This window comes from Ornithorhynchus anatinus, chromosome X4 (genome assembly GCF_004115215.2).
Source record: "Ornithorhynchus anatinus isolate Pmale09 chromosome X4, mOrnAna1.pri.v4, whole genome shotgun sequence".
In the NCBI taxonomy this organism is placed as follows: domain Eukaryota; kingdom Metazoa; phylum Chordata; class Mammalia; order Monotremata; family Ornithorhynchidae; genus Ornithorhynchus; species Ornithorhynchus anatinus.
In genome coordinates, this window is record NC_041752.1 from 6309832 (window position 1) to 6374012 (window position 64181).

Genomic DNA, 64181 nt, shown 5'->3' on the forward strand with positions numbered 1-64181 from the left:
AGCACTTATCCTATCCTGCCTTGATTAATGTTATCAGCCTCCCTGCTGACCTCCCTGCCTCCTATCTCTCCCCACTCCACTCCATACTCCACTCTGCTGCCCAGACCAATTTCCTTCAAAAATGTTTTGACTGTTTCTCCACTCTTCAAGAAACTCCAGTGGCTGCCCATCCACCTCTGCATCAAATAAAAACTTCTCAACATTGACTTTAAAGCACTAAATCACCTTGCCCCTCCTATCTCGCCTAGCTACTCTCCTACTACAGTGCAGCCTGCACACTCCATTCCTCTAGTGTTAACCTTCTCAGTGTACTTTGATCTCATCTTTCTCAATGCCGACCTCTCACTCACTTCCTGCTTCAGGCCTGGAACATCCTCCCTCCTCATATCAAACAGATAATTGCACCTCCCCATTTCAAAGCTTTATTGAAAGCACATCTCCTCCCAAGAAGTCTTCCCTGGTGTATGAATGATGGGAAAGTCATGAAGAGGACAGGGCTTGGGTGGGAATATGAGTTCTGTTTTGGACCTGTAAGCTTTGAGTTGTAAGAGGGACAACCAGGCAGTGATGTCATGAAGGCAGGGAAAATATGAAACAGCAGAGCAGGAGAGAGATCAAGACTGGAGAGGTAAATTTGGGAATCATCAGCATAGAGATGGTAATTGAAGCCATGAGAGTGAATGATTCTCCAAGGGAGTAAGGGTAGGTGGAGAAGAGAAGGGAACACAGAATTAAGCCTTGAAGGACTCCCAAATTGAGGGATTGGGAGGTGGATGAGGTGCCTGTGAAAGAGACTGAGAAGGAGCAGCCAAAGACATAGGAGGGAACCAAGAGAGGACAGTGTCAGTGAAGCCAAGGTTAGATCATGTTTCCAGGAGAAGGCATTGGTCCACAGTGTCGAAGGGAGCTGAGAGGTCCAGGAAGATAAGGATGGAGTAGAGACTGGTGGATTTGGTAAGAAGATCACTGGTGACCTTTGATAGGACATTTTCCATGGAGTGAAGTTAGCATAAGCAGTGAGGCTTAGTGGATAGAGCATAGGCCTGAGTGTCAAAAGGAACTGGGTTCTAATCCTGCCTCTGCCAGGTGTCTGCTGTCTTGCCTTGAGCAAATGACTTAACGTCTCTGTGCTTCAGTTACCTTGTCTGTAAAATGGGGATTAAGGCAGTAAACCCCATGTGGGACACTGAATGGGTCCCAACCCAATTAACTTGTATCTACTCCAGAGTTTAGTACTGTGCCTGGAACAGAATAAACATGTAACAAAAACTATTAAAAAAGCCAGATTGGTGAGGAAAATGGAGGAGAGGAAGTGGAGACAGTGAGTGTAGACAACTTACTCAAGGAGTTTGGAAAGGAATGGAAGAGGAAGATGGAACAAGAACCAGAGAGATGAGGGGTCAAGAGAGGGTTATTTTTAGGATAAAGAATACACAAGAATATTTGAAAGCAGTGGGGAAGAAGCCAATGGAGAGTGAACAGTTGAAGATAGTAGCGGTGGGAAGAAAGGAGGAGATGAGTATTTTGATAAGGTATAAAGAGATGGGGCCAGAGGAGCAGGTAGAAGGGGTAGCTTGGGAGAGAAATCAATCAGTCAGTTGTATTTATTGAGCACTTACTGTATGCAGAGCACTGAACGAAATGCTTGGAAGAGTACAATATAACAATGTAAAAGACATTCCCTACCCACAATGAGCTTACAATCTAGAGGGGAATTTACAGTCTAGAGGAGGAATAGGGGATCTTTTCTTGAGTCACTTCAGGGAAAGGTGGGAGAGTCAAAGAAGGGGCAGGAGGAGACAAGAACCAGATAGGAGAAGAGGAGATTTTAAGGACACCACCCCCGATTGTTCTAATTTTATTCAAAAAGATGTGGCCAGGTGAAGGAAAAGAGATGGGCGGAGTGGAGTGTCAGAGGATTGAGGAAGGAAACCACTGGCAAAGGCAACGGGCATGGAAGTCAATAAGGATGGAGCAATATTTTTCCCGGGTTGGGAAGAGGGCAAGTTAAAGCAGGCAAAGTGCATCTGACATGGACTATGTTGGCCTGATATCTGGATTTCCACCAGCACAACTCCAAGGCTAGTCCATGGGAGAAAAAGAAGAGTGCTTTGAGGCTGATCAAGTACTGAGGGTTAGTGGTACGAGATTAGTAAAGGGAGAGGGGAATGAGCAAGTTGAGTCCAGTAGAGAGGGTTGTGTTGAGGATGTCAATTTGCGCATCGAGGATAGGTAGTTTGAGTATGGGGACTAAATGGGGCATAATGACTTGAGAAAATAGGTGCAGATTAAAAGCATGAAGTACTCTATGGAGAACAGGACAGAGTTCCATGTGGGGGTGGGAAAGGGACAGAAGTCAGGTCAGAAGGTTGTTGTTGGATAGAGTGTGTTCTTGTGGAAAGAGAACACCTGGGTTCTAATCCCAGCTTCAAGTCACTTGGGCAAGTCACTTAACTTCTCTAGGCCTCGGTTCCCAATGGGTGATTCAAAACACCTGTTCTTCTCATGACTGTAAGCCCCATGTGGGACCTGATCATCTTGCATTACCCCAGCACTCAGGCCCAGCATTTGGCCTATAATAAACACTTAACCAATATGACAATTATTAGTAATTACTACTACAGGGAAGTTTCAGCGTTGGTGAGGGGAGAGTTAGGGAGAGTGAGGCATGTACAGTCAATAGAGAGGATGAGATGAAGGGCATGTTCAAGTTGATAAGTGGGTAAACTGGGGTGGAGCAGGAGGTCAGTGGAATTGAGGAATAAGGGGAAGCGGGCCATGGAAGGGTCTTGGGGAACATCCACATGGATATTGAAGTCCCCAAGTATCAATGTAGGGATGGAGAAAGAGAGAAAGAATTTGAGAAAGAGATCAAATGGCTCAGAAAGTTGCAAATGGGGCCTGGGATTAGTAACTGGATTGGGTGGTAGAGATTGGTGGGGAGTCAAAGCGGGAATTGGAGGAGAGTGAGTGTATACAACTCAGAGGGATGGAGTTTGGAAAGAAATGTTAGGAGGGAGAGGAAGCAATAACCAGAGGGATCTGGGGCTGGGCCAGGGGGAGGACGAGGTTAAGGGAGGTTTATTTTTAGGATAGGGAATACATGTGCATATATGAAAGCAGTGGGGAAGAAGCTACTGGAGAGTGAGCAGGTGAAGGTGGAGGTCAGGGAAGGAAAAAAGGAGGGGGCATGTTTTTGATATGTTGCAAAGGGATAGGGTCAGAAGAATGAGTAGAAGGGGTAGATTTTGAGAGGAAGCAGGAGATCTCCTCTTGGAACATTACGAGAAAAGATGGGAGAGTCACAAAAGGGACAGAGGGAGGGAGGGACTGGACAGGAGCAGGGGAGATTTTAGAAAGATCCTTTCCTGATGGCTTCAATTTTATACATCAAATATGTGGCCAAGATAGGGACAAAGGATAGGTGGGGAGGGGTGACCAGGGATTTGAAGAGGGAATTCATTCATTCATTCATTCATTCAATAGTATGTATTGAGCACTTACTATGTGCAGAGCACTGCACTAAGCGCTTGGAATGTACAATTCGGCAACAGATAGAGACAATCCCTGCCCAATGACAGGCTCACAGTCTGATCAGGGGAGACAGACAGCAGAGCAAAACAGAACAAAACAAAAACAAGACAACATTATCACGATAAATAGAATCAAGTGGATGTACAGCTCATTAACAAAATAAATAGAGTAATAAATATTCTATGCAAATGAGCACAGTGCTGAGGGGAGGGGAAGGGGGACGAGCAGTGGGTGGAGGGGGATCAGAGGGAAAAGGGGGGCTCAGTCTGGGAAGACCTTTTGGAGGAGGTGAGCTCTCAGAAGGGATTTGAAGAGGGAAAGAGAGTTAGCTTGGCAGATGTGAGGAGGGAGAGCATTCCAGGACAGCAGTAGGATGTGGGCCAGGGGGTGATGGCAGGACAGGCGTGAACGGGGTCCATGAGGAGGTGAGCTGTTGAGGAGCAGAGAGTAGGGGGTGGGCAGTAGAAAGAGAGAGGGAGGTGAGGTAGGAGGGGGCAAGGTGTTGGAGAGCTTTGAAGCCAAGTGTGAGGAGTTTTTGTTTTGTGCGGAGGTTGATAGGCAACCACTGGAGGTTTTTAAGGAGGGGAGTGAGATGTCCAGAGCGTTTCTGTAGGAAGATGATCCAGGCAGTGGGAATGAAGAATAGACTGGAGTTGGGAGAGACAGGAGGAAGGGAGATCAGAGAGAAGGCTGAAACAATAATGCAGTCGAGATATTATGAGAGCTTGTACCAGCACGATAGCTGTTTGGATGGAGATGAAAGGGCAGAACTTGGCAATATTGTAAAGGTGAGACCGGCAGGTGTTGGCGACAGATTGGCTGTGTGGGGTGAATGAGAGAGCTGAGTCAAGGATGACACCAAGCTTGCAGGCCTGTGAGACTGGCAGGATGGTCATGCCATCCACAGTGGCAGGGAAGTCAGGGAGAGGACAGGGTTTGGGAGGGAAGATAAGGAGCTCAGTTTTAGACATGTCTGAAACAACTGGAGAAGGCCAGGGGCATGGGAGTCAATAAGGATATAACAATATTGTTGCCAGGCAGGGGAGAGGCCAAGTTAGAACAGGCAAGGATGCATTTGACATGGATTAAGTCGGCCTGATCTCTGGATTTCTGCCAGCACCACTCCAGGGTAAATCCATAGAAGCAAAGGAAGAGTACTCTGGAGGTGATCCAGTGCTGTGGGTTAGTGGTATGAGACTGGTGAAGGGGTAGGGGAACAAATGAATTGAATTCAGTAGAGAGGGTGTGGTTGAGGGTATCAAATTGTGCAATAAGGGTAGGTAGTTTGGGTATAGACACCAAATGGGGCATGTTGACTTAAGAAAATTGATGCAGATTAAAAGATTCCCTGCCCAGAATGAGTTTACAATCTAGGGAAATCAGTAAGGAGGCCAGTACAGGATCCTGGCTAGGAAACTATGGGTGGCCAGGCCAGGCCGATGGCCATTTAGATTTAACAGGTCTGGGGAAATGCTGTGGAGGAAAAACCAGCAGCATTAACCAACAGGCTGGATGTGAGAGATGAGAGAGAGCAAAGAATCAAAGTTCATGTCGTGACTGAGGGTCTTGGTGATAGAAAGGACGGTGGTGCTATCAACGTCGATTGGAAACCTAAATGGAGAAATTGATTTGGGAGGGAAAACGAAGACTTCACTTTTCTTCTTATTGAAATTGATGCCCCAGGGAGCCATCCTCGCAGAGATCTCAGGGAGTGAAGGGCGAAAGGGGAGATGATATAGGGAGTGGGGATTTGGTGCTGTTGAGACAGACTTGAGAGTCACTGCATGGACTGAGTAGATGAAGCCATGGTAGTGGATGAGCTCTCCAAAAGAGCGAGTTCAAAGTGAGAAGACAAGGGGAGCAAGAACAGAATGTTGAGTGACACCCATGGCTAGGGGGTGAGAAACAGAAGAGCTAGGGGAAGGGAGTGAGAAAAAGCAGCCAGAGAGGCAGGAATAATACCAAAAGAGACTGTGACAGAGAAAACATTATCAGGTAATATTTCTGAAGGAGGTAGTGGTCCATGGAATCCAAGGTGATTGAAGGGTTGAGGAGTACTAGGGTAAAATAGGGTTCTCATAGAATGCTTCCTCAGTGGAAGAAAGGGGGCAGAAAGCAGATTGGAGTGGGTGAAGAGGGGAGTTGTAGAAGAGATAATGGAGGCAGAAGGGCAAAATATCTGATCGAGGAGACTTGACAAGAAAGGGAGCAGGGACAAGATGGAGTAATATGTGCTGGGCATAATGGATCCAGGGAAAGTGTTTTGCGACTCAGGAAGATTTGCACATGATGGAAGGTAGAGTAAAAGGAACTCGCAGAGAGGGACCAGCTGAAGCTGGCAAGTAGGGAGGATAGAAGGTGGATCATAGCAGTGGTTCTTAAAGGGGTCAAGTGAAGAGGGAAATGGGGCTTCAGGAGGGCTTTGAAATCCCCCTGGAATCCTGCTGACAAGCACCACTGTAACTCTACTAAGAGGTAGAGAACCCAGAACTGTAGTGAGTGAAAGTGACCTCGTGTTCCCTGTACCTGGCTCCTTCACACCTCCCGACTCTGTGCCCCATATTTATAACTTTTTTTTACCATTTCTTTTTTACCCCTCTAAAAGGGAAATTTGCAGAATGGACAGGGAGTCCTCTTGGAGCCAGCAAAAAGCAAAAAAGAAACTGACTCTGATAGAAATTCACTTGGACAGTTTCATCCTCTCGATAAGTGAACCCACAGTACCTGGCTTGTCCTTAAAGGACACACAGCCCTGGGTTTTGACTGAAAATCTGCTCCTGCCCATGAACATCCCTTCTCAATGGGCAGTGTGGGTTTGAAAGATGTAAATGGAAACTGTTTTCCCTGAGACAAATCTCCAATCTGGTCATTCCTTAACTACACAGGGAAGGAACCAGACTGAATGGTCTCCTACCTGTGGGAACTTGTAGAGCCCCAGGATGTTCACCATGGAGATAGACAGGGTTGACATGGGTCCTCCAACGACAGCCACAGTCTTTTCCTGCTTCCCACAGCTGTAGTTAGGGATGGTCTGTCCTCCTCCTGACATCCCCATAAAGGCACCCTCCATGGCTCTTTCAGCATTGTGGTAGATTTCATGAACATGGAAGCCCAGTGATATATTGGGTAAAAGGCTGGGATCCTTGTTGATCTCATCTATGGCAAACAGCAGGGCCAGAAAGTGATGGGAGTCTTTGTGAACCCAACTGAAATGAGAAAGACAGTGTAAGCCCCCAGGATCTAGCCTGTGCCTGAATCCACATTCCAGGGGGCATGTCCTACCAAGAGAATAGAGCAGATACAAAGTCCAGTGGCAGCATCATCCAGCCCAGGACCCTGAATCACATCACCTCCTGCACCAGCCACTCTGCATCCTTTCCTACATCAACAAGCCCCAAGTCCTCCCTGGCTCTGAGTCACTGCTCCAATGGCTAGGAGGATAGGGAGGGAGCAGTGGGAAATATTTTCCCTTCAAACCCAGAAGGATGATCTGAAGGACAGAACCTGATGGGAAAGAAGGAAGGAAAGAGAATCCAGACTGAGAAGTGATGCTGGAGGCTCAGAGTACAGGCTGGATCTGTCTCAGGAAGGATGCCAGAAACTCAGTGTTGAATACAGCCCCTGCCCAATCATCACGTGCCATCTAAACAAAGAAAACTAAAGAAGTAGCATGGCCCAGGCTTGGGAGTCATGGGACATGGGTTCTAATTCCAGGTCTGCCACATTTTTCCTGTGTGACCTTGGGCTGGTTATTCAACTTCTCTGTGCTTCAGTTACCTCATCTCTAAAATGCAGATTAAAACCTACTTAGAGTGTGAGTCCCATGGGAGACAGAAACTGTATCCAACAAGTGTTTAGGACATTGCTTTGCATAGCACATGTTTAGCAAGTACCATAATTCAATTAAATATATTCAATATAACCACTAACATTCACAAAAAAACTTACTCGGTAATATAGTTCTCCCAATAATTATTGTAGATGAATTGGAAAATTCCACTCTGAAAAACAGTCATGGTCTGCAGAGATAACATCCCTCTGATGACCAGGTCCCCATCCCTGTAGTAGGTGGCTGGATAATATCTGTCCAGGCAGCAGGGAGTCTTCTCTTCCCCACTTGTGGAATTGGGAAGCTGGAGGAACAGCAACAAGGTAAGCAGAGAGAGCATCAGGGGAGGCGAGTCTACGATAAGCAGTGAGGGACCACCAGAATTAGGAGGCTGACTCTTCTCCATGGGCACAGGGACTAGGACTCCAGTATCCACCCCTCTCAGAAGGAAGCTGTCAATAAGATGCGGTGCAGCAAACATCCAGGACAAACTGCAATCTGGGGAAAATTGGGAGGGAAGAGTTATGAGTCAGAATGATGGCTCTGGTCTCATACCATGGTTTGCCTGTAGTTGGGAGTGGGCAGAACACTGAGTTGCTTCTCCTGTGCCCAGTATGGGACAAGGGAAATAAACCATGCAAAGGCTCTGGGGATTATCCTTGCCTGGAGCTCTGCACCTGCAACCCTGAAACTTTCCCACCAACACAAGAGGAAAAAACAGTTAGAAATTGCCCTCCCTCATGGGTCCCCAGGAGGTTTGAAAGGGTAGAGAGGACTGGGGGCTAGGGGATGATTCTAGAACTACGGGAGCCTCCGAGAGCTCTGTCCTCCCCATCCAGACCCACACAATAAGGCCAGTCCCCACAGCAACTGCAGGGTTGGCAGCTCTTGCATCAGGCAGGAGGCTGGGAGTGGTGACAAGGACAGAAAATGATCCTGAGAAAGTAGTTCTTAGGCCTCACACATACCTACTCCCAGTACCCAGAGCAAAGAACCCTGGGTGTGGTCAGTGCCAGACCATCCCCATAGTAAATACACTCAAATCCAGTGTGTGATACCTTCTTCCTCCTCCTCCCACATCTTCAGCATAATGGAAGATTCTAGCTCTGAGGCCACAGGCCTATGATCCATTCCCACCCTAGCCATTCTTCTCTGAATCCCACCTAAATGCTCCTCGGGCTTAGGATATGTGGAGGGTGGCAGTTTCTCTTGGAGAATGGTCTCTCCTTGACACTCCAGGGTCAAACATATCCTACTGAGGATCTATCACAGAAAGGGTTGGTGGGGCCTCTTCAGACAGATGCCCCTTCTGGCAGGTCAACTGCTCCCCGGAATGTCAGCTGCTCTGAATGGTCCAATCAACCAATTTTATTTTTTGACCTCTTACTGTGTGTGGAGCACTGCACTAAGCACTTCATTCATTCAATCAATAGTATTTATTGAGCACTTACTGTTTGCAGAGCACTGTACTAAGCACTTGGAATATACAGTTTGGCAACAGATAGAGATAATCCCTGCCCAATGATGGGCTCATAGTCTAAACGGGGGAGACAGACAGCAATGCAAAACAGAACAAAACAGAAACAAGACAACATCAACAAGATGAACAGAATCAAGGAGATATACATTAACATTATACATTAACAAAATAATGTATAATTATTATTTATATATTATTATTATATAATAAAAGCATTGAGCACAGTGCTGAGAGGAGGGGAAGGGGGAAGAGCAGAGGGTGGGGAGGAAGGGAAGGGAGAGCAGAGGGAAAGGGGGATTCAAGTTGGGAAGGCCTCCTGGAGGAGGTGAGCTCTCACTTGGTTGAGGACTCTCCAATAGAGTTGGTAGACACACAGTCCCTGCACACAACAAGCTCACAGTCTAGAGGAGAATTTCATTCTCTCACATCTCATATCTGGATGACTTTCTGAGGGTCTGTGGGACCTCATGTCCTGGGGAGCAGCAGGCAAGCTCAGCTGATGGTTCCAGAAGCAGCAACCTGGGGTCAGATCTAGGGCTGGAGTCAGCAATTCTCTATCATGCCTGACCTTGGTTCATCTGGTGGTCCTCCAAAAGTCAGAATCTCACAGTTCCACAGCACAAGTCTGCAAAGGCAGCACCATCTGTTTGGTCTCAATCCTACTGGCCGTGAACTGGAAGAGGCCTCTCTGCAGTTGGCAGTAACTGCTGCTGATTTTAGCCTGCTGGGCTGATGGGAGAACCTGCAGGGCAACCTTATTCAGCTGAGAGAATGGCCAGAAAAGAGACAGGTGAGCATGTCTGTCAGTAAGGGCAGCGCAGTGCATTTTGGGAAACATGAACCAACCTCCAATTGCTCATGGTTTGGGGAGATTGACTTCTATGGAAAATGATGCCCCAACTTGCCCATGGTTTAGAGGAGGGGAAGCAAGTGAGAAGGTTTCAGGGCCTAAATTTCCCAGATTAGGCCCCCCTTTTTCCTTTGCTCTTCCTCCCCTCTCCATCACCCCAACTTGCTCCCTTTGATCTACCCCCCTCTCTGCCCCAGGGAACTTGTTCATATATGTACATATTTATGATCATAATTATATTCATTTTTATTAATGATGTGTATATGTCTATAATTCTTTTTATTTATAATGATGCTACTGATGCCTCTTTACTTGTTTTGATGTCTGTCTTCCCCCTTCTAGACTGTGAGCCCATTCTGGGCAGGGATTGTCTCTACTTTGAACTGTACTTCCCAAGCGCTTAGTATCTGCACACAGTAAGCGCTCAATAAATATGATTGAATGAATGAATGAATGAATGAATGAATGAATATTCAGGGAGCTCTTTCCCTGCCCCAGTTGTTGAGGGAATAATGTAAGGCAACAGGCAACATGTTCAGGCAACAGGGAAGCTGGGACAATTTTCTTCTCTCCAAGAGAGCATCTGCCTGTGTAGGAGACTGGTTTGGGGAGTTTCTCTTGTTGAATTTGGGACAGAGTTCCAGCTTTCTAGGGTGATTCTACTTCAGGCCAAGTTAACTCCAACCACCAGCCAGTTTATCCCCTGAAGGGTCGAGTGGCACTTTTCCCATAAATTTGGGAATCTCCATACCTGGGGTTAGTGTACTGCTGTGATTCAAGTTCATTTGTTGAATTCCTCAACTGCTTCTGTGGGTGGCATCATATCTTGCCTGAACATCTGGCTCTGGGTCTTTGGTAACACAAAGATTGAAGTTGATAAGACATCGGGCAGGCCCCCTCCAGGGTCCCACAAACCCCACCTCCTTGGAGGAAGGAAAAGGTCACCTAGTTTCTCTACGAGAAACTCAGAGAAACTTCTCAGAGAAGCAGCGTGGCTAGAGAAGCAGCGTGGCTCAGTGGAAAGAGCACAGGCTTTGGAGTCAGGGCTCATGAGTTCGAATCCCAGCTCTGCCACTTGTCGGCTGTGTGACTATGGGCAAGTCACTTAACTTCTCTGTGCCTCAGTTCCCTCATCTGTAAAATGGGGATTAAGACTGTGAGCCCCACGTGGGACAACCTGATTCCCCTATGTCTACCCCAGCGCTTAGAATAGTGCTCGGCACATAGTAAGCGCTTAACAAATACCAACATTATTATTATTATTATTATTACGATATGGTCTAGAAGCTGTCTGCCTGGCTGGAGTCCTAGCTGCACATATCTGAGGGACTTGGCGACACTTTCATCTTCTTAGCTCCCTCTCCCCCCATCCCATTTTGATTGCCCCTTTCCACCACTCTGTGAGACCCCTTTCAAGACTCCAGCTTTGGTATGGTGGGGAAGGGGAAGGGGAAGAGAGAGAGAGAGGGAGGGAGAGGGAGAGGGAGAGAGAGAGGGAGAAGGAGAGGGAGAGAGAGATTAACTTCTATTTCCTCATTTATTATCCACTTAGGCAATTCAGAGCATCATGATGGTCTAATGGGAAAAAGCCTGGGCCTGGGAGACAGAGGATCTGGTTTCTATTATCAACTCTATTTGTCTGCTGTGTGGCCTTGGGCAAGTCACTTAATTTCTCTGTGCCTTAGTTTTCTCATCTATAAAATGCGAAGTAAATCCCACTCCTTCCATTTTAGCTGGTGATGCCCCACTGGGACAGGGAGTGTGTCAAATCTGAGTATGGTGTATCTATCCCAGTGTTTAATACAAAGCTTGACACATAGTAAATGCTTAACAAACACCATAAAAAAAATCCCCCAAGTGTCCAGCCATATTCTTCTCAAGGTTGGCAAGGTTATTCCCGGGCTCCCTTACCTTCCCCACCTGAAAGGGCTCTGCCTAAGTCTGGCAGCTGGGTGTAGTGTCTGTGGTTCTCCATCCAGATGCGCTCAGTCAAAGGCGATTCAGAAATAGAGCCATTCCTGCAGCTCCACCAACTGTCCTGCTGTGTGTGTCCCTGGCCTCATCACTGTTGTAAGTCTCATGATTTTGTCCACCTCCTGAGAGCAGAACTGTCTGAAGCAGAATATGACAGAGCTGATAAGTTCCAAAAGAACCTTGGCCAAGGAGACCAGGAGTGGGATGGGATGAGAAGCCGGTAATTTGAATGGGAACCATGAGTTTTCTCTGATGGGTTAACTAAATGTTGATTTCATGAACCCTTTTTTTTGGTAAAACATAATCAATCAGTCATTTATTGAGTGCTCACTGTTGTACAGAGCACTGTATTAAGCATTTAAGAGAGAACAGTAAAACACTATAACAGTGGTAGATACATTCCCTGCCCACAACAAGCTTACATTTTAGAGAGGGAGACAGGCATTAATATAAATAAATGATTTACTGCTATGTACATAAGTACTGTGGAGCTGAAGGGGGGCGTTAAATGAAGGGAGGAAATCCAACTGCAAGGGCAATGGAGAAAGGAGTGGGAAAAGAGGAAATGAGGGCTTAGTCAGGAAAGACCTCATGGATGAGATATGCTTTCAGTAAGGCTTTGAAGATGGGGAAAGTAATTGTCTGTTGCATATGAAGAGGGAGGGAGTTCAAGGCCAGAGGCAGGTTGTGAGTGAGTGATCAGTGGTGAAATAGACAAGATCAAGGTATTGTGAGTAGGTTGACATTAGAGGAGTGAGGTATGTGGGATGAGCTGTAGTAAGAGAACAGAGAGATGAGGTAGGAGATGAAGAGATGAGGTCGAGGGGGCAAGTTGATTGAGTGCTTTACAGTCAATGGAAAGGAGTTTCTGTTTGATACAGAGGTTGAAAGGCAATTTAGGGAGATCAATTAATGTTGGTATTTGTTAAGCGCTTACTATGTGCAGAGCACTGTTTTAAGTGCTGGGGTAGATACAGGGTAATCAAGTTGTCCCACATGAGGCTCACAGTTAATCCCCATTTTACAGATGTGGTAACTGAGGCACAGAAAAGTTAAGTGACTTGCCCACAGTCACCCAGCTGACAAGTGGCAGAGCTGGGATTCAAACCTATGACCTCTGACTCCCAAGCCCGGGCTCTTTCCACTGAGCCATGCTGCTTCTCTGAGTCTGAGAGATTTCATTTTCTCAATAAAGTAGGTAGCTAGGTTATTAGGGATGACGGATGGGGGAAGTGGGGGAACAGGGAATTTGAGAAGGGAGTTAAATGTCTGGACCAACTGGTGAGGGCAACAGGCATGAATGTCAGTAAGGGTGGAGAAATAATTTTGCCAGGCAGAGGAGAGGGCAGAGTTAAAGCATGCAAGGATGAACTTGATCTAGGCAAATGATCCAGGCAGCAAAGTGAAGTAAGGACTGAAGTGGGAGTTTACAGGAGACAGGAAGTTTAGTAAAGAGGCTGACACAGCAATTAAAGCAGGGTAGGCTTGCCATGGTAATTACCAAGGATTACTGTTGTAACAGTTTGGATATAGATGAAAGGGAGGATTTTAGCGATGGCTGTGAAAGTTGAACCAAGATGATTTAGTGACTTATTGAATATGTGGGTTTAATGAGAGAGATAAGGCAAGGGTAACACCAAGGCTTTGGGCTAGTGAGACAGGAAGGATGGTGGGGCTGTCTTGAAGTGATGGGAAAATTTGAGGGGTACAGGGTTTGGGTGTGAAGACAAAGAATTCTGTTTTGGACATGTCAAGTTTGAGGGGTTGGGAGGACATCCTAATAGAGATGTCCTGAAATAAATGTGATACTTCTGAGGGGGAGAGAGATGAGGGATGGAGTTGTAGATTTGGGAATTCATTCATTTGCATTTATTGAGCACTTATTGGGTGCAGAGCACTGTACTAAGCACTTGGGAGAGTGCAAAACAACAATCAATACACATATTCTTTGCCCACAGTGAGGAATCATCCACATAGAGATGGTAACTGAAGACATGGGAGCAATTGAGTTCTCCAAGAGAGTGAGTGTAGATGGAGAATAGAAGAGGACCCAGAACTGTACCTTGGGAGACTCCCACAGTTGTGGGAGGGTAGGGGAGGCAGAGGAGAAACTCATGACAGAGACTGAGAATGAGCAACCAGAGAGACAGGAGGTGAACAAGGAGAGGACAGTGTCAGTGAAGCCAAGGAGAAGGAGGTGATCAATGGGAGAGAATTTCCAGGAGAAGGGGGTGGAATGGATAGGAGCAGAGGAGATTTTAGGGAGATCACCCCGGAAGAGTTCCAATTTTCTCAGTAAAGAAGGAGGCCAGGTCGTTAGGGGTAAGAGTAAGAGTTGGGGAAGTGGGGTGGAGGGGGGAAGGCAGAGGTTTAAAAAGGAGACACTTTTACCCCGATGAAGCAGTCATTAATTTCAAAAGTCCATGGTAACTATTGAGGACATTATGTAATTAACGTGTACAGAGGCTTGCACTAAACCTTTAGGAGATTACAATACAATAGAATAGGTAGATACTATCCCTGACCACAGTGAGCTTACACTCTAGAAGAGGAGCGAGACATTAAAATAAATTATACATAGTGGAGGCAACAGATGATAAATATATGGACTTCAGTGCAGAGGGGCTTTGGGTGGTGTGTGTATCAAGCGAACTGCAGACAAAGCCATCTGCGGATTGAGCGGTCAACACACCTGAGCCTGGGTGGGTTACATGGGCCGGGATTTAACAGTCTTTCCTTTGCTCCCTTTCCTCCTTTGCTGACACAGGCAGCTCCCCTTGGCCTTCCTGAAGATGCTCCCACAGGAGCAAACCCTCCTTAGTCCCCATGCTATACGTCAGGTTCCCAGGCTTCTCATTGCTGGTTGAGGATGAGGTTGGCATCCCTTGTTCTCCAGTGATCTCTGTTCATCGCTCTTAGTCCCTTCTCCAATGGTCCATTGATCTCTGCATCATGGTCTGATCCACCATCTTAGAGCCATGTGACCTGGGGGTGGGTGTGAGGCACCCCCAAAACATCAAGGTTTTGGCAAGCTTCAACTCTGTACTTCAGGGCCACCGTGGACCATGGGGGACAACAAGGCAGATGGAATTTCCCTCCCCACACCTCAACAGAGCTCAACCCAGACTAAGATTTGGCCAGGGAGGGAAAGGAAGAATGAGGAAAACTGTTTTTGGGCTGGGGTCTGTTAGAAGCAGCCTGGGGCTGGCCCGAAGCAGCAAAGACTATATGCGTTGGGCTCTGGGTAAGGGTCCAGGTGGGGCTCACCTCTCTAACCCAGACCACAAGCCAGAGAAAGGGAAGGGTAATATGCACCCCCGAGCCCAAAACCCTATTCAAGAGGCAAAGAGCCTTACAGTCAATTGGTATGGGGTCGAGTTTGGTTCATGAATGAGAGTTCTGGGAAATGGGAATCAAAGGGAAGAGAACAGTCCAGGAGATTGAAGACAACTATCAGAATCAAATGGAGCCAAACAACCTTCTGTAGGGAGACTGAGAGTCTGTCCTTAATCATGATGGGAAAGACTATTATCCTGTCTCCCAGGACTCCAGTCATGGAAAGAGCAGAACGCCAGCCATGCTTCCTAGTGTCCTTGAGCCAACTCCTCCTCCCACAGGGCTCTGAACTCAGAAGCCGACTTGCCCCAGGTGGTGGTTCCTCTGTAGCTCACCTACAGGGAGGAGGATGTGGGGAGCAGGTTTTGTCCCCTGTTTCTCTCCCACATCCCCATTAGAGTCTGAGCTAGGGCACTGCCTCTCCCCACGCTCCAAGTATCTACTCAACTCAGGAACTTCTATGAGTTTCTCCAGCACATCTGCCAGATCCTTCTCTGCATAGTCAATTGCTCAAGACCCACGGGGACGTGTGTCTAGAGCAGCCACTCCACTGCACTGGGGGTTATCCAGTCCCGGCATGGGGTGTTCTCCTGGACAACAAGGCAGGTGACAGCAGCTGTCTCGGTAGCAATTCAGCCTGGAGGAGGCAAGAGTCCAGGAAGCCATTAGACAAAAACCCCAGTGATCCAGGCCTGACCTCTGATTCAGAATTGCCCCTGAATCTTTGTTGGATGTCCTTGACAGGATTTCACTCTCCTTTTGTCCTGCCATTGCAATAAAATTGGGGTTGCGAAAATTGTTGGGTGATAAAAGCAACAGTCTTGAACTAATGTACCGGAGATCATTTCCTCTTCAACCACTCTCGGGTATTCCTGGCGGGCTGCAGCAGGATCATGCAGAACTTGGGTATAAAGATGCAGCCAAGAAGCCTGGTGCCAGAGGCCATGATGCTTGTCTCCCCACTTCTAGACTGTGAGCCCATTGTTGAGCAGGGATTGTCTCTATTTATTGCTGAATTGTACTTTCCAAGCGCTTAGTACAGTGCTCTGTACACAGGAAGATAGAATGAATGAAAGATCTCTGTGGCCACCATCGCCTTCCTCTTGGTGCTCTGGTATACGGGGAGGAAGGAGGGCCAGACACTACAGAGCACCAGGATACCGAACATAATTAACTTGGCCTTGTTGAAGCTGTCAGGCAGCCTCCTTCAGCCTAGCCAGAAAAACCACAGTGAAACTCAACAGAGCCAGAATGCCCACGTAGCCCAGGATGCAGTAGAACTGGTCACAGAACCCTCATTACACTAATCGATGATGAGTCCGAGCACAGAGTGCATGTCTACTTCTGATAGGTGGGGAACAGTACCCACTTGGATCAAGCAGATGGTGTCTTGGACCAGGAATTCATTCAGGTCTTATAAAGGGGTCAAAGATATTCCTAGAATTACATCTTCTTCTGGCTTTCCCAGTTTCCCTACTAATAGATCCCCCAGGGATCCCCAATCTGATGCAAGTGGTAAACCACCAATCAGTGTTATTCACTGAGTGATTACTGTGCCCTGAATTATACTAGTAATCTTATACTGAGGCAAGTGGTTCAGGCCCAGAAGAGTTCTGGAGGACACTACGGCCAGACAGACTCTCATCCTCTTTGTTCCCAGAGTCAGACCAACTCTTATCCCCTTATCCCTCCAGTCAATCAATGGTATCTACTGAACACTTCCTGATGGCAGAACATTCTTCTAAGCCCTTAGGAATGAACAAGCTGCCAAGCACGGTAGCAAGTGCTAGGGTAGATACAAGATAATCAGGTGGGACCCAGCCCCAATCCCACATGGGGGCTCATGGCTAAAAGTCAGAGGGAGAATAGGTAATGAATCTTCAATCAGTGCTACTTATTGAGCACTTAATTTGGGTAACATACTGTACTAAGTATTTGGGAGAGTACAGTTCAGATGGTAGGTACAATCCATGATCCTCAATCCTATTTTACAGCTAAGGATCCTGAAGAACGGAGAAGTTAAGCAACTTGTCCAAGGTCTAGCCATATGCAAGGGAGAGACCCAAGATTAGAATCCAGGTCCCCTGACTGCCAGGCCTGTGTTCTTTCCTAAGGCCACACTGCTTCTTGATAAGAGATCTGACACCCATCATCAAGGAGTTTTACTGTCTGAGAAGTCAGGAGGTGCAGGGAACCGGAGTCTGGCCAGGCTGAGAAAGAATGAGTACAGCTCTGGATGGCCACACTCTTAGAGTTATCCCCAAGCTCCAACTCGGGAAGACCCAAGCCCCTGGTGGAGTTGGAAAGAGGAACCACAGTTGATAAAATCCATCCAGTCCTTCCTGTTTCTCCAGGGCTTTCTGTTTCTATTCCATTTTCCCGCAAGTCTGGGGCTCATGGCCCAAAGTTCAAGCCATACCCAAGTTTGCTCTGTGAGTGTAGGTAGCCTCCCCCTCATCCCATGGTGGGATTGTGCCCTGAGTCTCTGCCTGGCCTCTAGCCTCAGCGGAGCCAGAGGTTCTCCCTGCCTGGAGATGCAGAATGAGGCTGTGGATCAGTGAGAGGTGGGGGCTTGATTGACCAGGGAGAGTGGGGGCTTGGCTGGCCAGGGTTAGGGGCAGGACTGGGATGAATCTGGTTCTGCAGGACACAGTTAGGCACCAGGAACCATTCTGGCCTTGTACTTGGGTTGTGTCTAAGCAGAAAATCTGCTCCTGGCCAAATCTTTCCTGACAGTGGACCAGCCTCACCCAGAGCTGGTTCCAGGAATGTTTTAATAACAATAATAATTATGGTATTAAGCACTTACTATGTGCCAAGTACTGCTATAAGTGCTGGGCTAGATACAAGATAATCAGGTTGTCCCATGTTGGGTTCACAGTCTTAATCCCTATTTTACAGATAAGGCAAGTGAGGCCCAGAGATGTTAAGTGGCTTCCCCAAGGTCACACAAGCAGACAAGTGGCAGAGACAAGATTAGAACCTACTTCCTCTAACTCCCAAGCCCATGCTTTTTCCACTAAGCCTCAATGTCTTGGTTCATCACTGTAGCTGAGGCAGCCTAGAGCTGAGGGGTGCAGTTTGGGGGGGGGCAATTTAGGGGAGAGAAGGTCAGGCTCACTCTCCCACTGGACTCTGGGCTCTGTTGTTAGAGAAAACATAAGAGAGATGGAGCCTCTTTCCCAGGCCGTGATGTTGGGGCATTGTCTGTGTTTTTGCCAGGTACACTCAGTGTAGGAAGCAGGGTGACCTCACAGTTTAGGTCAGAATGTGGGGAGTGACCTCCTCCCAGAGGGCTGTCTTGCCTGGTCACAGTGGCCTCTGCTGTGAGGACCAAAGAAGGGAGTCTGGGAGGCTCAGGCTCGGTCCCTGACACTTTATGACCTTATCACCTCTTCCAGCCTCCTGCCTGATGCCACCCCACTGACCTCACTGTGACAACCTGGATAGACACCGGTGAAAAGGGAAATACTCCTGAGAGGTTCCTCCCATCTCTAACTTGATCCTTGATCCTGGAGCAGAACTAAACCAAGTTTTGTTGATTTCTGAGGAAGGACCCAATCTCCCCCTCCCCTTCCCTTCATATCAGGTCCCAGGCTGAGCCACGTGGCCTCAGTCGTGCCGGGGAGCTCTGGGGCCTGTTCCTGCCCCAGAGCTCCTCACCTGCGTCCCTGAAACTTCTACCAAAACACAGACTGGAAATAATCTTGTCATATCCTCTGCAGACTCTGGCTGCTCAGCAGGCTGACGACAGGAGAGGGAGGGAGTTGTTTCCCTTGTCAACTGTCAGTCCCTTGCTTGATGATGAGGTTAGCAGGAATTGCATCAGGCAGGAGGCCGGGAGAGCTGACAAGTTCAGAAAATTTCAGTGAGAATGCTGAGCTGAGAACTTCCTGATTCTCATCCCCCATCACCCCAGCAGAAGATGCTGTAGCCAGTACGGGCAACCCCCTAACACACGGGGCGAGGTGGGGAGGAGAAAATTCTTGGTGTGGCCTGAGTTGTGGGGGGTAACCCTGATTCCCTCACCCCCAACAATCCCAGCAACTCTGTACACAGTAAGCGCTCAATAAATATGATTAAATGAATAATACGGACATAACCCTCCGGTTCTTACAGTCTATCCCTAAAGATTGTATGCACCTTGTAGGCAGGGATCATGTTGACAACTCTGTACATTGGACCAATTGCTTAGTACAGTGCTCTGCACACAGTAAGCTTTCAATAAATAAAGCTGATGGATTCACTGTTTGATTCATGCATTCAAACCTGCTAATGTGTCTCCTATTCTAAACAAACCCTCCCTTGACCCCACGATTCCCTCCAGCTATTTTCTTCTACCATGACTCTCCAAACTCCTTGAAGGAGCTGTCTCCACCTGTTGTTTCCACTTTCTCTCCTCCAATTCTCTCCTTGTCCCTATCCAATCTGACTTTCACCCCTTGGGTGCCACAGAAACTGTCCTCTTAACGGTAAACAATGATCTTCTTCTTGCCAAATCCAATGGCTTCTCCTTCATCCTAATCTTCCTCCACCTTTCAGCTGCCTTCGACACTGTGGACCACCACCTTCCCCTGAAAACATAATTCAACCTTGGCTGCACTGACACTGTCTTCTCCTGGGCCTCCTCCTATTCCCCTGGTCGTTCTTTCTCAATCTCTTTCATGGGCTCCTCCTGTGCCTCCCACCCCTACCTGTGGGAGTTCCTCAAAGTTCAGTTCTGGGTCCTTGTATTCTCCATCTACACCCACTCTCTTGAAGTACTCATTCATTCTTTGACTACAACAACCATCGCTATGCGGAAATTTCTCAAATCTACTTCTCCAGCCGTGATCTCTCTCCATCTCTGCAGTCTCAGATTTCCTTCCTCCTTTAGGACATCTCTACTTGGATATCCCACCAACACCTGAAATTAAACACATCCAAAACAGAATTTTATTTTAATGGTATTTGTTCAGCACTTCCCATGTGCCTCACACTGTACTACGCACTGGAGTATATACAAGTTAATCAGTTTGGAAACAGTCTTAGTTCCACATGAGGCTCAAATCTTCATCCTCATTTAACAGATGAGGTAACTGAAGTGACTTGCCTAAGGTCACACAACAGAGAAATGGCACAGCTGGGCTTAGAACTCAGATCCTTCTGATCCCCAGCCCTGTGCTCTATCCATCATGCCACACTGCTATTCGATGGCTTTTCTACAGAACCATTTGGTCAATGTTTCCCCACTCTTCAAGAACCTCCAATATTTGCCCATCCAACTCTTCATCAAACAGAAACTTCTTAGCAATGGTTTTAAAGCACTCAATTACCTTGCCTCCTCCTGCCTCACCTCCTCACTTTCCTACTGCGACCCAACCTGCATATTTCTGTCGACTAATGCCAACTTACTCACTGTACCTTGATATCAATTATCTCACCACAGACCCTTTAGCCCATGGCCTGCCTCCTTCTTGGAATGCTCTCCTTCTTCATATCCAACAGTCGCCAGACAATTACTCTCTTCCACTTCAAAGCATTATTAAAGGCAAATCTCCTTCAAGAGCCCTTCTCTGACTAAGCCCACCTTTCCTCTTCCACTCCCTTCTGCAGAGCCCTAACTTATTCCCTTTCTTTATCCCCTGCTCTCAGCCCCACAATACTTCTGTACATTTTTGTAATTTTTTTATTTATATTAATTTCTATCTCCCCTTCTAGACTGTGAGCTTGTCATGGGCAGGGAATATGTCTGTTTATTGTTGTGCTGTACTCTCCCAAGAGCTTAGTACACTGCACAAGTTAAGACCCCAATAAAGAAGCAGCGTGGCTCAGTGGAAAGAGCCTAGGCTTGGGAGCCAGAGGTCATGGGTTTGAATCCCGGCTCTGCCACTTGTCAGCTGTATGACTGTGGGTAAGTCACTTCACTACTCTGTGCCTCAGTTCCCTCATCTGTAAAATGAGGATTAACTGTGAGCCTCACGTGGGACAACCTGATTACCCTGTATCTACCCCAGCGCTCAGAACAGTGCTCTGCACTTAGTAAGTGCTTAACAAATACCAAGATCATTATTATTATTATTATTATTATTAATAAATACTTTTGCCTGACTGATCACTATCCCTGCCTTCACAGCCTTTATTACAAGCAGATCCCCTCTAAGTGTCTTTGCCTGCCTAGACCTTCATTTTCTCTTCTCCCATTCCCTTCTGTGATTCCTTTGTATTTGCATTTACAACCTTCCTGAACACAATATCATTTATGTATATATCCACAATTTATTCATCTATATTAATGTCTATCTCTCCCTGAGGACTGTAAGCTCGTTGTGGGCAGGGAACATTTCTGCCAACTCTGATATATTGTATTCTCCCAAGCACTTAGAACAGTGCTCAGCACATAGGAAGCACTTAATACATTTGATTGATTGATTGATCAATTGATCAGACTTTATAATCTCCTGTATACAGGGGTGAGGATTAACAACTGGGCCTCAGACATTGTATAGGCTTCCTGAGATTGGCTGTTTTGGGGTCTGAGTGGGCAGAAGGGGGAGGTTAAAGCTTTTAAAGAGGAGCAGAAATGGGACTGAAATTCAAGTTGAGTTATTTTTACTTAATAAGTATGTAAAACATACAGGCATATGACATCTACTCCAGTGCTTCAGTACAGTGCCTAACAGTGTACAAACAGTGCCTGGAACATAGTAAGTGCTTGACCGATACCATTACACAGAAAAGAGTGGTAGCCCACACTGGCTCTCCAACAATGCTCGGCACACAATAGGCTCTCAAAAAATATTACCGTGTGTCCTAGTAGAAAGAGGATGGGGCAGAGTCAGGAGTTTGTTTACCAATCAAAGTGCATCTTGACAGAAAGCAATCCTACTTTCAGGCAAATTTCTCCAAGATAATACCACTACTCAGAGCTGATTTTGCCCTGGTTCATCAAGGATTTCTAGGACAGTCCAGTCAAGAGGTGAGGCTGTGTTGGGTTTAAGAATCTGAATCAAGAGGGAGGGTAACTGGAGTGGGCAGTGGGAGTTATAATTTGTGGAGTCAGTAGCAGGGTACTGCTACTGCTACTTATGGAGTCAGTAGCAGGGTAGTGTTGGGCCACAATGAGGGGGGTTAGGATTTATGGACTCATGGTGGGGTCTTGGTCTTGGTCAAGGGAGGGTTTTTGTGTGTTTTGTTTTTTTTAGGATAAGGGAGACATGGACATCTTTGAATGCAGTGGGGAAGAAGCTATTGGAGAGAGAACAGTTGAAGATGGTAGTCAGGGAGGAAAGAAGGGAGAGGGAAAGTGTTTTGAGAAGGTGTGAAGGGATGCGGTCAGATGCACAGGTGGAGGGGGTGGATTTTCAGAGAAGACAGGAGATCTCCTCTAGAGATCACCATCTCTCTTCTCAGTCTCTCTTTGGGAGATTCCTCTCACACTTTGGACTTTATCCTCCAGTTCTGACCTATCCTCATTTGTCACCATATTGCATCCTCTTACTAAATGACTTGAATTATTGGATGGAAATGGAGGCCCTCTCAGAAGAGTGTAGGGAGTTCATGAAGGAAAATGGGTGGACCGTCATTCAGTGGGCTAGTGAATGGCTTCAGGGAGTTTGGGGAGATCAGAAAGCCTTAGATGCTGAGCAGAAGGTGGCCAGGAGTCAGCCTGGGAAAGAGAACGGAGGTCGCCATCGACCTCCTTTTGTTTGCCTTACCAATGGGTACCCTGGAAACCCTATGGGGGCCCATGGTCAGAGCCATGACTGTATTTCATCAGGAAAACTGGAGATCTCTCTCTATATAGGGTCTGGTCTACCTTGGAGGACTTAATAGGAACTCAGGAAACCCTAGGGGAAGCAGTGACTGACACCACCCACAGAGTGTTCCTGGGGAGGCCCTTGATGGCCCCCAGTTCCTTGCGAAGGCTTTAGGTAGTACCCCAGGAACAGATGGGACAGAACCAACCACCCAGAGCTTATTGGGGTGGTCGGGGAAAAGATGGAGTATTCAGATGGGAAACCATCAGGTGCTTCGCAAGGTGAGGGCAATGTTGACGGAAAAGAAGAATAATAATAATTACGGTATTTGTTAAGCGCTTACTATGTGCCAAGTACTGTTCTAAGCACTGGGGTAGATTCAAGGTAATCATGTTGTCCCACGTGGGGATCACAGGCTTAATCCCTATTTTAAAGATGAGGTAACTGAGACCCAGAGAAATTAAGTGACTTGTTCAAGGTCACACAGCAAACCAAGTTGGGATTAGAACCCATGTCCTCTGCCTCCCAAGCCAGTGATCTTGCCACTAGACTATGCTGCAGGGTGCCCTTTCTATCTATCTATCTATCTATCTATCTATCTATCTATCTATCTATCTATCTATCTATCATCTCTATCTATATCTATCTTCATCATTACTATCATCAACAATGGTATTTATTGAGTGCTTACTGTGTGCAGAGCAGCATAGCTTAGTGGAAAAAGCATGGGCTTCGGAGCTAGAGAAAGTGGGTTCTAATCCCAGCTCCACCACCTGTCTGCTGTGTGACCTTGAGCAAGTCACTTAACTTCTCTGTGCCTCAGTTACCTCATCTGTAAAGTGGCGATTAAGGCTGTGAGTTCCACGTGGAACAACCTGATTACCTTGTAACTACCCCAGCTCTTAGAACAGTCCTTGGCACATAGTAAGCGCTAAATATATACCGTTATTATTATTATTACAATATCATAGACTTGATAGACACATTCCCTGCCCACAGTGAGCGTCCAGTCTACAGGAGGAGACAGACATAAATAGAAAGAAATCCATCCATCCCTAGATGCAAAAGTATCCCCCTCCACGCTACCCTCTTCACCAACGCCAACTACGTTGCCCCCTCTTCTCTTGACCCTCTTCCCTTGACCCTCTTGCATTTCCTACCCACAGCCCTGGATCACTGCCTCAGTTCATTTTCTCCACTCAGGAATGCAGCAGACAGAAATCCAGGCTACAGGCTGTTTTCTCCCACTGAAAATTCATACTTTACCTCACCTCTGCATTCATTCAGTCGTTTATTCAAAATTCAATCATATTTATTGGACACTTATTGTGTGCAAAGCACCGAACTAAGCACTTGGGAGAGTACAATATAACAGCAAAGAGACATATTCCTGCCCACAATGAGCTCACAGTCCAGAGGGGGAGGCAGACATTAATATGAATAAATAGAAAAAATTACAGATTTATACTGAGGTATACATATGTGCTGTATGAATAAAGAAGCTAGTAAGAGCGGCACAGAGTGGGAGAAGAGGAGAGGAAGGTTTAGTCAGGGAAGGCTTCTTGGAGATGTGCCTTCAGTAAGGATTTGAAGTGGGGGAGAGCAATTATCTGTCTGGTATGCGGAGGGAGGGCATTCCAAGCCAGAGGTAGGATTTGGGCAAGAGGTCAGCAGTCCCATTTTGACTGCCCCTTTCCACCACTCTGAGAGATACCTTTCAAGCCTCCAGCTTTGGTATGGCTGGGAGAGAGAGAGAGAGAGAGAGAGAGAGAGAGAGAGAGAGAGATGAACTTCTGGATCCTCATCATTACCTATGTAGACAGTTCCACCACCAACACTAGAGAAGTCGTGGGATGCTACTGGAAATAGCCTGGGCCTTCAAGTCAGAGGACCTGACTTCTAATCCCAGCTCAACATTTGTCTGCTGTGTGACCTTAGGACAATTACTAACCTTCTCTGTGCCTCAGCTTCTTCACTGGGGAAATGGAGATTAAATCCCACACCCTCCTGTTGTCCAAAACCCTTGGAGTTGTGTGTCCAGAGCAACCATTCCATTGCTCTTGGGATCATTTGGTCCCAATCTGGAGTGGTCTCCAGGACAACCAGGCAGGTGATGTCAGTCATCTCTGTAGGAATTCAGTCTGGGGGAGGAAAGAGCCCAGAAGGTCAGGGGACAAACTCCCCAGTGATCAATGGAGCATCCAGCCCTGACCTGTGATTTAGGTTGTCCTGGTTGTCTGTGACAGGATTTCCCTCTCCTTTGGTCCTGCCACTGTAATAAAATTGGGGTTGAGAAAAATGTTGGATGTTAAAAACAACAGCCTTGAACGGAGGTACCGGGGTTCATTTCCTCTTCAACCACTCCCGGGTGTTCCTTTCAGGCCGCAGCAGGATCACGTAGCACTTGGGGATGAAGATGCAGCTGAGAAGTCCTGCACCAGAGGCCAAGATGGAGAAGATCTCTACAGCCACCATGGCCTTCCCCTTGGTGCTCTGGTATGCAGGGAGGAAGGAGGCCCAAACACTGCAGAACACCAGCATGCCAAACGTGATGAACTTGGCCTCATTGAAGCTGTCGGGCAGCCTCCTGGCCAGGAAAGCCACAGTGAAGCTCACCAGAGCCAGAACACCCAGATAGCCCAGAAGGCAGTAGAAGGCAGTCACGGAGCCCTTGTTACACTCGACAATGATGAGTCTGGGCTCAGAGTGCACATCCATCTCCAGGAAGGGGGGAGCAGTGCCCAACCAGATCATGCAGATGGTCACTTGGACCAGGGAACAGGACAGGACTGTTGAGGTTGAGGCTCTGGGCCCCACCCACCTCCTGACCCTGCTCCCCAAGCTCGTGGCCCTGAAGGCCAGAACCACGGTGAAGGTTTTGGCCAAGATGGAGGAAACAGCCACGGTGAACACGACCCCAAAGGCCATTTGTCGAAGGAGACAGGAGGCCAGAGTGGGTTGGCCGATGAAGGTCAGAGCACAGAGAAAGCAGAGCATGAGGGAGAGGAGGAGGGTGTAGCTGAGATTGCGGTTATTGGCTCGGACTATGGGGGTATCTCGGTGCTTAATGAAGATCCCGAAAACCAGGGCTGTGAGGAGAGAGAAGGAGAGAGACGTGCAGACCAAGATCAGTCCCAAAGGTTCCTTGTGGGACAGGAAAGTCACTGCTTTGTGGAGGCAGCCATTTCTCTCCATGTTTGAATACTGATCTTCACCACACTTCACACACTGCTCTGCATCTGAAAGGAAAGAATCATTCTTTCACTCAGTCAATCCACAGTATTCATTGAGTGCTCACTGTGTGTAGAATGCTGTATTAAGTGCTTGGAGGACTGCAGTGTGGGTAGACAAGTTACTTGCCCAGAAGAAGTTAACAGTATATAAGGGAACACAGACTGTAATATGAATAAATCAATAAATAATGGGTAGGCACATAAGTACTCTGAGAGAGAGGGTGGAGTAAGCGCTTAACAAATGCCATCATTATGAGAAGCAGTATGGCTCAGTGGAAAGAGCCCGGGCTTGGGAGTCAGAGGTCATGGGTTTGAATCCCTGCTCTGCCACTTGGCAGCTGTGTGACTGTGGGCAAGTCACTTAACTTCTCTTTGCCTCAGTTACCTCATCTGTAAAATGGAGGTTAACTGTGAGCCTCACATGGGGCAACCTGATTACCCTGTATCTACCCCAGCGCTTAGAACAGTGCTTTGCACATAGTAAGCACTTAACAAATACCAACATTATTATCAAATGCATAAAGAGGGAGGAAAAGAAGAAGGAACAGTCTTGCTGCACCCATTTCCCTCCGCCAGATCAGGGTCACAGCCAAGCTTGGAATTTTGGGGATCCAAAATACATCTGGTCCAAACACTCTCTCCTACCTCCTCATCCAGAGCTGAGTTTGTGCTTTCCATCCCTTGCCCTTGCTCTGCAGTCACACTAGTCCATGGGCAGGAAGCTGCTGAGGAAAGACTCCTGGATATCTGTGTCTGCCCTCAGGCATGACCATCTCTTGTTTGCCCTCTGGGCTTTACCGCTGCCTGTCTGTCTCTTCATGCCCTGGGTCTCTCACCATCTGGCTTGTATCCACAGGCTGTGGGGCAGTGAGACCTGTTTGGGGCAGGTTGCGGGTCATGTGAGTAACTGGATCTCTGCACACACCTACCTGTCTGGTTGGAAATCTCCCCCTCTGGGCACTGGACACAAAAATAGCAGCAGATGGTCTTCCCTTGCTGGGCGCGTTTTCTGAATCCGGGTCCACAGCTCCTGCTGCACTGTGAACGTGGAACCTGAATTTTCATGACAGAGGATAGTGACAGTGATGATGGAGCTCCACAGCCCCAAACCCACCTGGGTGATCCCGAGACCCTCTCACCCAGAGGCCTCCCCACAACCTCCCATGCAGGAATGAACCCCAACAAGGGCTGGGCTACAGGTGTCCCCCTTCTCCACCCCACTGCTTTTCCTTCTTCCTGCTCAGAGTCTGGGGCTGCAGGGGACCAGGGTGACCAAGTCCCATTTATAATCTGTGGTGGGGGTCTCCCTGAGCCTACCCCAGGGTCAAGAATAATTTCCAGACATCTCTTCTTCTTCCCATCGTTGCTCACTGCAAGGAGTTTCTTCCCTCCAGGCCCATAAACCTTAAATTCTTAACTGTATCCAGAAAGTTACATTTGAGATCCATGCCAGAAAGGTGCAAAATTCTGAATAGTTGAATACTATACCTGGTCAAGGTTCTCTCCACATGAATCCCCCGCTGAAAAAGCCAATCCCTACCTAGCCCAGCCCAAGATATGGTCAAGCACAGCCACTGGTAACTACCACCTTCCCTCCAGGTCACTTGGGCCTAAGCTCCCACGGTGATATTTCCATGTCAGGCTGTAGGGACCTAAGCCTAAGCTGAGCTTCCTCAACATCAGTGGCACCCACTAGACTGTTACTCTGCATCCCCCAAACCCCATGCCACTGGAGAAGCAGTGTGGTATAGTGGATAAAGTATGGGCCTGGGAGTCAGAAGGTCATAGGTTCTAATCCCATCTCTGCCACTTGCCTGCGGTGTGATCTAGGGCAAGTCACTTGACTTCTCTAGGCCTCAGTTCCCTCACTTGTGAAATGGAGATTGAGATGGTGAGACCCACATGGGATAGGGACTTTGTCCAACCCCATTTACTTGTATCCACCCCAGTGCTTAGTCCAGTGCCTGACACAAAGTAAGCACTTAAGAAATACCATAAGTATTATTATTATTATTTTTATCACTGAGGGCAGGGAGCAGTCAGGAGGGAGAGCAGTAGGCTGGCATCATATGACAGGGGAGGGAGGACCGCTGCCATCTTGAGTTGTAGCTCCTCCCCTTCACCTCAGGATTAGCAAAATTAATAGGACCTCCAGGCACCACCACTTTGACCTAGTTTGAGTGTTTAATTGCCCCTGATGTGTCTGTCTACAGTCCCCTCTACCCCTTTTCATCTCAGATTATTCTCCCCTCGAGGATCAAGGTCAGTGTTTCATTGCTGCCAAAGTATTCTTTCACAGCATTAGTTACAGTGCTGTGCACACAGTATACACTCCCTCAATGCAATCACTACTAGAAGCCTGGGACTACTGCCCCAGGCCATCTGGGAATTCCCATTGGCCGCTTACCTGAGAGGATCCCCCGGGCCACATGATTATTGCATCATTGATGAAAACATCTTGGCCAGGGGGTGCCTGGGGGTCCATCTCCCCGACTTTCACCAACTCACAAGTTCCATTGGGAGAGATCACAAAGTTCAGAATCTCAAATTTTGCAGTAGATCTGTGGCTCTCATCCAGAATCACTGGTTCCCCCACAGGGTTGTCAAACTGGACTTTGCTCAGAAACTCATGGAGCTGAAATGGATAAAAGGAAACTGGAGACTCCTGACTCCAGGGGAGGTGAGATTAGCTGCAGTGGGGTTTGCTATGGTCAGTTTGTTTGTTTGATAGTACTTAAGTGCTTACTATGTGTAAAACACTTTTCCAAGTGCTGGGTTAGGTACAAGTTATTTAGGTCAGACACAGTCCCTGTCTGGCATGGGGTTCACAGTCTTAAGTGGGAGGAAGAACAGGTATTGAATCCCCATTTTACAGTTGAGGAAACTGAGGCACAGAGACGTTAAGTGACTTGTCCAAGGACACACAGTTAGCAATTGGAAGAGCAATTGGCAGAGCTGGGATTAGAACCTAGGTCCTTGGCCTCTCAAGCTCGGGTCAGTGATTCAGAGAAGTTGGGGTTGGATGGCCAAATTTCCCCTATGTGACAACCAAGAGTCAGCATGACTTAGTGGAAAGCCCTCAGGTCTAGGAATTGTAGGGCCTGGGTTCCAATGCTGGCTCTGCCACTTGCCCGCTGTGTGACCTAGGGCAAGTCACTTAACTTCCTGTACCTCAATTGCCTCATCTGTAAAATGGGGATTCAATACCTCTTCTCCATATCACTTGAACTATGGGTCCCATGTGGGACAAGGACTGTTTCTGCCTTCATTATCTTGTATCGACACCCATGTTGAATAAAGTGCTTGGCACCTAAGTAAGAATTTAACAAATATCATCATCATCATGACTTCCTAAGAAAACTGAAACTGGTTGGCAAAAAAGGCGACCAGGAGTCTTGGAGCAATCATTCCACAGGGAGGTGATTTCTGCTCTCTCACCTTTAGTCCTGCTGATGGCCCTGCTTCCCTAGATCCCTCCTTCTCCCTCCCACATCAGCAACCCCACCCAGGAATCAGGGAAGTCTCTGTTTCTCCCTCTCTTTCTTTCTCTCTCTCTGTCTCGACATGAAAGGGAGAATAAAGAAGGTAACCCAGGGACAATGGACCACCCCTTGAGAATATTCTCCATCTCATCCATACATAGAAAAGGAGGAGGAAAGGGAGGGGCATGTCTGTCTAACAGCAAGGGACAGCCCCCCCCCCCCCCCCCCCCCCAGTGCCAGTGACCCTGCTGACCCCTTGTACTCTGCAGTTAGTTTTTGGAGATTGGGAGCAGGGAGCTGTGCACAGGAGGGAGAAGGGCAGGGGCAATGACTGTGATGATAAGGATGGAGACCTGTGAAGCTGTGCTCTGTGACCACCCTCCAAACCCCACCATCTCCAAGGGGACAGTATTGGTTATTCCAATGCATATAGGTTTGAAGAAGGCAGTACTGACTCTAGAGTGGTTACCACCTCTGAGTATGTGGGTGGTTGAAAAGTCCAATCTGAGATGCATGGTTCTAGCCAAAAAGGCTCTCCCTTGTCAAGTTCTTAAGTTTAACACTTGCAGTTCCTAGACCTGTGTTCTCTTTTCCCTGAAATGGATAAACTACATCCTAAATCAGTATTGGGATCAATAACATTTGTGAATTACAAATTATTCATTCATTCATTCATTCATTCAATTGTATTTATTGAACACTTACTGTGTGCAGAGCACTGTACTAAGCGCTTAGAAAGTACAATTCAGCAACAAATAGAGACAATCCCTACCCAACAATGGTTCACAGTCTAGAAGGGGGAGACAGACAACAAAACAAAACAAAACAAAACAAGTAGACAGGCATCAATAGCATCAATACAAATAAATAGAATTATAGATATATAGACAGGTAATGTATCTACCAATTCTGTTGTGCTGTAAATACCCAAACACTTAATGCAGCACACGGCACACAGAACACATTCAATAAGTACCACTGTTTAATTGACTGATTGATTTAGACCGTCCTTTTTTGCAAGGATGTATGTGGCTGGCCCAGCTGAAACACCACTGATTAAAATTAAAACAAACCAATTTTTATTGCCCAAACCTTGAGTTACAGTTTAACGAGGTGTCCTAGAGGGACTTCTTGCATTAGGGCAATGTTCCTCCACTCTCCTACCTGCAATTTTATTTCAGTGTATGGATTTCTAGGTTTCAGTCTTTGAACCCAGTCCTGTATATGTCAGAGGTTAAAGGATGAGGTTTCTCTGAAGGAGTAAGTTTCTTCAAGGCCCTCTACTTCTTAACTTCAGAAGGGCCTTCCTCTTTTCATTCATTCCTGCATTCACTCATTCATTCATTCATTCAATCATATTTATTGAGTGCTTACTATGTGCAGAGCACTGTACTAAGCGCTTGTGACCTCTAGTCTGAAAGCTCCTTGTGCATAGGGAATGTTTCGACCAACTCTGTTGTAACATACTCTCCTAAGTGTTCAGGACTATGCTGTGACAGGGTAAGCTCTTACCAAACACCTGCTCCCTGTGCCAGCGGGGATATTACCTGCCAAGGATGAGGCACCAAGCAGTCCCCATTTTCCAGAGATTCCAGGTTTGAGTTGGATAGGAGCAAGTCCTGGAGCCCGTGGGCCACGGCATACACAGCGTTGTACATGCTGTAACTCAGGGCAGACATTGTCAGAGAAAAAATGTGCATAGGCAGCATCTCCAAGGAAGCATTTTCTGAGCATTTTCTTCCACTCTTTTCAGGAATTGATAAGGAACAGACAAAGGCAGATTCCCAGAATTCCTTCAAGATAATGGCTTCTGGATATTTTGCTGGTTTAACTGTCCGCAAAAAATCTCTGAAACCAGGAACCTCTTTAGCATGGTTCGCCAGAGTCAAAGTCCCATGAAAATAATAGCTATTTGTTTCATAGGTCAAGCTCGAAGTGAAGTCCCAGTGAAAGGTGGTGATCAAAACCATCTTGGACAGTCCAAAACTCTCTATCACAAATCTCAGCAGGTCCAGGGACTTTGCATCCCCATAGGCAGCCATCACTGCAGCTGATGTAGCTGTGACACTGGAGTAGATTCCCCGAGCTGTATAAAAGTTGAACTTTCCACTAGGGATCTTCTTGGTAAACGCTGAACAGACACTGTTCCCGACCATCTCCCTGGTCAGATCCAAGAGGAATCTCTCTCCTTTCATATCATCTGATACCACCAAGCCCACCCAGGTCCAGCCAAAATGCACCATTAACCGGACCATCCCCCAGGGCAGAGAGGAGAACCTGGGGGCCACCTGATAGAGAGATGGAAACTGTATCTTGTCATGCAGGATTGGGTCAAATGGGCCATAGGTGATCTGGGTAGAGAACAACAGAACTAAGTGGGAGGTGTGAGAATGTGGCAAATCCATCAAAAGTATTTACTTAACTCCTGACTTGGAAAGTGTACTGTTCACACCACTAGGGAAAAGATAAAATAAAAGCAAAAAGCAACAATACCTATCCTCAAAGAGATTATAGTCCATTAGTCCAATTTATTGACCATTTACTGTTTGGAGATCACTGGGAGAGTAAACTTTAACAGGGATGGGCAGCATTTTTCCTGCCCACAGTGAGCTAACATAGGAGAGACAGACACTCAAATATATTTTGGATATTTACAGAAGTGCTGTAAGGAGGATAGGATGAATAAAGGGTACAGAGCTAACCAGAAGGGAGATGGAAGAGATGTGGTTTTAGAAAGGCTTTGAAGGTGGAGAGCACAATCATCTGACAGATAGAAGGGGTAGAGAGTTCTGGGCCAGAGACAGGATGTGGATGAGGGATCAGGAGCGAGGAGACAAGGTAAAAGTACATTGATTAGGTCGACAGTAGTGAGCGAAGGGTGAGAGCTGGGTTGTAGTAGAAAAATCACCTCTATGCTAATGACACCCAAATTTACAACTCCAGCCCTGATCACGCTCCCTCTCTGCAAACTTGCATTTCCTCCTGCCTTTAAGACATCTCTACTAGGATGTCCTCCTATTACCTCAAACTTAATATGACTAGAAGTGAACTTCTTATCTCCCCACCCAAACCCTGTCCACCCGTTCACTTTTCCATCACTGTTGATGACACCACCATTTGTCCCGTCTCTCAAGCCCGTAACCTTGGCATTATCCCTGACTCCTTTCTTTCTTTCAACCCACATATTCAAACCCTCACTAAATCCTGTCAGTTCTACCTTCACGACATCGCTAAAATCTACCCCTTCCCCTCCATCTAAACTGCTACCACATTAATGCAAGCACTTATCCTATCCTGCCTTGATTAATGTTATCAGCCTCCCTGCTGACCTCCCTGCCTCCTATCTCTCCCCACTCCACTCCATACTCCACTCTGCTGCCCAGACAAATTTCCTTCAAAAATGTTCTGACTGTTTCCCCACTCTTCAAGAAACTCCAGTGGCTGCCCATCCACCTCTGCATCAAATAAAAACTTCTCACCATTGACTTTAAAGCACTAAATCATCTTGCCCCTCCTATCTCGCCTAGCTACTCTCCTACTACAGTGCAGCCTGCACACTCCATTCCTCAAGTGCTAACCTTCTCAGTGTACTTTGATCTCATCTTTCTCAATGCCGACCTCTCACTCACTTCCTGCTTCAGGCCTGGAACATCCTCCCTCCTCATATCAAACAGATAATTGCACCTCCCCATTTCAAAGCTTTATTGAAAGCACATCTCCTCCCAAGAAGTCTTCCCTGGTGTATGAATGATGGGAAAGTCATGAAGAGGACAGGGCTTGGGTGGGAATATGAGTTCTGTTTTGGACCTGTAAGCTTTGAGTTGTAAGCGGGACAACCAGGCAGTGATGTCATGAAGGCAGGGAAAATATGAAACAGCAGAGCAGGAGAGAGATCAAGACTGGAGAGGTAAATTTGGGAATCATCAGCATAGAGATGGTAATTGAAGCCATGAGAGTGAATGATTCTCCAAGGGAGTAAGGGTAGGTGGAGAAGAGAAGGGAACACAGAATTAAGCCTTGAAGGACTCCCAAATTGAGGGATTGGGAGGTGGATGAGGTGCCTGTGAAAGAGACTGAGAAGGAGCAGCCAAAGACATAGGAGGGAACCAAGAGAGGACAGTGTCAGTGAAGCGAAGGTTAGATCATGTTTCCAGGAGAAGGCATTGGTCCACAGTGTCGAAGGGAGCTGAGAGGTCCAGGAAGATAAGGATGGAGTAGAGACTGGTGGATTTGGTAAGAAGGAGATCACTCATGACCTTTGATAGGACATTTTCCATGGAGTGAAGTTAGCATAAGCAGTGAGGCTTAGTGGATAGAGCAAAGGCCTGAGTGTCAAGAGGAACTGGGTTCTAATCCTGCCTCTGCCAGGTGTCTGCTCTCTTGCCTTGAGCAAATCACTTAACTTCTCTGTCCTTCAGTTACCTTGTCTGTAAAATGGAGATTAAGGCAGTAAACCCCATGTGGGACACTGAATGGGTCCCAACCCAATTAACTTGTATCTACTCCAGAGTTTAGTACTGTGCCTGGAACAAAATAAACATGTAACAAAAACTATTAAAAAAGCCAGATTGGTGAGGAAAGTGGAGGAGAGGAAGTGGAGACAGTGAGTGTAGACAACTTACTCAAGGAGTTTGGTAAGGAATGGAAGAGGAAGATGGAACAAGAACCAGAGGGATGAGGGGTCAAGAGAGGGTTATTTTTAGGATAGAGAATACACGAGAATATTGGAATCAGTAGGGAAGAAGCCAATGGAGAGTGAATAGTTGAGGATAGCAGTAGCAGAGGGAAGAAAGGAGGAGATGAGTATTTTGATTAGGTATAAAGAGGTGAGGCCAGAGGAGCAGGTAGAAGGCGTAGATTGGGAGAGAAATCAATCAGTTAGTTGTATTTATTGAGCACTTACTGTATGCAGAGCACTGAACGAAATGCTTGGAAGAGTACAATATAACAATGTAAAAGACATTCCCTACCCACAACGAGTTTACAATCTAGGGATGGAGAAAGAGAGAAAGAATTTGAGAAAGAGATCAAATGGCTCAGAAAGTTGCAAGTGGGGCCTGGGATTAGTAACTGGATTGGGTGGTAGAGATTGGTGGGGAGTCAAAGCGGGAATTGGAGGAGAGGAAGTGGAGGCAGTGAATGTATACAACTCAGATGGATGGAGTTTGGAAAGAAATGTTAGGAGGGAGAGGAAGCAATAACCAGAGGGATCTGGGGCTGGGCCAGGGGGAGGACGAGGTTAAGGGAGGTTTATTTTTAGGATAGGGAATACATGTGCATATATGAAAGCAGTGGGGAAGAAGCTACTGGAGAGTGAGCAGGTGAAGGTGGAGGTCAGGGAAGGAAAAAAGGAGGGGGCATGTTTTTGATATGTTGCAAAGGGATAGGGTCAGAAGAATGAGTAGAAGGGGTAGCTTTTGAGAGGAAGCAGGAGATCTCCTCTTGGAACATTACGAGAAAAGATGGGAGAGTCACAAAAGGGACAGAGGGAGGGAGGGACTGGACAGGAGCAGGGGAGATTTTAGAAAGATCCTTCCTGATGGCTTCAATTTTATACATCAAATATGTGGCCTAGATAGGGACAAAGGATAGGTGGGGAAGGGTGACCAGGGATTTGAAGAGGGAATTCATTCATTCATTCATTCAATAGTATTTATTGAGCACTTACTATGTGCAGAGCACTGCACTAAGCACTTGGAATGTATAATTCGGCAACAGATAGAGACAATCCCTGCCCAATGACAGGCTCACAGTCTGATCGGGGGAGACAGACAGCAGAGCAAAACAGAACAAATCAAAAACAAGACAACATTATCACGATAAATAGAATCAAGGGGATGTACAGCTCATTAACAAAATAAATAGAGTAATAAATATTCTATGCAAATGAGCACAGTGTTGAGGGGAGGGGAAGGGGGACGAGCAGAGGGTGGAGGGGGATCAGAGGGAAAAGGGGGGCTCAGTCTGGGAAGGCCTTTTGGAGGAGGTGAGCTCTCAGTAGGGATTTGAAGAGGGAAAGAGAGTTAGCTTGGCAGATGTGAGGAGGGAGAGCATTCCAGGACAGCAGTAGGATGTGGGCCAGGGGGTGATGGCAGGACAGGCGCGAACGGGGTCCATGAGGAGGTGAGTTGGAGAGGAGCAGAGAGTAGGGGGTGGGCAGTAGAAAGAGAGAGGGAGGTGAGGTAGGAGGGGGCAAAGTGTTGGAGAGCTTTGAAGCCAAGTTTGAGGAGTTTTCGTTTTGTGCGGAGGTTGATAGGCTACCACTGGAGGTTTTTAAGGAGGGGAGTGAGATGTCCAGAGCGTTTCTGTAGGAAGATGATCCAGGCAGTGGGAATGAAGAATAGACTGGAGTTGGGAGAGACAGGAGGAAGGGAGATCAGAGAGAAGGCTGAAACAATAATGCAGTCGAGATATTATGAGAGCTTGTACCAGCACGATAGCTGTTTGGATGGAGATGAAAGGGCAGAACTTGGCAATATTGTAAAGGTGAGACCGGCAGGTTTTGGGACAGATTGGCTGTGTGGGGTGAATGAGAGAGCTGAGTCAAGGATGACACCAAGCTTGCAGGCCTGTGAGACGGGCAGGATGGTCGTGCCATCCACAGTGGCAGGGAAGTCAGGGAGAGGACAGGGTTTGGGAGGGAAGATAAGGAGCTCAGTTTTAGACATGTCTGAAACAACTGGAGAAGGCCAGGGGCATGGGAGTCAATAAGGATATAGCAATATTGTTGCCAGGCAGGGGAGAGGCCAAGTTAGAACAGGCAAGGATGCATTTGACATGGATTAAGTCGGCCTGATCTCTGGATTTCTGCCAGTACCACTCCAGGGTAAATCCATAGAAGCAAAGGAAGAGTACTCTGGAGATGATCCAGTGCTGTGGGTTAGTGGTATGAGACTGGTGAAGGGGTAGGGGAACAAATGAATTGAATTCAGTAGAGAGGGTGTGGTTGAGGGTATCAAATTGTGCAATAAGGGTAGGTAGTTTGGGTATAGACACCAAATGGGGCATGTTGACTTAAGAAAATTGGTGCAGATTAAAAGATTCCCTGCCCAGAATGAGTTTACAATCTAGGGAAATCAGTAAGGAGGCCAGTACAGGATCCTGGCTAGGAAACTACGGGTGGCCAGGCCAGGCCGATGGCCATTTAGATTTAACAGGTCTGGGGAAATGCTGTGGAGGAAAAACCAGCAGCATTAACCAACAGGCTGGATGTGAGAGATGAAAGAGAGCAAAGAATCAAAGTTCATGTCGTGACTGAGGGTCTTGGTGACAGAAAGGACGGTGGTGCTATCAACTTCGATTGGAAACCTAAATGGAGAAATTGATTTGGGAGGGAAAATGAAGACTTCACTTTTATTCTTATTGAAATTGATGCCCCAGGGAGCCATCCTCGCGGAGATCTCAGGGAGTGAAGGGCGAAAGGGGAGATGATATAGGGAGTGGGGATTTGGTGCTGTTGAGACAGACTTGAGAGTCACTGCATGGACTGAGTAGATGAAGCCATGGTAGTGGATGAGCTCTCCAAAAGAGCAAGTTCAAAGTGAGAAGAGAAGGGGAGCAAGAACAGAATGTTGAGTGACACCCATGGCTAGGGGGTGAGAAACAGAAGAGCTAGGGGAAGGGAGTGAGAAAAAGCAGCCAGAGAGGCAGGAATAATACCAAAAGAGACTGTGACAGAGAAAACATTATCAGGTAATATTTCTGAAGGAGGTAGTGGTCCATGGAATCCAAAGTGATTGAAGGGTTGAGGAGTACTAGGGTAAAATAGGGTTCTCATAGAATGCTTCCTCAGTGGAAGAAAGGGGGCAGAAAGCAGATTGGAGTGGGTGAAGAGGGGAGTTGTAGAAGAGATAATGGAGGCAGAAGGGCAAAATATCTGATCGAGGAGACTTGACAAGAAAGGGAGCAGGGACAAGATGGAGTAATACGTCCTGGGCATAATGGACCCAGGGAAAGTGTTTTGATACTCAGGAAGATTTGCACATGATGGAAGGTAGAGTAAAAGGAACTTTCAGAGAGGGAACAACTGAAGCTGGCAAGTAGGGAGGATAGAAGGTGGATCATAGCAGTGGTTCTTAAAGGGGTCAAGTGAAGAGGGAAATGGGGCTTCAGGAGGGCTTTGAAATCCCCCTGGAATCCTGGTGACAAGCACCACTGTAACCCTACTAAGAGGTAGAAAACCCGGAACTGTAGTGAGTGAAAGTGACCTCGTGTTCCCTGTACCTGGCTCCTTCACACCTCCCGACTCTGTGCCCCATATTTATAACTTTTTTTTACCATTTCTTTTTTACCCCTCTAAAAGGGAAATTTGCAGAATGGACAGGGAGTCCTCTTGGAGCCAGCAAAAAGCAAAAAAGAAACTGACTCTGATAGAAATTCACTTGGACAGTTTCATCCTCTCGATAAGTGAACCCACAGTACCTGGCTTGTCCTTAAAGGACACACAGCCCTGGGTTTTGACTGAAAATCTGCTCCTACCCATGAAAATCCCTTCTCAATGGGCAGTGTGGGTTTGAAAGACATAAACAGAAACTGCTTTCCCTGAGAAAAGTCTCCAATCTGGTCATTCCTTAACTACACAGGGAAGGAACCAGACTGTTTGAATGGTCTCCTACCTGTGGGAACTTGTAGAGCCCCAGGATGTTCGCCATGGAGATGGACAGGGTAGACGTGGCTCCTCCAATGACAGCCACAGTCTTTTCCTGCTTCCCACAGCTGTAGTTAGGGATGGTCTGTCCTCCTCCTGACATCCCCATAAAGGCACCCTCCATGGCTCGTTCAGCACTGTGGTAGATTTCATGGACATGGAAGCCCAGTGATATATTGGGTAAAAGGCTGGGATCCTTGTTGATCTCATCCATGGCAAACAGCAGGGCCAGGAAGTGCTGGAAGTCTTTGTGAACCCAACTGAAATGAGAAAGACAGTGTAAGCCCCCAGGATCTAGCCTGTGCCTGACTCCACATTCCACGGGTCACATCCTACCAAGAGAACAGAGCAGGTACAAAGTCCAGTGGCAGCAGCATCCAGCCCGGGGCCATGAATCACATCACCTCCTGCACGAGCCACTCTGCATCCTTTCCCGCATCACCCAGCCCCAAGTCCTCCCTGGCTCTTAGTCACAGCTCCAATGGCTACAAGGATAGGGAGGGAGCAGAGGGAAATATTTTCCCTTCAAACCCAGAAGAATGATCTGAGGGACAGAACCTGTTGGGAAAGAAGGAAGGACAGAGAATCCAGCCTGGAAAGTGATGCTGGAGGCTCAGAATACAGGCTGGACCTGTCTCAGGAAGGATGCCAGAAACTCAGTATTGAATACAGCCCCTGCCCAGTCATCAAGTGCCATCCAAACAAAGAAAACTAAAAAGATAGCCTGGCCCAAGCTTGGGAGTCATGGGACTTGGGTTCTAATCCCAGGTCTGCCACATTTCTGCTGTGTGACCTTGGGCTGGTCATTTAATTTCTCTGTGCTTCAGTTACCTCATCTCTAAAATGCAGATTAAAGCCTACTTAGAATGTGAGTCCCATGGGAGACAGGAACTGTATCCAACAAGTGTTTAGGACATCGCTTTACATAGCATATGCTTAGCAAGTACCGTAATTCAATTAAATATATTCAACTTAACTACTAGCACACACAAAAAAACTTACTCGATAATACGGTTGTCCCAGTAACTACTGTCTACAAATTGGATCATTCCACTCTGAAAAACAGTCCTGGTTCGCAGAGATAGCATCCCTCTGATGACCAGGTCCCCATCCCTGTAGTAGGTGGCTGGATAGTGTCTGTCCAGGCAGCAGGGAGTCTTCTCTTCCCCACTCGTGGAATTGGGAAGCTGGAGGAATAGCAACAAGGTAAGCAGAGAGAGCATCAGGAGAGGCGAGTCTAGGATAAGCAGTGAGGGACCACCAGAATCAGAAGGCTGACTCTTCTCCATGGGCACAGGGACTAGGACTCCAGTATCCACTCCTCTCAGAAGGAAGCTGTCAATAAGATGTGGTGCAGCACACATCCAGGACAAACTGAAATCTGTGGAAAATTGGGAGGGAAGTGTTATGAATCAGAATGACGGCTCTGGTCTCATACCATGGTTTGCCTATAGTTGGGAGTGGGCAGAACACTGAGGTGCTTCTCCTGTGCCCAGTATCGGACAAGGGAAATAAGCCATGCAAAGGCTCTGGGGATTATCCTTGCCTGGAGCTCTGCACCTGCAACCCTGAAAATTTCTCACCAACACAAGAGGAAAAAACAGTTAGAAATTGCCCTCCCTCATGGGTCCCCAGGAAGTTTGAAAGGGTAGAGAGGTCTGGGGGCTAGGGGATGATTCTAGAACTAGGGGAGCCTCCCGGAGCTCTGTCCTCCCCATCCAGACCTACACAATAAGGCCAGTCCCCACAGCAACTGCAGGGTTGGCAGCTCTTGCATCAGGCAGGAGGCTGGGAGTGGTGACAAGGACAGAAAATGATCCTGAGAAAGTAGTTCATAGGCCTCACACACCTACTCCCAGTACCCAGAGCAAAGAACCCTGGGCGTGGTCAGTGCCAGACCATCCCCACAGTCCAGGATACATCCAAAGATCAGACACTCCGTCCTCAGACAAGATTGGACAGAATGGAGATAGTAAATGCACTCAAATCTAGTGTGTGATCCCTTCTTCCTCCTCCTCCCACATCTTCAGCATAATGCAAGATTCTAGCCCTGAGGCTACAGGCCTACGATCCATTCTCACCCTAGCCATTCTTCTCTGAATCCCACCTAAATGCTCTTGGGGCTTAGGGTATGTGGAGGATGGCAGTTTCTGTTGAAGACTGGTCTCTCCTTGAAACTCCAGGGTCAAACATATTCTATTGAGTATCTATCACACAAGGGGTTGGTGGGGAGCATTCGGGGCCTCTTCAGATAGAAGCCCCTTCTGGCAGGTCCCCTGCTCCCCAGAATGTCAGCTGCTCTGAATGGTCCCAAAATCAATCAACCAATTTTATTTTTTGACCTCTTACTGTGTGCGGAGCACTGTACTAAGCACTTCATTTATTCATTCATTCAATAGCATTTATTGAGTACTTACTGTTTGCAGAGCACTGTACTAAACACTTGGAATATACAGTTTGGCAACAGATAGAGATAATCCCTGCCCAATGATGGGCTCATAGTCTAAACGGGGGAGACAGACAGCAATGCAAAACAGAACAAAACAGAAACAAGACAACATCAACAAGATGAACAGAATCAAGGAGATATACATTAACATTATACATTAACAAAATAAATAGGGTAATAATATATACAATGAGCACAGTGCTGAGGGGAGGGGAAGGGGGAAGAACAGGGGGTGGGGAAGGAGAGGAGGGAGAGCAGAGGGAAAGGGGGATTCAGGTTGCGAAGACCTCCTGGAGGAGGTGAGCTCTCACTTGGGAGAGGACACCCCAGTAGAGTTGGTAGGACACACAGTCCCTGACCACAACAAGCTCACAGTCTAGAGGAGGATTTCATTCTCTCACATCTCATATCTGGATGACCTTCTGAGGGTCTGTGGGACCTCATGTCCTGAGGAGCAGCAGGCAAGCTCAGCTGATGGTTCTAGAAGCAGCAACCTAGGGTCAGATCTAGGGCTGGAGTCAGCAATTCTCTATCATGCCTGACCTTGGTTCATCTGGTGGTCCTCCAAAAGTCAGAATCCCACAGTTCCACAGCACAAGTCTGCAAAGGCAGCACCATCTGTTTGGTTCAAATCCTACTGGCTGTGGACTGGGAGAGGCCTCTCTACTGCTGACAGTAACTGCTGCTGGTTTTAGCCTGCTGGGCTGGTGGGAGAACCTGCAGGGGAACTTTATTCAGCTGACAGAATGACCAGAAAAGAGACAGGTGAGCATGACTGTCAGTAAGGGCAGCGCAGTGCATTTTGGGGAACATGAACCAACCTCCAATTGCTCATGGTTTGGGGAGATTCACTTCTATAGGGAATGATGCCCGACTTGCCCGTGGTTTATTCATTCAATAGTATTTATTCAATTCAATAGTATTTATTGAGCGCTTACTATGTGCAGAGCACTGTACTAAGCGCTTGGGATGAACAGGTCGGCAACAGATAGAGACAGTCCCTGCCGTTTGACGGGCTTACAGTCTAATCGGGGGAGACGGACAGACAAGAACAATGGCACTAAACAGCGTCAAGGGGAAGAACATCTCGTAAAAACAATGGCAACTAAATAGAATCAAGGCGATGTACAATTCATTAACAAAATAAATAGGGTAACGAAAATATATACAGTTGAGCGGATGAGTACAGTGCTGTGGGGATGGGAAGGGAGAGGTGGAGGAGCAGAGGGAAAAGGGGAAAATGAGGCTTTAGCTGCGGAGAGGTAAAGGGGGGATGGCAGAGGGAGTAGAGGGGGAAGAGGAGCTCAGTCTGGGAAGGCCTCTTGGAGGAGGTGATTTTTAAGTAAGGTTTTGAAGAGGGAAAGAGAATCAGTTTGGCGGAGGTGAGGAGGGAGGGCGTTCCAGGACCGCGGGAGGACGTGACCCAGGGGTCGACGGCGGGATAGGCGAGACTGAGGGACGGTGAGGAGGTGGGCGGCAGAGGAGCGGAGCGTGCGGGGTGGGCGGTAAAAAGAGAGAAGGGAGGAGAGGTAGGAAGGGGCAAGGTGATGGAGAGCCTTGAAGCCTAGAGTGAGGAGTTTTTGTTTGGAGCGGAGGTCGATAGACAACCACTGGAGTTGTTTAAGAAGGGGAGTGACATGCCCAGATCGTTTCTGCAGGAAGATGAGCCGGGCAGCGGAGTGAAGAATAGACCGGAGCGGGGCGAGAGAGGAGGAAGGGAGGTCAAAGAGAAGGCTGACACAGTAGTCTAGCCGGGATATAACGAGAGCCCGTAATAGTAAGGTAGCCGTTTGGGTGGAGAGGAAAGGGCGGATCTTGGCGATATTGTAGAGGTGAAACCGGCAGGTCTTGGTAACGGATAGGATGTGTGGGGTGAACGAGAGGGACGAGTCAAGGATGACACCGAGATTGCGGGCCTGCGGGACGGGAAGGATGGTCGTGCCATCCACGGTGATGGAGAAGTCTGGGAGCGGACCGGGCTTGGGAGGGAAGATGAGGAGCTCAGTCTTGCTCATGTTGAGTTTTAGGTGGCGGGCCGACATCCAGGTGGAGACGTCCCGGAGGCAGGAGGAGATGCAAGCCTGAAGGGAGGGGGAGAGGACAGGGGCGGAGATGTAGATCTGCGTGTCATCTGCGTAGAGATGGTAGTCAAAGCCGTGAGAGCGGATGAGTTCACCGAGGGAGTGAGTGTAAATGGAGAACAGAAGAGGGCCAAGAACTGACCCTTGAGGAACTCCAACAGTTAAAGGATGGGAGGGGGAGGAGGCTCCAGCGTAGGAGACCGAGAATGATCGGCCAGAGAGGTAAGAGGAGAACCAGGAGAGGACAGAGTCCGTGAAGCCAAGGTGAGATAAGGTATGGAGGAGGAGGGGATGGTCGACAGTGTCAAAGGCAGCAGAGAGGTCAAGGAGGATCAGAATGGAGTAGGAGCCATTGGATTTGGCAAGAAGGAGGTCATGGGTGACCTTAGAGAGAGCAGTCTCGGTAGAGTGGAGGGGACGGAAGCCAGATTGGAGGGGGTCTAGGAGAGAATGGGAGTTAAGGAATTCTAGGCATCGATTGTAGATGACTCGTTCTAAGATTTTGGAAAGGAAGGGTAGTAGGGAGATAGGACGATAACTGGAGGGGGAAGTGGGGTCAAGAGCGGGTTTTTTTAGGATGGGGGAGACGTGGGCATGTTTGAAGGCAGAGGGGAAGGAGCCCTTGGAGATTGAGTGGTTAAAAATAGACGTTAAGGAAGGGAGGAGGGCAGGGGCGATGGTTTTAAGAAGGTGAGAGGGAATGGGGTCCGAGGCGCAGGTGGAGGGGGTTTAGAGGAGGGGCGCATGTGAGAAAGTTTTAGGGCCTAAATTTCCCAGATTAAGCACCCCCTTTTTCCTCTGCTGCTCCTCCCCTCCCCATCACCCCAACTCACTCCCTTTGATCTACCCCCCTCTCTGTCCCAGAGCACTTGTTGATATATGTACATATTTATGATTATAATTATATTTATTTTTATTAATGATGTGTATACATCTATAATTCTTTTTATTTATAATGATGCTACTGATGCCTCTTTACTTGTTTTGATGTCTGTCTCCCCCCTTCTAGATTGTGAGCCCATTCTGGGCAGGGATTGTCTTTGCTTTGAACTGTTCTTCCCAAGCGCTTAGTATCTGCACACAGTAAGCACTAAATAAATATGATTGAATGAATGAATGAATGAATGAATGAATGAATGAATGAATGAATGAAGATTCAGGGAGATCTTTCCCTGCCCAGTTGTTGAGGGAATAACGTAAGGCAACAGGCAACATGTTCAGGCAACAGGGAAGCTGGGACAATTTTCTTCTCTCCAAGAGAGCATCTGCCTGTGTAGGAGACTGGTTTGGGGAGTTTTTCTTGTTGAATCTGGGACACAATTCCAGCCTGCTACTACGATCCTTCTTCAGGCCAAGTTAACTCCAACCACCAGCCAGTTTATCCCCTGAAGGGTCGAGTGGCATTTTTCCCATAAAATCAGGAATCTCCAAACCTGGGATTAGTGTACTGCTGTGATTCAAATTCATTTGTTAAATTCCTCAACTGTTTCTGTGGATGGCGTCAGATCTTGCCTGAACATCTGGCTCTGGGTCTTTGGTAACAAAAAGATTATAGTTGAAAAGACATCGGGCAGGCCCCCTCCAGGGTCCCACAAACACCACCTCCTTGGGGTAATGAAAAGGTCACCTAGTTTCTCCATGATATGGTCTAGAAACTGCCTGCCTGGCTGGAGTCCTAGCTGGACATATCTGAGAGGCTTGGGGACACTTTCATCTTCTTAGCTCCCTCTCCCCCATCCTATTTTGATTGCCCCTTTCCACCACTCTGGGAAACCCCTTTCAAGACTCCAGCTTTGGTATGGCTGGGAAGAAGAGAGAGAGAGAGAGAGAGAGAGATTAACTTCTATTTCCTCATTCATTACCCACTTAGGCAATTCAGCGAATCATGATGGTCTAGTGGAAAATAGCCTGGGCCTGGGAAACAGAGGACCTGACTTCTATTATCAGCTCCACCATTTGCCTGCTGTGTGGCCTTGGGCAAGTCACTTAATTTCTCTGTGCCTTATTGTTGTAACAGTTTGGATGTAGATGAAAGGGAGGGTTTTAGCGATGGCTATGAAGGGTGAACCAACATGATTTAGTGACTTATTGAATATATGGGTTTAATGAGAGATATAAGGTCCAATGGAGGGTTATTTTAGGATAGGAGAAACATGGATGTGTTTAGAAGTAGTGTGGAAGAAGCCACTGGAGAGCGAACAGTTGAAGGTGGCAGGTAGGGAGGGAAAAAGGGAGGATGCAAGTGCTTTGCTAAGTGCAGAGAGATAGGGTCAGGTGCACAGATGTCAGGTTTGGATTTTGAGAGAAGGTCGAAGACCTCTTCTTAGATACTGCTGGGAAAAATGTGAGAGTTGAAAGGGCAGGAGGGAGGAGGGAATGGAGAGGAGCAGAGGAGATTTTAGGGAGATCATCCCTGAAGGGTTCTAATTTTCTCAATAAAGAAGGAGGCCAGATCATTAGGGGTAAGAGTAAGAGATGGGGAAGCAGAGTGGAGGGTGGAAGGCAGGTGTTTAAAAAGGAGACACTGTCACCTCGATGAATCAGTCAGTAATTCCAAAAATCCATGGCATTTATTGAGGACTAAATGTGTACAGAGGTTTGCAGTAAACTTCTGGGAGATTAAAATACAATAGAATAGGTAGATACTATCCCTGACCACAGTGAGCTTACACTCTAGAAGAGGAGTGAGACATTAAAATAAATTATACATAGTGGAAGCAATGGAAGATAAATATATGGATTCAAGTGCAGAGGGGTTTTGAGTGGTGTGTGTATCAAGCGAACTGCAGACAAAGCTATCTGCGGATTGAGCGGTCGACACTGAGCGCGGGTGGGTTATATAGGCAGGAGTTTAACATAGCCTTTCCTTTGCTCCCTTTGCTCCTTTGCTGGCACAGGTAGCTCCCCTTGGCCCTCCCGAAGATGCTCCCACAGGAGCAAACCCTCCTTAGTCCTCATGCTATCCATCAGGTTACCAGGCTTCTCACTGGTGATTGAGCATGAGGTTGTTATCCCTTGTTCTCCAATGGTCTCCGTTCATCGCTCTTAGTCCCTTCTCCAATGGTCCATTGATCTCTGCATCGTGGTCTGACCCACCATCTTAGAGCCATGTGGCCTGGGGGTGGGTGCGAGGCACCCCCAAAACAACGAGGTTTTGGCGAGCCCCAGCTCTGCCCTTCAGGGCCACCGTGGACCATGGGGGACAACAAGGCAGATGGAATTTCCCTCCACACACCTCATTAGAGCTCAACCCAGACTGAGATTTGGCCAGGGAGGGGAAGGAAGAATGAGGAAAATCGTTTTTGGAATGGGCTCTGTTAGAAGCAGCCTGGGGCTGGCCCGAAGCAGCAAAGACTATATGTGTGGGGCTCTGCGTTAGAGTCCAGGTGGGGCTCACCTCTTTGATCCAGACCACAAGCCAGAGAAAGGGAAGGGTAATATGCACCCCCGAGCCCCAAACCCTATTGAAGAGGGAAAGAGCCGTACAGTCAATTGGTATGGGGTCGAGTTTGGTTCACTGATGAGAGTTCTGGGAAACAGGGGAATCACAGGAAAGAGAACAATCCAGGGGATTGAAGGCAACTATCAGAATCAAATGGAGCCAAGGGACCTTCCATAGGGAGACTGAGGGTATGTCCTTGAGCATGGTGGGAAAGACTCTGATCCTGTCTCCTAGGACTCCAGTCATGGAAAGAGCAGAACCTCAGCCATGCTTCCTAGTGTCCTTGAGCCAACTCCTCCTCCCACAGGGCCCTGAACTCAGAAGCTGACTTGCCCCAGATGGTGGCTCCTCTTTAGCCCACCTACAGGGAGGAGGATGTGGGGAGCAGGTTTTATCCCCTGTTTCTCTCCCACCTCCCCATTAGAGTCTGAGCTAGGGCACTGCCTCTCCCCCGGCTCCAAGCATCTGCTCAGCTCAGGAACTTCTATGAGTTTCTCCACCACCTCTGCCAGATCCGGCTCCGCATAGTCAATTGCTCAAGACCCACGGGGATGTGTGTCCAGAGCAGCCACTCCACTGCACTGGGGGTTATCCAGTCCCGGCATGGGGTGTTCTCCTGGACAACAAGGCAGGTGACAGCAGCCATCTCGGCAGGAATCCAGCCTGGAGGAGGCAAGAGCCCAGGAGACCATTGGACAAACACCCCAGTGATCCATGGGAGCATCCAGGCCTGACCTCTGATTCAGATTTGCCCCTGAATCTCTGTTGGATGTCCTTGACAGGATTTCACTCTCCTTTTGTCCTGTCATTGCAATAAAATTGGGGTTGAGAAGAATGTTGGGTGATAAAAGCCACAGTCTTGAACTAATGTACCGGAGATCATTTCCTCTTCAACCACTCTCGGGTATTCCTGGCGGGCTGCAGCAGGATCATGTAGAATTTGGGTACAAAGATGCAGCCAAGAAGCCTGGTGCCAGAGGCCATGATGCTTGTCTCCCCACTTCTAGACTGTGAGCCCATTGTTGAGCAGGGATTGTATCTATTTATTGGTGAATGGTACTTTCCAAGCGCTTAGTACAGTGCTCTGCACACAGTAAGCTAGAATGAATGAAAGATCTCTGTGGCCACCATCGCCTTCCTCTTGGTGCCCTGGTATATGGGGAGGAAGGAGGCCCAGACACTATAGAACACCAGCATACCCAACATAATTAACTTGGCCTTGTTGAAACTGTCAAGCAGCCTCCTTCAGCCTGGACAAAAAAACCACAGTGAAACTCACCTGAGCCAGAATGCCCACATAGCCCAGGTTGCAGTAGAATGTGGCCACAGAACTCTCGTTACACTCATCGATGATGAGTCCGAGCACAGAGTGCATGTCTACTTCTGATAGGTGGGGAACAGTACCCAGTTGGATCAAGCAGATGGTTTCTTGGACCAGGAATTCAATCAGGTCTTATAAAGGGGTCAAAGATATTCCTAGAATTACAGCTTCGTCTGGCTTTCCAGTTTCCCTACTAATAGACCCTCCCAGGGATCCCCAATCTGAGGCAAGTGGTAAACCACCAATCAGTGCTATTCACTGAGTGCTTACTGTGCCCTGAATAATACCAGTAATCTTATATTGAGGCAAGTGGTTCAGGCCCAGAAGAGTTCTGGAGCACACTATGGCCAGACAGACTTTCATCCTCTTTGTTCCCAGAGCCGGGCCAACTCCGATCCCCTTATCCTTCCAGTCAATCAGTGGTATCTACTGAACACTTCCTGTTGGCAGAACATGCTTCTAAGCCCTAGGGAATGAACAAGCTGCCAAGTACGGTAGCAAGTGCTGGGGTAGATACAAAATAATCAGGTGAGATACAGCTCCAATCCCACATGGGGGCTCATGGCTAAAAGTCGGAGGGAGGTAATTAATCTTCAATCAGTGCTACTTATTGAGCACTTAATTTGGGTAACATACTGTACTAAGTAATTGGGAGAGTACAGTACAGATGGTAGGCACGATCCATGATCCTCAATCCTATTTTACAGCTAAGGATCCTGAAGAACGGAGAAGTTAAGCAACTTGTCCAAAGTCTAACCATATGCAAGGGAGAGACCCAAGATTAGAATCCAGGTCCCCTGACTGCCAGGCCTGTGTTCTTTCCTAAGGCCACACTGCTTCTTGATAAGAGATCTGACACCCATCATCAAGGAGTTTTACTGTCTGAGAAGTCAGGAGGTGCAGGGAACCGGAGTCTGGCCAGGCTGAGAAAGAATGAGTACAGCTCTGGATGGCCACACTCTTAGAGTTATCCCCAAGCTCCAACTCGGGAAGACCCAAGCCCCTGGTGGAGTTGGAAAGAGGAACCACAGTTGATAAAATCCATCCAGTCCTTCCTGTTTCTCCAGGGCTTTCTGTTTCTATTCCATTTTCCCGCAAGTCTGGGGCTCATGGCCCAAAGTTCAAGCCATACCCAAGTTTGCTCTGTGAGTGTAGGTAGCCTCCCCCTCATCCCATGGTGGGATTGTGCCCTGAGTCTCTGCCTGGCCTCTAGCCTCAGCGGAGCCAGAGGTTCTCCCTGCCTGGAGATGCAGAATGAGGCTGTGGATCAGTGAGAGGTGGGGGCTTGATTGACCAGGGAGAGTGGGGGCTTGGCTGGCCAGGGTGAGGGGCAGGACTGGGATGAATCTGGTTCTGCAGGACACAGTTAGGCACCAGGAACCATTCTGGCCTTGTACTTGGGTTGTGTCTAAGCAGAAAATCTGCTCCTGGCCAAATCTTTCCTGACAGTGGACCAGCCTCACCCAGAGCTGGTTCCAGGAATGTTTTAATAACAATAATAATTATGGTATTAAGCACTTACTATGTGCCAAGTACTGCTATAAGTGCTGGGCTAGATACAAGATAATCAGGTTGTCCCATGTTGGGTTCACAGTCTTAATCCCTATTTTACAGATAAGGCAAGTGAGGCCCAGAGATGTTAAGTGGCTTCCCCAAGGTCACACAAGCAGACAAGTGGCAGAGACAAGATTAGAACCTACTTCCTCTAACTCCCAAGCCCATGCTTTTTCCACTAAGCCTCAATGTCTTGGTTCATCACTGTAGCTGAGGCAGCCTAGAGCTGAGGGGTGCAGTTTGGGGGGGGGCAATTTAGGGGAGAGAAGGTCAGGCTCACTCTCCCACTGGACTCTGGGCTCTGTTGTTAGAGAAAACATAAGAGAGATGGAGCCTCTTTCCCAGGCCGTGATGTTGGGGCATTGTCTGTGTTTTTGCCAGGTACACTCAGTGTAGGAAGCAGGGTGACCTCACAGTTCAGGTCAGAATGTGGGGAGTGACCTCCTCCCAGAGGGCTGTCTTGCCTGGTCACAGTGGCCTCTGCTGTGGGGACCAAAGAAAGGAGTCTGGGAGGCTCAGGCTCGGTCTCTGACACTTTATGACCTTATCACCTCTTCCAGCCTCCTGCCTGATGCCATCCCACTGACCTCGCTGTGACAACCTGGATAGACACCGGTGAAAAGGGAAATACTCCTGAGAGGTTCCTCCCATCTCTAACTTGATCCTTGATCCTGGAGCAGAACTAAACCAAGTTTTGTTGATTTCTGAGGAAGGACCCAATCTCCCCCTCCCCTTCCCTTCATATCAGGTCCTAGGCTGAGCCACGTGGCCTCAGTCGTGCTGGGGAGCTCTGGGGCCTGTTCCTGCCCGGGAGCTCCTCACCTGCGTCCCTGAAACTTCTATCAAAACACAGACTGGAAATAATCTTGTCATCTCCTCTGCCGACTCTAGCTCCTCAGGAGGCTGACGACAGGAGTGGGAGGGAGTTGTTTCCCTTGTCAACTGTGTCAGTCCCATGCTTGATGATGAGGTTGGCAGGGATTGCATCAGGCAGGAGGCCGGGAGAGGTGACAAGTTCAGAAAATTTCAGTGAGAATGCTGAGCTGAGAACTTCCTGATTCTCATCCCCCATCACCCCAGCAGAGGATGCTGTAGCCAGTATGGGCAACCCCCTAACATACGGGGCGAGGTGGGGAGGGGAAGATTCTTGGTGTGGCCTGAGTTGTGGGGGGTAACCCTGATTCCCTCACCCCCAGCACTCCCAGCAACTCTGCACACAGTAAGCGCTCAATAAATATGATTAAATGAATAATACGGACATAACCCTCCGGTTCTTACAGTCTATCCTAAAGATTGTATGCACCTTGTAGGCAGGGATCATATTGACAACTCTGTACATTGTACCAATTGCTTAGTACAGTGCTCTGCACACAGTAAGCTTTCAATAAATAAAGCTGATGGATTCACTGTTTGATTCATGCATTCAAACCTGCTAATGTGTCTCCTATTCTAAACAAACCCTCCCTTGACCCCACGATTCCCTTCAGTTATTTTCTTCCTACCATGACTCTCCAAACTCCTTGAAGGAGCTGTCTCCACCTGTTGTTTCCACTTTCTCTCCTCCAGTTCTCTTCTTGCTTCTATCCAATCTGACTTTCACCCCCTGGGCGCCACAGAAATTGTCCTCTTAACGGTAAACAATGATCTTCTTCTTGCCAAATCCAATGGCTTCTCCTTCATCCTAATCTTCCTCCACCTTTCAGCTGCCTTCGACACTGTGGACCACCACCTTCCCCTGAAAGCATAATTCAACCTTGGCTGCACTGACACTGTCTTCTCCTGGGCCTCCTCCTATTCCCCTAGTCGTTCTTTCTCAATCTCTTTCATGGGCTCCTCCTGTGCCCCCCACCCCTAACTGTGGGAGTTTCTCAAGGTTCAGTTCTGGGTCCTTGTATTCTCCATCTACACCCACTCTCTTGAAGTACTCATTCATTCCCTGACTTCAGTAACCATCGCTATGCGGAAGTTTCTCAAATCTACTCCTCCAGCCCTGATCTCTCTCCATCTCTGCAGTCTCAGATTTCCTTCCTCCTTTAGGACATCTCTACTTGGATATCCCACCAACACCTGAAATTAAACACATCCAAAATAGAACTTCTTTTTTTTAATGGTATTTGTTCAGCACTTCCCATGTGCCTCACACTGTACTACGCACTGGAGTATATACAAGTTAATCAGTTTGGACACAGTCTTAGTTCCACATGAGGCTCAAATCTTCATCCTCATTTAACAGATGAGGTAACTGAAGTGACTTGCCGAAGGTCACACAACAGAGAAATGGCACAGCTGGGCTTAGAACTCAGATCCTTCTGATTCCCAGCCCTGTGCTCTATCCATTATGTCACATTGCCACTCTATGGTTTTTCTACAGAACCATTCAGTCAGCGTTTCCCCACTCTTCAAGAACCTCTCCCTGAAGACTGTAAACTCATTGTGGGCAGGAAACATTTCTGCCAACTCTGATATATTGTATTCTCCCAAGCACTTAGTACAGTGCTCAGCACATAGGAAGCACTTAATATATTTGATTGATTGATTGATCAATTGACCAGACTTTATAATCTCCTGTATACAGGGATGAGGATTAACAACTGGGCCTTAGACATTGTATAGGCTTCCTGAGATTGGTTGTTTTGGGGTCTGAGTGGGCAGAAGGGGGAGGTTACTAATAGTAAAGCTTTTGAAGAGGAGCAGAAATGGGACTGAAATTCAAGTTGAGTTATTTTTACTTAATAGGTGAGTAAAACATACAGGCATATGACATCTACTCCAGTGCTTCAGTACAGTGCCAAACAGTGTACAAACAGTGCCTGGAACATAGTAAGTGCTTGACCAATGCCATTACACAGAAAAGAGTGGTAGCCCACACTGACTCTCCAACAGTGCTCGGCACACAATAGGCTCTCAAAAAATATTACTGTGTGTCCTAGTAGAAATAGGATGGGTCAGAGTCAGGAGTTCCTTTACCAATGAAAGTGCATCTTGACAGAAAGCAATCCTGTTCTCAGGCAAATTTCTCCAAGATAATACCACTACTCAGAGCTGATTTTGCCCAGGTTCATCAGGGATTTCTAGGACAGTCCAGTCAAGGGGTGAGGCAGTGTTGGGTTTAGGAGTCTGAATCAAGAGGGAGAGTAACTGGAGTGGGCAGTGGGAGTTATAATTTGTGGAGTCAGTAGCAGGGTAGTGTTGGGCCACAATGAGGGGGGTTAGGGTTTATGGACTCAATGGTGGGATGGAGTGGGGCTGGATGGGGGCAGGGGTTATAGTTTATGGAGTCATTGGTGGGGTGGAGTAGGATTGGGTAGGGGAGGGGGTTTTGGTTTATGGAGTCTGAGGCGGGGTGAGGTGGGGAAAGGGTGAGGGGTGGGAGTTATGGTTGATTGAGTCAGTAGTGAGGTGGAGTGGGCAGTCCTGATGTCAGTCAGTCAGTCAGTCAGTCAGTCAGTCATATTTACTGACTGCTTACTGTGTGCAGAGCACTCCACCAAGTGCTTGGGAGAGTACAGTATACCAATATAACAGACACATTCCCTGCCCACAATGAGTTTAGAGAGCAGAGTGGGAGACAAGCAGCAATATGAATGTATAAAATTACAGATATGTACATAAGTACTGTGGGGCTGGGATGGGGGGTGGTGAATGAAGGGGACAAGTCAAGGTGATGCAGAGAGAAGTGGGAGAGGAGGAAAGGAGGGTTTAGTCGGGGAAGGCCTCTTGGAAGAAGGTGAGGTTAGTAATTGTCTTTCTGATATAAAGAGGGAGGAAGTTCCAAGCCAGAGCCAGGATGTAAGTAAGAGGTCAGCGGTGAGATGGATGAGATCGAGGTACAGTGAGAAGGTTAGCATTAGAGAAGCAAAGCATGTGGGCTGGGTTGTAGTAGAAGAGTAGCCAAGTGAGGTGGTGGGAACAAGGTAACTGAGTGTTTTAAAGATAATAATAATAATGTTGGTATTTGTTAAGCGCTTACTATGTGCCGAGCACTGTTCTAAGCGCTGGGGTAGACATAGGGGAATCAGGTTGTCCCACGTGGGGCTCACAGTCTTGATCCCCATTTTACAGATGAGGGAACTGAGGCACAGAGAAGTTAAGTGACTTGCCCACAGTCACACAGCCGACAAGTGGCAGAGCTGGGATTCGAACTCCTGAGCCCTGACTCCAAAGCCCATGCTCTTTCCACTGGGTAAGGAGTTTTTGTTTGATGCAAGGATGTCACATCAGCAATAGTGAAGCACAGCAAAAACATTCTGGGTCCACATCCCTTAGGAAAATGTTTCATTCGACTCTCACTGCTTTTTGTCCAGCACCCACTGCCCATTTCTTCTCCTTCCCAACGGTCTTAGGGTCCAAACCGCATGAAGAGATGCAGATATCCCACCTTCCACCTCTGCCTCCTTCTTTGTATAATTGGGCCTACCTCTCAGAAAGTTGGACCAATCAGATGATGTTCTGAGAGGTGGTGCCATTCAATAGGCCAGGATGCTTCCCATACCCATGAGGAGGATGACTATGGGGAAGAAGACCCATCCCTCCCTGTGAGGTCAGAACCTCTGCAGCTGGGCTGCTCATGAACAGGACTGTGCTGTTAAGGTGTAGAGAGGAGCAAAGAGGCAGGGCTGGGGCAGGGTGAAAATGGGAAGACATGAGTCTGAGCCAAATGGCAGGATGGGGGAGTGGTGGTGATTTCTCCACCACCTTCTTAAGAGAAGCAGCGTGGCGCAGTGGAAAGAGCACAGGCTTTGGAGTCAGGGCTCATGAGTTCGAATCCCAGCTCTGCCACTTGTCAGCTGTGTGACCGTGGGCAAGTCACTTAACTTCTCTGTGCCTCAGTTCCCTCATCTGTAAAATGGGGATTAAGACTGTGAGCCCCACGTGGGACAACCTGATTCCCCTGTGTCTACCCCAGCGCTTAGAACAGTGCTCTGCACATAGTAAGCGCTTAACAAATACCAACATTATTATTATTATTATTATTATTATTATTTCTCAGGAAATGTCCAATTAACTGTGGTATTTGTTCAGTGCTATATGTCAAGCATTGTTCTAAATGCTGGAGAAGCTACAAGATAATCAGGTCAGAAACAATTCCTGTCCCATACAGGGCTCACCATCTAAGTAGGAAGGAGAACGGCTATTGAATCTCCATTTTTCAGATGAGGTAACTGAGGAATGGAGAAGTTGAGTGACTTGCCCAAGGTCACACAACTGGAATGTGGCAGAGTGGGAGTTAGAATCCATGTCCTCTGACTCCTGTGGCCAGGCTCATTCATTCATTTATTCATTCAGTCATATTTATTGAGTGCTTACTGTATGCAGAGCACTGTACTAAGCACTTGGGAAGTACAGTTCAGCCACAAATAGAGGCAATCCCTGCCCACAATGGGCTCACAGTCAATAAGGAGGGAGACAGACATCAAAACAAGTAAACAGGCATGAGTAGCATCATTATAAATAAATAGAATTATAGATATATACTCATCATTAATAAAGATAAATATAAGTATAAATATATACATATATTCACAAGTTCTGTGGGGCTGCAGGGGTGGGGTGTAGAACAAAGGGAGCAGGTCAGGGCAATGGGGAGGGAAGGGGAAGCAGAGGAAAAGGAGAGCTTAGTCTGGGAAAGCCTCCTGGAGAAGGTGAGCTTTCAGTAGGGCTTTGAAGGGGAGAAGTGTGCTAGTTTGGTGGATTTGAGGAGGAAGGGTATTCCTGGCCAGAGGGAGAACGTGGGCCAGGGGTCAACGGCAGGACAGGCGAGAATGAGTCACAGTGAGAAGGTTAGTACCAGAGGACCTGAGTGTGCAGGCTGGGCTGTAGAAGGAGAGAAGGGAAGTGAGGGAAGAAGGGGCAAGGTGATGGGAGCTTTGAAGCCAAGGCTGCTTGACACGGAGGTTGATAGGCAACCACTGGAGATTTTTGAGGATCTAACTCACAGCACTTATCTACATATTTTTAAATTACATTTTATGCAAGATTTATTCATATTAGTTTCTGTCTTCTCCTCTAGACTGTATGCTTATTGTGGGCAGGGTATCTGTCAATTTTGTTGTATTGTACTTTCCCAAGCATAGTATAGTGCTCTACATTCTACTGATTGATACCATTCTTAAAATATAACAGAGCACCCTCTGCTAAAGAAATTCCTGGGCTCCAAGGATAAGGACAGGGTAGGAACAGGATCCCAACCTTGTCCCCTTTGCAGTTCCTTGCCTCTGGTCTACCAAGACTGGAGGAAAGAGGATGAAAAGGGATATAATAGGGGTTACTTTTTTGATATAGTATTTATTAAGTCTTTACTGTGTGTCAAAGACTGTTCTAAGTGCTGGGGTAGATTCTAGTTAATTAGGGTCAGATACAGTCTCTGTCCAACATAGGGCTCACAGTCTAAGATAGAAGGAGGAGGATTAAATCCCCAAATCAGAGATGAAGAAACTGAGGCACAGAGAAATGAAGTGACTTGCCCAAGGTTACACAGCAAACAAGTGGTGGAGCCAAGATTAGAACACAGGTCCTCTGACTCCCAGCCCCGGACCCTTTCCACTAAGCCATGCTGCTTCTCTGCCCATTTCTTGCCCACAGCCTGCTCTTCTGTCTGCCATGCCCTGTGCTACCTGGGCCCTGATCACTGGGGTCATCTTGGCCTTACCCTGCCCCAACCATGGCAGTTCCCTCCTATTCCTGGCCATGACTCCCAGGGATAGACTCTCTATTAGCCAGGAAGAAGGGAGACTCTAGTGTTGTTGGATCTGGGTGAAGGTCAGTGATGCTGTCTGAGGCTGTGGATAGAGGGGATGGATTTGACACCCATGAGGAAGAGCCCATACACCAAGAGCTGCTTCACTATTGATCCTGCAGGATAGGAAGCTGTCACCCATCCAAAGTCAAACTCCACACCCCTCCCTTGACCAGAAGATATTATTGGTTCCCAGAATCCTTTAGGGATATAGTCCCTTTCCACTTCCTCTATGGTTCAGAGAGCTTGATAGTTTCATCCTTCACCCACAATTCATGAGCCCCAGTATCCCAACCTTCCTACCAGCCCCGACCTACCTTGACTTCTCCCCTTCAAATTCTATGTGGACACTGAAGTTGGGAACATCTTGTCTTTATGGGACAAACTGGTCTCTACACCACAAGATTGGGAAAACTGATAGGAGTGAGCTTAAGCATGAGGATGAGGATGAAGATGAAGAAACAGAACCCAGGGAGTTGAGAGTAAACTGTAAGCTAGGCTGGAATGTAAGTTTGTAGGTAAGGAATGTATTTACCAACTCTGCTGTATTGTACCCTCCCAAGTCCTTAGAATAGTGTCCTGCACACAGTAAGCCACTCAATAAGTAAATACCACTGATTGATTGACTAAGAGGAATCCAGGGAGAAGGTTCTGGGTGATTGCAGCTGAGCCCCAGTGTCGGGGGAAAGTCCTGGTGGATGAGGGAGGAGAGGAAAATCTGGGGGAAATGGAGTGAGGCCTGAAGAACAGAGAGCAGCAGAGGATAGAATAAGAAATAAGAGGGAGGGACTGAGAACCTTTTCAATTACAGAATTGATCAGTGGTATTTATTGAGAGCTTACTCTGTGGAGAGTACCTTACAAAGCACTTGGGAGAGTACAATAAAACAGAGTTGGTGGACACACTTCCAGATTGTAAGTAGCTCAAAGTCTAGAGGAGGAAGCAGGTGTTAATACAAATAAATACATTACAAATGTGTACATAAGTGCTGTAGAGGGGAGGATGGAGTGAATATAAAGTACTTAAAGAATACCGAGTCAAGTGCCCAAGTGACGCAGAGGGAGAGGGAGTAGGGGAAAAGAGGGTATAATTGGGGCAGGCCTCTTGGAGGAGATGTGGGGAGAGTGGGATCTGTCAGATATGGAGGGAAAGAAAGCTCCAGATCATTAAGAGGACATGGGCAAGGGATAGGCAGTGAGATAGACAAGACTGAGCTACAATGAACAAGATGGTGCTAAAGATGGAGCAAGATGGTTAGGCTGTAGTAGGAAATCAGTGAAGTAGGTTAGGAGGGGGCAAGCTGATTGAGGGCTTCAAAGCTGATGGAAAGGTGTTTTTGTTTGATGCGGAGGTGGATGAGCAACCACTGGAGATTCTTGAGGAGTGAGAAAACATGGATTGAATGTTTTTGCAGAAAAATGATATGATATGAATGAAGTATGGACTGGACTGGGGAGAAATAGGAGGCTAGTAGGTCAGCAAGGAGGCTGATGGCAATAGTCAAGACAGGATAATAATGATAATAATAATGATGGTATTTGATTAACACTTACTATGTATCAAACACTGTTTTAAGTGAAGGGGTAGATAGAAGGTAATCAGGTTGGACACAGTCCCTGTCCCATATGAGGCTCACAGTTTTAATCTCCATTTTAAAGATGAGGTAACTGAGGGACAGAAAATTGAAATGACTTACTTGCCCAAGGTCACATAGCAGACAAGTGGTGGAGTAAGGATTAGAACCCAGGTCCTTCTGACTTCAGGCTTGTGTTCTATTCACTAAACCAAGATCAATAATTGGCTTTGCTTAGTAGCAGTTTGGATGGAGAGGAAAGGGTATATTTTAGCAGTGCTGTGAAAGTGGATGACAAGATTTGGTGACAGAACGAATATGTGGGTTGAGTGACTGTAGGTTTTAGGCTGTAAGCTTGTTGCAGGCTGGGAATGAGGCTTTCTGGAGGAGACGTGCCTTCTATAAGGCTTTGAACTGGGGGAGAGCAATTATCTGCCTGATATGAGGAGGGAGGGTGTTAAGGGGGCCTCAGACTGTGAGCCTGTTATTGGGCAGGGATTGTCTCTATCTGTTGCCGAATTGTACATTCCAAGTGCTTAATAAGGTGCTCTGCACATAGTAAGCACTCAATAAATACTATTGAATGAATGAATAGGCCAGAGGTAGGATAATAATAATAATAATGTTGATATTTGTTAAGCGCTTACTATGTGCAGAGCACTGTTCTAAGCACTGGGGTAGATACAGGGTAATCAGGTTGTCCCACATAAGGCTCACAGTCTTAAACCCCATTTTACAGATGAGGTAACTGAGGCACAAAGAAGTTAAGTGACTTGCCCACAGTCACACAGCTGACAAGTGGTAGAGCAGGGATTCGAACCCATGACCTCTGACTCCCAAGCCCGGGCTCTTTCCACTGAGCCACGCTGCTTCTCTGGGATGTAGGCAAGACGTCGGCGGCAAGATTAGGCAATAGTCACCATGTGGGACTACCACTGTTTATGAACTCATTATGTTGGATTTTACCCAATGCTTAATTCAGTACCTGACACATAGTAAATGCTTAAGAAATACTGCTATCAATCAATCATTCAATCATATTGTTATTGTACAAAATAACAGTGTAACCCGACACATTCCCTGTCCACAACGAGCTTACAGTTTAGAGGTTTGAATAACAAAAGGCATACCTATGGAAGTGTTTTAAACCATGTTACTTACACCTTCATCTGGACTGTTTCATGGAGTTTTAGGAAGGACATATTAGAGCTGAAGGAAATAAAGCATGAGGAGGGGCAGCTATTTTATAGAAAAGATCAGGACAGTCATCCTGAAAAGATGCAGCCTGAGGCCTAAGAAATCAAGGAGGGTGTGAACTGGGCATTCACAAAATTTTTTTGAGTAATCAAAACCCACATCATTCAGAGGAGGGGACAACCAATGAATTCTGAACAATGAGAAAACAAAGGATGCACAAGGAGTCACTTTTCTATATGGTTTGAGTGGGTAAATGGAAAATACTTGCCTTTACAAGTTTTCCACTGGCTACATATTAATTGATATACTTAAGAAGGTTTGAGCTCAATTAGGACCATAAAGAACATGGATGGTCCACTGAGGTTAATCGTCTCTCTGATAGTGGTGACAAGATGTTCAGAGACAGAGATTGATAGTTGCCATTTTTCATATCCATGCTAACGATTCTGAGGGAATTTCTACCATCTTGCTATTTCCTTTCTATATTCCTCTAATAACCCTTCGTAAACTCACCTTCTACTTCTTCGGCAGAGCAGGAATGAAAAGAAGAGACTCCTCAGGAGTGCTGGAGCCCAGCTGAGGGATTGGATTATGTCCAATAAATCAATCCATAAATCAGTGGTATTTATTAAGTGCTTACTATGTGCAGAGTACTGCACTACACCCTTGGGAAAATATAATGCAACATACAACAGAGTTGGTAGACATATTCCTTGCTCACAAGGAATTCATGGTTTAGAGTGATGTGATTGAGCCTCTTGGTTTCTATCTCAAAGTAGACTTAGTCAACAAGAATTCTGTTTAGCATTAGAGCCTGAAGAAAGGAAGGACTTTTTGTTACCTAAGTTTTCTATTCTCTCTGCCCATTTTCCTCTTAAAGAGAGCCCCTGGGGTCCTAGTGGAGCAAAGAATAGAGAGACTGGATCTTGGCTATAAATAATGATAATAATAATGGAATTTGTCAAGTGCTTGCTATGTGCCAGGCACTCTTCCAAGCGCTGGAGCAGATACAAGGTAATTCAGTTGTCTCATATGGGGTTGCAGTCTTAATCCTCATTTTACAGATGAGGTAGCTGAGGCACGAGAAGTTAAGTGGTTTGCCCAAGGTCACACAGCAGACAAGTGGTGGAGTGGGGATTAGAACCCGTGACCTCTGACACCCAAGCCTGTGCTCTTGCCACTAAGCCACACTGCTTCTCACCAAAGGAGGAATTTGAGAATTCACTGGATTCTTGAGTACAAATTAGCTGTTCAACTGAAAATCACAGTTGTGACTAAATCATCATTTTGAAGAGTGAAGTTCTGTGAGACTTCAACAATTTTTTTTAAAGCACCAGGAACTATGTGTCAGGTTCTGTACTAAGCACTAGAGTAGGCACAAGCTAATCGGGTTGGACAGTCCATGTCCCACATAGGGCTCACAGTATTAATCCCCATTTTACAGATGAGGTACCTGAGGCATAGAGAAGTTAAGGGACTTGCCCAAGGCCATAGAGCAGACAAGTGGCAGAGTTGCCTTTAGAATCTGGATCATCTGACTCCCGGGACCATCTTCTCTCTACCAAGCCACACTGCTTCTCAAAAGTGTAAATATTCTCAAAAGTATAAGTGTTCTCAGAAGAGTTACAGAAGTACCATGGCATAAAGGATAGAGCCCGGGCCTGAGAGTCAGAAGGTCATGGGTTCTAATCCCAGGTCTGCCACTTATCTGCTGTGTGACCTTGGGCAACTCACTTCACTTCTCTGGGCCTCAGTTACCTCATCTGGAAAATGGGGATTGAGAATGTGAGTCCCAGGTGGGATGGCAACTGTGTTCAGTGGAATGACTTGTACCCACCTCAGTGGTTAGAACATGCCTGGCACACAGTAATTGCTTAACAAACGTCACAATCATTATTATTATTAGGAGAAGCAACATGTCTTAGGAGTCAGAACATGGGCTTAGGAGTCAGAGGTCATGGGCTCTAATCCCGGCTCCACCACTTGTCAGTTGTGTGACTTTGGGCAAGTCATTTAACTTCTCTGTGCCTCAGTTCCCTCATCTGTGAAATGGGGATTAAGACTGTGAGCCCCACGTGGGACAACCTGATCATCTTGCATCCCCCCCGCCCAGCGCTTAAAACAGTGTTTTGCACATAGTAACAAATACCATCATTATTATTAGTAGTAGTAAGGCTATAATTATCTGTGCTTGCAGGAACTAGAACTGACTGCACCTTCTGAAAGGTCTCCTTACAGGTAGTTGTCTTACTATACATGGAAATAAGAATTCAAAGAATGCCTGGAGCTTCAACTGTGGAGTGGATACATCCTCTTCTCTGACACTGGAAGTTGGTCATGAACTCTCAATTACTCATAGCCTGTCCACTGAAAACATGCAGAGTGTAGGAACCAGAAATATCCTCCCTAGACCTAGCTCTACTGCCATTTCCCTACATGCATTGCCTATCCTGCCCACAGTCACTAAGTATGTGAACACAGAGAGAGGGCCTGAAACCTGTTTGTCTTTCATAGGTCCAAAGCTAAGAAAAGATGAGGATGGGATCATTATAATGTAGGACTTGCTTAAATTTTAGAAATAAATGAATACATAAATAAAGGTGAGTTTATTATCAAATATATTAAGGTTTGAGATGGGCCCTTCAAGGACCTGGAATATCCCAGAAGGCTAGAAGAAGCTGGGAACTCAAAGGAGTTTCAAGAGGGAACCAGCATAACCTAGTGGTAGAGCATGGGCTTGGGAGCCAGAAAGATCTGGGTTCTACTTCCAGCTCCACAACTGTCTGCCGTGTGACCTTGGGCAAGTCTTTTAACTTCTTTGTGCCTCAGTTACCTCACCTGTAAAGTGAGGATTAAGACTGTGAGCCCTATGTGGAACAGGGACTGTGTCCAACCTGAATAGCTTGTATCTACCCCAGCACTTAGTATAGTGCCTGGTAGAGAATAAGTGCTTAACAAATATCATTAAAAAGGAAAAAGGAAGTTCAAGGGTGTCACAGGGTGCCTGATGGGGCACACTTCCACACTGAATAGAGGAGGAGGGCACGTAAGGCACATTAGGGTAAAAACAAGGGCAGATAAATGCATGCACTGCTGAAGTGGGTCAGGGACCATTTGGAGGAAAAGGTCATGTGCCATTATATCGATATCCATCAGGTGATCACTGTTCAGTAGGTTCGTGATGGCTGTAGATCTCATTACTTTGCAGTTAGAGGAAAAGATGGAGGTGATTCAGAAGTTCAATCAACAACTTTGGGGAGGAGAGGAAAAAGTTGGGGATTCCTGGGAATTTCCATTTCAGCAAGAGAGAAGGCACTCCAAGACCCAATCCTCAGTGAATTTAGAGAAACAGGGGGTGGAGGCCATATCTAGATCTCAGGTGCTCTGGGCCTATCACCACTCCCCTCCTGGGAGTGTCAAGATGAATGCCTTCACCGAGCAGGGAAGGATAAAGGTTGACCCTCACCCTCCATGAACCAGAGAGAAAGTATTTTGTGACTTTGCAGACATAGGCTCGGAACAATCCCAAACATAGGTTTGGGAACATTCCCTAAGCCCCTGGATTTGGATCCCAGAGGCAGGGGCCGGCAGCAGAGTCCCCTGGGTAGGGACCTGGCATCATGATCAGAGACACAATCACATTCCCCTGTCTGACCTGAGGAGCGGTGTGAGCTCAGGGACAAGCTCAGCTCTTAGCCCCAGGGTTGGGGAGGTCAATCGGGGAAACTTGCTAAAGACACCACTGAGAGTTTGGGGATCAGACCAGTTGGTCCAGGAATAATCAAAACCAGGGAGGGACAAGCCTTGTCCAAGATGAGTGGGATCCCTTCTCTGTTCCTATAGGAGTTGCTTTGCAAGATTCGAGCAAGAGGAGGAGAAATAATTCTTCAGTTGGGGAAGAAAAGCTATAGGATAGAATCCTGGGGACTCCTAGTAGTTCTGGAGCTTAAGGAGTTCAGGATGCAGAAATTTGCTACTTTTGGGAAACGGACCACCATAGGGACCAAAGCCTGCATTGAAATTGGCATTAACCAAGTGTATTAAATTTCAGGCCCCAAATCAGTCATTCATGACAGATCAGCCAACTGCAGTGGTGTGGCCTGTGGAACCCCAGCTCCATCATGGGGAAACTTCCCTTCATCCTTGACCTGTACCTGACTCAGTCACTCCTCCTCCTTACCATCACTGAAAGCTGGCTCTTCCCAGACAACATAGAAAACAACTGTTACTCTCATTTATTCATTCATTCAATAGTATTTATTGAGCGCTTACTATGTGCAGAGCACTGTACTAAGCGCTTTGAATGTACAAATCGGTAACTGATAGACGATCCCTGCCCTTTGACGGGCTTACAGTCTAATCGGGGGAGACGGACAGACAAGAACAATAGCAATAAATAGGGGGTCTCATCTTCTCCTACTTCCCCAGACTCACTGAGAAAGGAGGAGGTATTGGCGTCCTTCTAGGGCCCCAGTGTCGCTATCTCACCATTTCACCTCCCTCATCCCTTTCTTTCCCTTCCTTTGAAACCCATATCATCTTCCTCTACTTCCCACTCCAGATTATGGGTAACTGTTATTTATTGCCCCCCAGGTCCCACCACCAACTTCTAAAACAATTTTGATCCCTTTCTTATATTTCTTTTCTCATTCTCCATGCCCACATTGATCCCTGAGGCCTTCAATATTCACCTGGAATTTCCTGATGACCCTTCTGCAGACTGCCTTCTAACACTCTTCAACTCCTATGACCCTCTGCTCCACTCTACCTCGCCCATTCACCAACTTGGACACACACTCGGTCTCATCATCTCTAACCACTGCACAACCTTTAACCTCACCAACTCTGAAATCTGACCTCTATCTGGCCACTGCTTCCTCTCTCACACATCTCCTCCCTGTGAATCTGTACTATTCCCCCACAGAGAATTCCATTCTTTGGACCCCATCCAACTTTCTCAACTTAATATGCCCATTTAGCCTCTTTACCCAATCTTCCTTCCCTTGATGACCAAATAAATGCTCTAAACACCACCCTCTTTACAGAACTCAACTCAATTGCTCCCCTATCCCTTTGTCGATCTCGTACTTCTAACCCACAGTCCTGGATCACCTGCAGAGTGAGCCTCTTTCACTCCTGTGCTCTAACCGCAGAGCACAGCTGGTGGAAATCTAATTATCAGGCCAACTTCATCCATTTCCATAGGTACAGTTTAGGAATGCCTATGTGGGAGGGATTTCATTATTATTATTAATGTTATTAATAAAAATAATAATAATGGATAATCATATTTGTTAAGAGATTACTGTGTGCCAAACACTTTCATTCATTCATTCAGTTGTATTTATTGAGCACTTACTGTGTGCAGAGCACTGTACTAAGTGCTTGGAAAGTACAATTTAGCAATAGAGATAATCCCTTCCCAGTACGGGTTTACAGACTAGAAGGGGAAGACAGACATCAAAACAGGTAGCGGGCATCAATAGCATAAATATAAATAAATAGAATTATAGATATATACACATCAAAACAAATAAACAAGTATTAATGCAAATAAATAGAATTATAGATATGTACATATGTACACAAATGCTGTGGGTGGGGAGGAGGGTTAGAGCAAAGGGAGTGAGTGGGGAGATGGGGAGGGGAGGAGGAGTAGAGGAAAAGGGGGCTCAGTCTGTGAAGGCCTCTTGGAGGAGGTGGACACTCAGTATGGCTTTGAAG

The 64181-nt window shown here is 47.1% G+C and overlaps 1 protein-coding gene across 1 annotated transcript; it reads right to left on the reverse strand.

Moving 5' to 3' along the window:
• Positions 1-25085: 25085 nt before the first annotated feature.
• LOC100089358 (vomeronasal type-2 receptor 26-like) lies at positions 25086-47451 on the reverse strand. Its single transcript, XM_029054208.1, has 8 exons — positions 47356-47451; positions 39107-39291; positions 38073-38364; positions 31005-31808; positions 30622-30675; positions 28383-28610; positions 26905-27028; positions 25086-25981 (listed from the first exon to the last, which is right to left on the reverse strand). Exons 1-8 carry the CDS (start codon positions 47449-47451, stop codon positions 25086-25088), a joined length of 2679 nt encoding a protein of 892 aa, XP_028910041.1.
• Between the last annotated feature and the right edge of the window lie 16730 nt (positions 47452-64181).

Excerpts from the sequence above, each read along its gene's own strand:
- LOC100089358 (XM_029054208.1), bottom strand. The coding sequence starts at position 47,451 with ATGCACTCTGTGCTCGGACTCATCATCGATGAGTGTAACGAGAGTTCT. Across the intron at positions 28,611-30,621 it reads ACACTGAAATAAAATTGCAG|CTCCATGAGTTTCTGAGCAA; the intron begins GTAGGAGAGTGG and ends TATCCATTTCAG. Across the intron at positions 27,029-28,382 it reads GGCCCGGGGGATCCTCTCAG|GTTCCACGTTCACAGTGCAG; the intron begins GTAAGCGGCCAA and ends ATGAAAATTCAG.